The following is a 72,089-nucleotide window of genomic DNA, read 5'->3' on the forward strand; positions in this document are numbered from 1 at the left end:
GCACTTCACGTCGTCTGAGAATAACTGCAGCTCTTACATCCCCATGGAAGTCTGCAAAAGAATTTATGAGAACTTTTTTTCCTCCGGCTGCATGGGCAACATGCTGAGGCCCCTGCTCCTGGCTCCTCACTCCTTGTGAGCAGTGACATCCCTGGATTCAGTTAGGTCCTTTGTGACAGCTTCTGCTGCGAAAGCCCCAGCATAGCTACCCTTCTCAGAAATGGCGCCGTAAAGCCTCACTTACACTTGTCTTTCCACTTCCACTGTCCGCTTTCACGTCTCATTCCGAACTGTACACTTTAGTGTCTCCAGCCGAACTGTACTTTTTGGTGTGTAGACCAGAACTGCCCTCTGCCCGTCTCAGACTTCGTTTCCCACGCGCCGAACATTTTCGCTAAACTGACTAGCGCAGTTCGCTTTCCTGAAGTCGTCCATCTGATTGGCTGCAACTTATTCTACATTATTTTACATTTGAACAGATTTAAATAACCTAAGCTTGACCTCTCACCTTCTAAATAAAGTAACAATAGTATCCATTACATAATAAACGTAAAATACTTTTACATAAAACCAATACAATTTATTTCTTAGCTTTGAAAGCCACGGCCAGTAGCCTTGTACCAATGCGCTTTCTGATACATAAATAAATAAAGAACAACAGTTAAGTATTATACACTAAATCTTACAAAAACATTGTTGCCTAATGATTCAATAAGGTGTCGTGCTGTCATCGTTCAATGTGTTTTGTGTGGAGGAAATGATGATCCGATGCTTAACTGAAAATACGGATAATTTAAATTTACTATATCTTCTAAACAAATAAAGTCACAGCGTTGATATTTACAACGTTTGTTATTTTAATGATGCGCTTCTATACGAAATGTCGGTCGTTAAAATCGAAGAAAAGCGTTCAGATTTTAGCCCTCAGATTTTTGTTGCAAAACTTGTTAATTTCACTTTAACAGTAAACTATTATACATGTGACCAATATTCAAGGTTTATTGGGATCACAATGAAAACCTATGAAGGATGGCAGATTAAAATAACTGTGGCTGAATTCCCTGAATTACTACGGAATTAAATAGCTTTCATAAATGTTTCCCTTTATGGTCGATCTTAGGTCCGCCATATTTAACACTGCTATGCTTCCCTGGGTTTTCCTATGACGTAGGTTCTCGTCTGCCTCACTTGCACACTACAGTGCTTAGGCCTAAATAGACAATAGACGCCTTTGAGTTTCCCCATCTCGTTGTGAATTTGCGCCCTTTGTGGCACACGGTCCTGGGCTACAGGATTCGTTTCACAATTCCTGAAGGCTCACTCTTTCGGCCACATACTTAAATGAGAGCGGAATGCTAGTTAATTCACAGTGTGCAGTGTACGTACCATGTGAGTTTATTGACAAAGTCGTCGGGTACTAGTACGACCTAATAAGAGCAATCTGGATTCCTACATCTAAACAAGATATTGTTCTTTACAAGATAATATTGCCTCAACACTGTAATCTTCTTTTCTTTCCATTTTTCTCCTTTGCTTTCCACCAAAAAGGATTCTCATCCTGATCTTTTGCTGTGTCCATAAGAGAATAGGGGATATAGTTTTAAATGCAGCATTCTTGATATACAAATGGCTGAAGCTATTCTCACGGTAATCTTCTTCAATTGGTACAATTGAGCAGACATTTGTGGGACTTCTGCTGCTGACAAGAAAACAGTGGTTTTTGGCGTTGTTCTACTGTCACCGCAGTGCCAAAAAAGATGAAAAACTCTCAGTGACATGGTCATTCCATTGACAAGTGAGGTAACAGGTATTTCATCACTGTAGGCGTATATGACAACAAATTCGAACCAAATATAACTCAAACTCCACAGAAAATTGTGTTCGAACAGTCACATCAATAAACAGTGTACCCCCCTCTGGTGAAAATGCAGATATGTGTTCTCACATTCAAATAATCATAAAAGTGCCAAATGGCAATGTGCAATAGATTGTCCCAAGGATGTTGTTGCAATTCGGCAGTGGTTTTTGCAGGCTCTGGGGGATGAATAAGTTCCTGCCTCATCATGCCCTATACATGTTCCGTTGGCGAGATATCTGGTGACCTATAAGGATATCTACAACTTGGTCTACAGATGTGGGAGTGTTCCACAGCCCACTGCTGAAAGCAGCCACACGACACCCTACACTGTGCACAACACGCGCAGCAATACGTCGATACATCTCTCCATCTTCCCACAGTCCCACGTGACTCCGTTCAAATAGCTGAAGCTGTTCAACACGAATATGTACTCATTGGTGGGGCATGGTTCTACTCTAGAATGAATAATACAAACACTGAGCACCATATGATCACTGATGACAGTGGTAACTGAATTAATACCGCTTCAACCCCTATGAATGTACGTATTATTCCTGTGTGACATCGAACACGGTCCTTGACGTTGATGCATTTTATGCCGTCAGTGTATTTGTTGAAAATCCACACATTTTATGTCACTGAAGTCCTCTTCCAAGTCTCTTTCCAATAGCAGCAGAGGTATACCAGTCCTGGGACAAGGTGTCCATTGTTCTCCATATGTAAATAGACTAGTCATTTACCTTATGATCCTATCTCCCCTTACATAAATACAACTGCTCATTTAGTCTCTTACTTTCCTCTATTTAAGACCTAATTAATGGCTCATTACTGTCATTTTAATTACAACAATTTAAGTTCCAAGATAGGCAGTGAGTAGTGCAATTGTGCTTATGTTTACACAGATGTCTACATGTTTTTAGCCTAATCTTAACTATCAGTATTTTGATTTAGAAATGCCAACCTCCCATACCCCACTTGCGTAGTGCAGTCTTGTTAATCCGCCATCACCATCACCACCGCCACCAGCAGCAGCAGCCTGCCAACCACCATCACCGTTCTTCGCGTACAAAGCGTCATACAGAGGGACTTAGCATTCATACTCTGTACCTCAGTCTGTCATCACCATCAAACGTATGGTGATATCTACAGTTAAAAAGACGCACGTCAATGTTTAACACCAAGTAACTCCACAGTGCAACATTAATTTTCCACGTTTCAACATATATGCCCTTTCTATGTCTGTTAAAAAGTTTGTCTATCCTGACACTATAATATTACAGTAAATAACATCAGAAATATCCATACAAACGAGACAGGAGAGCTGTGTTTAAGAACGACCACCACTGTGTATTATTGAAACATATGCACTGATATTCCAATTGTTTAATATTTAAAAATTATGACAGTGAAAGAAATATGCGAAGCAGTTACCACCGTGCAATCATTTAACACACTGCATAGACATCTCACATTAAAAAACTTCTGCAGTGCGTTATTTAACTACCAATATGCTCATTCTACGTGTCAAGTACATATTTTACGAAAAGTAACTTACCCATGCAATATCAGTGTGTTAAAACACAAGGATATCGCTAACAGGCGATATAATAGGACTCTGATACCATGGCAAAGTTGTGAACTTGTAAATGATGAGGGGAACATTGCTACAGAAAGTAATACATCACTAATATCCCACACTTGTGTCGCCACCATCAGCTTATGTATAGGAGAGCTAAGCACTTTATTGAAAAGCACGCAAAAATAGCTTGCATTCTCCACACAGTGTATTGCTAGCGCACCACAGAACACGCTCTTACAGGAAGTCACACCTGTCTTTGTCACACCCCTCACCCCATTGTGTTTGTGTTGGTGTCCTGGTGGCTGCCACATTGCTTCTGAGTATGAAACGCCGTCTTCACCAAGGGCTCCCTACAACGGCCTCGCGTGAAATGACGTAAGTAACGCATCCCCACCTCCCTGCACTCACCAGGCTGCACTATAGGCACAGGATCCTTGTATGACCGGCTGAGATTTGCCGCCTCCAGCGATGTACAGGCTACTGTCGGAATCAATGGTATTAAAAGACGTACAATTTCACTCAGAGAGAACACTTAACAAAGCGTGCTCCAAAGTTTGCTCCTATTTCAGTATTTTAAGACTGACGGGAAGTATCACTACTAGGGGACATTAATATGAGATCCATATACTGGTCGAGTCGCTAGCCGTACTGAAAAAGAAAAGTCGTGACAGACTAATTTGTGACGTGTACACGGGATTAGCGATGCTCTGTAGGTGCTTCGTTTCTTCGAAGTATTGTAGCATAATATCCTCTAGGAATCAAGAGCAGCATTTCGATATTGCTTAACGTGTCTTGTAGACGAAATAATGTGATTACACTAGTTCAAAATGGTTCAAATGGCTCTCAGCACTATGAGAGTAAACATCTGAGGTCATCTACACTTAGAACTACTTAAACCTAAGGACAGCATACACATCCATGCCCGAGGCAGGATTCGAACCTGCGACCGTAACAGTCGTCCGGTTCCGGACTAAAGCACCGAAAACCGCTCGGCCACAGCGGCCGGCTGTTACACTAGTGTTTACGTAATGTGGAAAGGAGAGGGGACAACTGAGTTATAATCCCACAACAGTTCGAACATACAACAAATTCGCACAAAAAAGAAACTGCCATAAACCGCACTTGTTCACCAGTCTTCTCGGTTACTGCTGCACAGTGCAGGATCTTCACTAGATAGGACTGACCGAAGACAAAAAATTTTGAAGAAGGATGAATCGTATTCGCATAATCGAGAAATGGATTAGAGAGTATCAAGGATGACAATCCTTCCCCACGTAGGCCCGCACGCCATTCAGTGGACGATTGGGATGATTGCACTGTTGCTTTTGAGCGAATAAAACAATACGAGCATCGGTTCAGATTTGCGACTGATTTTATTAACTTCGTATTAGAGGAAATTTCAATACAAAAACGAAATCGACTCATGCACCGTAACACTACCTAATCAAAAGTATTCCTAACACATACACTCCTGGAAATTGAAATAAGAACACCGTGAATTCATTGTCCCAGGAAGGGGAAACTTTATTGACACATTCCTGGGGTCAGATACATCACATGATCACACTGACAGAACCACAGGCACATAGACACAGGCAACAGAGCATGCACAATGTCGGCACTAGTACAGTGTATATCCACCTTTCGCAGCAATGCAGGCTGCTATTCTCCCATGGAGACGATCGTAGAGATGCTGGATGTAGTCCTGTGGAACGGCTTGCCATGCCATTTCCACCTGGCGCCTCAGTTGGACCAGCGTTCGTGCTGGACGTGCAGACCGCGTGAGACGACGCTTCATCCAGTCCCAAACATGCTCGATGGGGGACAGATCCGGAGATCTTGCTGGCCAGGGTAGTTGACTTACACCTTCTAGAGCACGTTGGGTGGCACGGGATACATGCGGACGTGCATTGTCCTGTTGGAACAGCAAGTTCCCTTGCCGGTCTAGGAATGGTAGAACGATGGGTTCGATGACGGTTTGGATGTACCGTGCACTATTCAGTGTCCCCTCGACGATCACCAGTGGTGTACGGCCAGTGTAGGAGATCGCTCCCCACACCATGATGCCGGGTGTTGGCCCTGTGTGCCTCGGTCGTATGCAGTCCTGATTGTGGCGCTCACCTGCACGGCGCCAAACACGCATACGACCATCATTGGCACCAAGGCAGAAGCGACTCTCATCGCTGAAGACGACACGTCTCCATTCGTCCCTCCATTCACGCCTGTCGCGACACCACTGGAGTCGGGCTGCACGATGTTGGGGCGTGAGCGGAAGACGGCCTAACGGTGTGCGGGACCGTAGCCCAGCTTCATGGAGACGGTTGCGAATGGTCCTCGCCGATACCCCAGGAGCAACAGTGTCCCTAATTTGCTGGGAAGTGGCGGTGCAGTCCCCTACGGCACTGTGTAGTATCCTACGGTCTTGGCGTGCATCCGTGCGTCGCTGCGGTCCGGTCCCAGGTCGACGGGCACGTGCACCTTCCGCCGACCACTGGCGACAACATCGATGTACTGTGGAGACCACGTGTTGAGCAATTCGGCGGTACGTCCACCCGGCCTCCCGCATGCCCACTATACGCCCTCGCTCAAAGTCCGTCAACTGCTCATACGGTTCACGTCCACGCTGTCGCGGCATGCTACCAGTGTTAAAGACTGCAATGGAGCTCCGTATGCCACGGCAAACTGTCTGACACTGACGGCGGCGGTGCACAAATGCTGCGCAGCTAGCGCCATTCGACGGCCAACACCGCGGTTCCTGGTGTTTCCGCTGTGCCGTGCGTGTGATCATTGCTTGTACAGCCCTCTCGCAGTGTCCGGAGCAAGTATGGTGGGTCTGACACACCGGTGTCAATGTGTTCTTCTTTCCATTTCCAGGAGTGTATTAGTGAATCATAACAAATCTATTCCTAACTTTCGTCATGGTAGCGACACAAGTGTGTGGTGACCAAATAAGCTATTCTGCTACGTCAATATCGTAATCGAACTGTAATAGATGTATCTTCTTATCGATACCCAGAAAGTTACGTTATTTTTATGCAGACTCGACTGTCAGTCCCTGCACTAATCGTCGATCTCCTACGGGTCCTCCTGCATTTCATTAGAGTTGTCTGACGTTGCAACTTTCAATAGACAGTGTGTAACGTTCTTCAAGTAATAACTACCCCTTCTTCTCATACAATCAGAATTCGTGCTTCTGTTGTGTGGCTGTTGACTATCACTATTTTGTCCTCTCTCTGTAAACTGTGACAGACTAAGTCTCAAACAGTGAGGATGGATCCTATGCCTCGATATTCACGGCTGTAGGCTGTGACTCTGTTCTCCTCCTCTCACCAGAAACTGAGACAAAATAACTCTCAAACGATGAGATAGGATTACTGGCTGACTTCTCGACTTTTGTGAGCAGTTGTGATCCGAACTGATACTTCAATGCACGTCCAACGCGGTTACTTATTAGAAAAGTAAGGCGTACGTGTTTGGAAGTTTTATTGACAGAAGCGACAGGATCCTCATTGTGAAAACAAGTTATAAAAATCTAATTCCAAGAGCTATACGAACGTGTGTTCCTGTACCTTTGAAGCTATCGTTGTTTCAGCTTTCTTCGGTGACCCCAGTGTTGACCAGATACGGGACATGTGAACTAATACTGGATGAACCTTCGTTATTGACCACTGAACAGTGAGGTTTCATGGAATCTGTACGTTCTCTCCAGCAGGCTCGGCATCGACGCCGCTGCTCTCTAAAATTTTAATCACTACGGATTACATCAAAATGACTTTACTTACTCATTATAAAAAAAAATTAAGTATGGATGTTATCATGACAATAGATATTTTGTGAAGAAGATTGGTCGTATAAAAAAATCTAAACAAAAAAATGAAGAGAGGACGATACATATGAATGACGACAGAATCTGACGACCATCAGTAAAATCAATGTTCGCTGTAATTGTATATTTCCATCGTTTTCATCATCAGTGTATGATTAAGTTTAGAACCAGTAACATCAGACCTAAGGAAGCGGATATATGTCGTCCGTAAAACGAGCAGCTGCTGTTAATTTTCCGATCAACAGTGCACCATTTTTCAGGAATTTTTCGGAAAAAGAGGACCGAGAAAGGCAATGCAGTGCGTCTCGTCTCTATGGGAACCGTGCTACAGATAGAGAGATGCTGGATAAAATGCATTTGTTCAAGGAGGCAATGGGCGAAGCTTTCAATAACCACCTTGCAGGATCCTACGGAGAGATATCCCGCAAAACTCATACGTGAAGGTAGTCACTGGTACAATAGTTAGCGTGCACACACTCATTGGTTGCACAGAACTGAAACAGAACATAGCTGGCACAGAAGAGATGTTGAACACGCTTACAAATCTTCCTCTAAAAAGGAAGATACAGAAGTAATGCCCAGTTTACTTCTGACGAAAAAGCTTCAGAGTGTTGCAGATGATAGTTTCATTGGCGTTGAGAAACAATTAAAATACGTAAGACTGAGTGAAGCTCCAAGACTGTCCGATTCTACACAGAATGTACCGTCGAGTTAGCTACCATTTCAACAACAAACTGAGCCCATAGATTGGAAGAAAGCATAAATCGCATTTATCCGTAAGAAGCTTATGTCATTGATGGCCATGTGTTGCAATATCCTACTATATATTCCGAGTGTTTGTCACTGACGATGTCGTCGAGCTAACATGGTAACGCGCTATGTTAGTCTTCTCCAGAGCCCGATGATCAATAGTGTGCGCTGAACAGTGAGCTCCGAAACAGCTGTCCCAGCACCAGCATTGTAACCTTTTTTTTTTAGGTCTACCAGAGATCACCATCTATCCTGTGGTACGCCTTCTCGTGGTTACATTGAGCTTCAACCGCTTTCCATAGAAACTCAAGTCAGTGGCATGTGAACAGCAGACCAACTTCACCGTTTTAGAGATGTTCGTTCCTAGGCGCAAGGCCATAACAATCTGCCCTTTGTTATTATCGCTTACGTCAGCCGATTTCCCAAACTGAGGCCCATAACATCGCTAGAATAATGCCGATTTGTCTCTCCTCCACTTACGTAACTTGTTTACCTCGTCACGTGTCCGCAACGCCACCAGGCAATACTCAGCCTCACAGCGGGCAGTGGTTATAATGTTCGGCTCACTTGCGCATGTTCCATAATTTGTTGTTCTGTGGAAAGCCACACTTAGCAACACTCACATTATCTTACTGGTCACTACGTTCAGTTTGATCTCTGCACATCAGTATGAGGGCTACTATCCCACTGTGTTTTTCCCTAGCTCCCTGTTGAATTTCGTAATGCTATGACCGCAAAATGAGCAGCGACTCGTTTTTCGTATGGGTGGCTGCACAAGGTCTAAGGGAGACTCAGTGCTGACATCCTAGATGAGTGGCGTGTACTGCGTTGGTAAAGTGTCGCACGGAACTATTTTTGTGGAATTTGAGAAAAGTTTACTTCTTCCTTTACGAAGTGTGGGCATTGTTTTTTGATGGCTGAAAAGTGTTTGTAGAGTGAACAGTCAAGTGTTTTATTACAATGAGGAAGAGCGGTAAGTGTGAAACTCGTGAAGCTCAGTGTCGAACACATCAAATCATTATTAGAGCTGCCAAAGGCTTATTAGTTTGTGTGGTGTCTTACGCCTTTTACTTTTCATTAGTACCAAAAGAACACCGAGGAAGGATCGCCATCAACGTCGTTACAATGATATCACCAATTTAAATGTAAATGACATTATGAAGGAAATTTAGAATCTGTTCATCCTCAGTCTTGTATCTTAATCCACTGTAGGCAAGGGAAAAGTGAGAAACAGTTTAGTGAAGGTGAAGGAATTGTAAATACTCTGTAGAATAAATTTAATTTCTCACATTGGTAAAAATACACCTTTATTTGTAATTCATTTCTTAATGAATTTAAATGTTTAATACACATGCTACTAAATGTATGTTATATCAGTTGTCTACAATATTTGAACAAATTATGGTTCGCATGATATTCTCACAACATGGACTGTATTTTCTCAGTGTGTGTTAGACTGCCAATCCTTCACAGACTGCTGTGGAAATGATAAAGCATGTTCAACAGCCCATACGTTCCGTTTAGCACCTGTGGAAGAAAGCAAATAACATTTTGATAATTTAGTTTTTATTTTTTCAATGGAAGGTTAAGTAAAAGGTTAATTTCATACGATAATGAAAACTAACGTAAATAAAACAGTTCTTAATACTTATTGTTACGATTGCCTCATCTATCTGCAAAAATAGGGTGATTAAAAACTGGTCACATTACAGAAATAAAATCGACAGTTTTCATACAGTTATACAGCACATTATCACACAATGATATAATTGGTTATCAAGTACCTCTATATAATGGGTACTATTCCGAACTGAAACTTCACATGAGACTAACGTGCCGTCAGATAGAACTCATCACCTAAAATCAGAACTTCTCCAATCAGTTCCTCTTTAATTGTAGGAACATGCATTGCATTTTCGGTAACGGTCATTTGAACCCTAGCCGTCAGCCTCTAGTTTTTGCTAGCCTGACATCAGCCGTGTTTGTAGAACAAAGTACTTTTATATTACATTTGACCAAAAATGTTTCATTGAAAAGTGTGGAAACGTTACATATCTTACGTAAAAATTACCCACCACCAGGAACACGCAGCCCCGTGAAGCGGGTATCCAGGTTTGAAGTAGGCCTCAGTTTTGGATGTGAGCTCGAAATGCGAAGTTATAATTTATTTATGCTACAGCTGCCGGATATTAATATATTTGTGATGACCGCAAACGAAATAATGGAAAGGCGTTGAAATAATTAATGTTAATGTGTGATTGTGAATGCTAATAGATGATTCTGATTTCTAGAAACTTGTGAGGTGAATATATGGACAATTAGCCTCATTCCATTTCAGTAAACGAATATCGGACAAGTTCGAGTAGGAGACGCGCTCTGAGGATTCCGTAAAATTTAATTATTTGTATAGACAGTTCCTCTAAAGGTTTCGATGAGTTAGTTCGTGAGTATCAAAACATGTGACAGAAAGTGCGGTACCTTTTGCCTACAGTGACTTAGAAGCTTACATTTTTCACGTCACCAAGAGACCGTGGATCTTAGTATTTCGCACAAGTTTCAAGTAGTTTTAAGTGGCGAACAGATAGACAGAAAATATTTTTTTGTGTGGTAAAACTAAAAAATTATCAGTTTTCGGACTTTTTTCCTTGACTGGTGCTCTGAAACCCTGCTTCACGCCAATTTCATAATTCTAGGTCAACTGGAAGTACCCAGTTGGTTTGATGCGTTATATATGTCGTGCTTCTTCTTTCGGGCATGTGCAAAAGAACAGACAGCACATGTCTAATTAAGGCGATGATCCATTCAGTACAGGTGTACACTAATCTTCTCGACCTCTTAGTGGAATCGGTGAGATGCCGCTATTAATGAGCCTAATGAGCAGGAGAAATACGTAAGTAGTGTGTCGTATAAGTTGCGAATTTAGGTCTGACGTGAGGTGTGATAGGGTAGTACGTCCAGTTGCGGTACCAACTGTGTTCGGATGGCGTAGTGGCAAAGCGTATCTGCCAATTTAGCAGGAGGCCTGGGTTCGAATCAAGCTGCAGCACAAGTTTTCAACTTCCCCCATTGATATAAATCAATGCCCACTGGCAGCTGAAGTCTTTAATTAACTTGTGTTTTGATCAGTGAATTTGTGACTATCAAAAAATGTTACATACATGGCCGTATCTTCTGACTGTGTTGACCTAGAAGCTTAAATTCTTTACACCACCAAGAAACCATAAACCTAAGTATTTCATAGAAATTTCAGTTTGATACATTCCGGAGGGAATCTGAACTTAACAGACAGCCTGGCAGGGGAACAACAAAATCTTACTACAAGCGTTGCTGCCAGTGGAGGTACGGAACTTTAAAAATAAATAAAAGTACCGCACTTCTGCTACGTGACAGCTGCCCTTGGCGTCTGAGTAGGACATTGCGTCCAGAAAGCCAATTTACGCTGCGTGAAATGACTGCTGTTTGAAATGGTGGATACGTGGTAAGTTCACTGCAGTGAATATGTCTTTGAGATGGCCATGACGAGAATGATCTTCCCAACAACAGACTGTCTCTCCTGGCCCCCCTAAACTATTCATAGAACAACAACAGAATAGAAAAATGTTGTTCCTTTGATCAAGATTTCAACACCTATGTGTTGATGTTTGGGTGCCACTCGTCCCACGAAGCACGTTCACTTTTTTAACTGAGAAAGAACTGTAGGTAATTAGAGACGGATACAACATTTTTGCAGGCCGGGGTGGCCGTGCGGTTCTAGGCGCTACATTCTGGAACCGAACGACCGCTACGGTCGCAGGTTCGAATCCTGCCTCGGGCATGGATGTGTGTGATGTCCTTAGGTTACTTAGGTTTAATTATTTCTAGGTTCCAGGCGATTGATGACCTCAGAAGTTAAGTCGGATAGTGCTCAGAGCCATTTCAACCATTTTGAACAAAATTTTTCACTAAGCCAGTACGGTTATTGTCAGTTTATTGATGGAGATTCCACACAATACAGAGATGTTATTTCCCGGCTGTTGGGAGATGGATCAATACTGACCTGGAGCAGCGTCCCCTTAGACAGCTTGGTCGTCTTGCCCACTGTGATCTCGACCGGTCGCTCCGTCGCCGTCATGAAGAGCAGCAGGCTGCGTCTGAAGCGGACGTCGCTCTCTGTCCAGCCACAGCTGAATGCCGACTGCATCAGCTTCTCGCTCTGAAACACGGAAATTTGAGTGTTACGGAGTGCAAGAACTTCCATGCGAGACATAATACCTTCCCAATCAAATGAAAAGTTCTTTCTTAAAAGTGTACTTCAACTTCTTCGCTTCAGCCGCATTGAACGAGTTGGTGTAACAGCTTGTAACACCATAGCTTACACACTACATACTCTTTGTTGATTTATTTCGCTTTCTGTTTTGTTCAACATCCCATCGCTGAACTTCTGTAATAAGTGTATGATTAATGCGATATTGTAATGAAGTGCAATCTCTGTAATATGCACAATATGAGCAAATGATGTTTTTTTTTTCTTTCTCACATCATCTCTTTGGTTATCTTTGAGGCTGAATAATTTTATTTAAGTAATTTTTTTTGTAGAAATCTCAATATGTGCAAATATTCTGTTTTATTTAATATGTTTGGTTGCTGTTATGTAAACTGCTGACCTTCACTTAGGGTTCTTAGTTATTTGTATGTAAAAGGTGTTGTGGCTCCCCTCGGGAACGGAAGCGTGTAGCGCGCGCAAAACGTGGTGGGCATGGATAGAAAGGTGGAACCAAGATTCGGTAGGGGACAAGCTACAAAACTGTCAACTACTCATGTAAAAGTGGTGTATTGTGCTGGTGCCGAGAGAGGAGTTTCGTGCCGTTTCTCAACGTGCCAAAGCCTCGGATGGATGGATAAAGAGCTGAAACTATTCTGGAATTGGTATCTATCATCGCCACCAAGAAACGACAGAGTCCAGCATTTCTAATTGCAAATTCACGTACCAACATGCACTCGCCACTACATTGCGCAATCACTGTAATGGAACAGAAGAACTATAGTAATGTACTGTGAAGGATCAGTTCAGTGGATGTTATCGTGTACTCAAATATAAGGTAACTTATAGTTGTACCTAACTTGATTTTTTCCCTATCACAACAGCTCTCAAGTTCCTCTCCATTTGAACTATGATTACCTAGTGTCCTTGTTGTGGAAAAATGATAGCCTCAAAGCCAAACAGTTAATTAAATAATGTTGTGTGATATTTGGTGAGAAGAGAGTATTCAGATTTACTGTGGATTTGGTAAAATTGTGGGAGGTAGTATATGTAACTTTTTGAAAGCTTCCCAGTGATTGAAATTGTCCAATTTAAAGTTTTGTGGACTTTCAAAGTTACCTATTTAATCATTGACTTGAAAGTAGAAGACTGTGGTAATAAAAACAAGCAATAAACCATCTTGAGTTTAGTTCCAAAAGTAAATATTACTAAAGTTTGGCTTGAAATGTTCTTCTTAGTAAACATTTGCTGTTACTTCTAAAAATTAAAAGTTCTTAGAACGAAGGCTTATAAAGTTTTCCTTAGTTAATGATCATAGTGCTGCCTGTGTAAATTGTAAAAGGTGAGTCAGTTTCTAACAAATATGTCAACATAGTGTCTCACTGCAGTGAAAGTCGTGAATTGCATTTGTGGAAAGTTATATTATCATGTTTTTTAAGTGCTTGTCCCTCTTGAGTATTGAAAGTGCATATTAATGATGTAACAGGATCCACAGTCTGTCTATTGTCCTCAAGCTAGATAATGATTGATAGAAAGACCACTATCTATGAAAACAGTAACTTCTTTATTCAAAAGACAGTGAGAAGTAATTTGTTGGTCATTCTAAGTAGAAAGGTGTTTAGTAGTAAGATACTTAATCTATGCATAATAACTAATTTTGCTCTGAACCATATCCATATTTCATGTCAGACAGGAATATGTTTGAAAAGTAATACTGAACTTACGTCCAATTTATGATTCTACAGTGAATATCAGTAGTAACGTTATTCTGACCATCCATTTTGACTAAGTCCTGAAGGTAATAGAGTGTATCGTTATCTGTTACATTTATGCAAATAGTTTGTTCTGCTCTGTCAGCTCCAGCCTTAACGTGAACATATGCAAGTTCCAGAATTCATTGCATTCTCGTGTGACAAAGTATAGGCTGTGTTTGCCCACTGTACTTATTTTCAATTTCTTGAAAAATAATGTTACTTATTCTTATATCTAATTAGGCTGGCGACCGTTTTTATCATCATTTGAATAGTGTGGATAGGTAAATTATTGTTTGCTTCTGATTAAATATTTACGTAATTCTGACTTTCACTTTCGATAAGCCACCTCCGTTAGGTATATCACAGTCAACACAACTAAATTGCTTTCAGACAGTAACACTGCACTGTTGCTTTATACCATAATTTCTTTAACAAGATAGAGCTGTCTCCAACTTTAAGGTTATGGCCTAACAGTAGCAGTAGCGGACGTAAGTGTTATACGTGGCTTTTCGATGACAGAACAATTTGTTCTGTTGGGGCATAGTACGTAATAAACTAAAATTGGTATTTGATTGCACAAGCTACGTAAATCCAGTTGCAGTGTTATAAGCTAGACTAGTGTTTTCCAAATTCTGAGACAATTACCCCTGAGTGCAATCAGATATATTCCCCCCCCCCTCCAACATCACCAACATTAGTGCCTAACTAAACGTCAGACTGAAATGAATCACAATGTAATGAGTTAATGAGACAAAGGTTACTGCTTATTTCTAACAAGCTTCTGTTTTAGAATAGCGAAACAATTCTCAGTGGATCTTGGGTGCCATCTACAACTACATCCCAGAAAAGAAAGTTAACTATCCACATTGAGGGCAGACACTTGTTCAAAACGTGATTCCTTTGCACCACTCCTCTTCCTACCAACTTTTGTATCATCCACAACCTACAAGCCCTTTGAAATCGGCCAAATTAAAATGTGTGCCACCATACTCTGTAAATCCTTTGATTTCTGCTGGACACCTTGTTTTTGAAATGGCAGAAATTGGAAGACTTTAGGAGGCCATTCTTTTGTTGGACTTGATATTTCACAATAATAATAGTAATAACAGTTAACACTGTGTGGGCCCTACAGCAATGCGGTAGCCATACTAGTATAGTAGATGCTTACCGCTGTTTTGCACAGTCATTTTATTCGTTTATTGTTGCAATGTGAATAATGAGGCAATTCCCGTTCTGTTTCAGAAAATACCTACCTTTGCGAATAGACCTTTTCAAGAGATATTTAAGCATATGTAATGTATTTGTCTCACTTTTGCTATCCTAAATGCTTGGTGCAAAGTGTATTTCGAGTGGATGGACTATGTGAGAAACATGATGTTCATACACTCGTTTCATAACTCTAGCCTTCACCACACTGTGTCATATGTTGATGCTAGTATTTGGGAAAAAGGTAATTATTGGTAACTTGGTAACTTATGTGACCAGATTTGCAGTCTTACCAAATAATGATAATAGTAACGATCTTTTAAAAATAAGTCTGTTTCTCGACAAACATAACTGAACCTTTTCGTTTTTACGACTCAGAAAATTAGATTTTACCCTCAGAGGGTAATTACCCCTAGGTTGGGGACCACTGAGCTAGACGCTAGTATCTCAAATGACAGTAGTCATAATTACAGAACCACAGTGCGGAGGCCCTACACACCGTTTCCTTAACTTCAGTTCACTTTACGATTTTTGCAACGACTATACGGTCAAATTTTTGTCATGTTAGTGCTTCTAAAGGCATTTGTTGGTATCATAAAGTGTCACCTGGTTCGTGTATGGATCGGAGCAGAAATACCCCAATATTTCCGAAATTTACGCATCCAGGCAAATGATCGATTGAATCGAGTGACAGTGTCATTCTGTCGAACGAGTGCCTCTTCAAACTGACAGCACACACTGGTAGTGATGACCGCACAAATGTATCACTGTAAGTGTAATCTAGTAGCCAGCGTCGCTGAGTGGCGTATGGGATAAACGTCAGTTGTGATCCAATATGTAAACTTGATTGTTTCTGTTGAAAGCAGACTATACAGCAATACTTCTATCAGGCATTCACAACCAGAGTCACCCCTCCAATCATATGTTAGAAGAAAAATACCCTGCTATGTATTGCGATGAATTTGGAAGTCTTCTTCAGATAACGACTGGTACCACAGTCTCACATGTCACTCATCAAACTTGTTTGGAAATTTGTTTGTTATCAGTTAGTTCATAACGATTCTCAAGCAGCCATTGTTGCTTTGTGGAGTCTCATTCCACACGAATATACCGTTGCCATTTCCAATTTCGTATCAGAACGTATAGGGTTTTATTATTATTGTTGTTGTTGTTATTACTGAGAACACGAATCTTATGTGATGTCCTATGAGGCACCCTGTTATAGACCATCACTGAAACCCAATGAGATGCACATGCATATATACTTGTAAATCATTCGGCCTACTCACAGTCTAAGACAAAAGACTGTCGATGAAGAAACAACGCAGAGTCTATAAAATTATTCCTTCAGTAAACAATCCAAACCAAATCATATGTTTCACTGATCTAAAACTTACACGTGTACACAAGACGATCCGAAGAGATGCGCTAACTGAAGGTGGAATTCCAAGCTTTATGACCACCAGTGGACCAACATATTGGTTAATGTGTCCTGACAGTATAGGTAGTGGGGTAAGGTTTGAGAACTGTTAACTCTTACCATTGCCTGGAACCCAAGGACTTATTCGGAATCGGAGGATGGACGGGGATACAAAATTACTATTCATAATGTTCCGTCGATAGCGACGCTTTTTCTTAACTGTTTAACAGTTCACCTGTTTTAATTAGCAAATAGGGGAATAGTATTTTTTTTATCATGCTGACATTTCATTCTGACCCTCCAAAATACTGTATATGTCCATTGTTTAACGTCACGTCGCATTTTTTGCAACACTGAAGGTTTAATACAAGAGTGAAGACTTAAAAGATATTGAGCCTGTGTCTAGGATTCCCATTTGAACATGACGGTTTTCAAAGGCTGTACTGTACTACACCGTTTTCTATTTAAAGTCAGTCTCACCTTCTAAAGTACGCACGTACTATGTAATGCAATCGAAAGACGATTTTGCACCATATTAAAACAAACTGGAGATGTAAACTGAAACAACGATGCAGAGGTAAGTTGTGGCGTATTATGAACTACTTGCAGTTTGCATGGTTAAATAGAGACAAACAGTTTTCTTTTAATAGACCATACACTTCGTATGTTGAAAGATTTGTTTGTGCATGATTTACTCGTATAAAAACATAATTGCAATGGTATTAACCATATTAGGTAACATTATTTCGGCAAGAAAAGACTCTAAAATGATTTTTCATTTATTGAGTTTTTTTTTACGGAGGACAATTGCACCAATAAAAACGGAACTTTACATAGTGGTCGAGCAGTTGCTCATAATTAACACATTTCTGTTGTCCCAAGCCCGTTTAAGAAAGTAGGAGAGAGAGGATTAACATCTTTTTAAAAATATTGGTTCACAGGACCCAGGTGATAGTAACATTTGACAGTCCCTCGCAAGGGTCACGGCGAAGACTCCAAAGGTCGACAAAGCAACGTGGAACCAAGCGCTCCCCACAATGTCTCGAAGGGCAGAAGGAGCAACTGTTTCTGCTGGTATTTAATTAAAAGAAAGTGTAGGCGACGTAGATGTCCTAAGCCCTGGTTGGCGTTGTAGCTAGGAGAAGGTAATATGATTTAAAATCCGGTCTTCCTGGGTGGAGTTATACGATGGGCCAGCTACCCATGCATATAAAAGAAACAACTAAGTCTCTAAACGAATAGGTGGATAGTAGTCAAACACGACCACAAGGCCATGATGAAGAGAAACAAGTTGGTGTTAAAGATATATTATCTTTAGGTACATGGAACGTAAGACGATGTTTTAATACAATGGGGTTAGAGCTTACAGAAAACTTTAAAGAATGAAATATGAACATTGCTGAAATAAAACACACAAAGAAGAAACAAGGAGGAAAAAAAGATTTAAACAGTTACACATTAATTTACAGTGGAGGTGAACAAACGAAATGAGCAGTGAGTGGAATAGGCGTTCTTATAGATAAAAAATGGAAAGAAAGACATATTTTTATGGCTACATAAATTAAAGGTTAGTAGCTGCTAAACTCAGAATTCATTCACGACATTTATATGTTGTTGTTGTTGTTGTGGTCTTCAGTCCTGAGACTAGTTTGATGCAGCTCTCCATGCTAATCTATCCTGTGCAAGCTCCTTCATCTCCCAGTACCTACTGCAACCTACATCCTTCTGAATCTGCTTAGTGTATTCATCTCTTGGTCTCCCTCTACGATTTTTACCCTCCACGCTGCCCTCCAATAATAAATTTGTGATCCCATGATGCTTCAGGACATGTCCTACCAACCGATCCCTTCTTCTAGTCAAGTTGTGCCACAAACGTCTCTTCTCCCCAATCCTATACAATACTTCCTCATTAGTTATGTGATCTACCCATCTAATCTTCAACATTCTTCTGTAGCACCACATTTCGAAAGTTTCTATTCTCTTCTTGTCCAAACTATTTATTGTCCATGTTTCACTTCCATACATGGCTACACTCCATACAAATACTTTCAGAAACGACTTCCTGACACTTAAATCTATACTCGCTGTTAACAAATTTCTCTTCTTCAGAAACGCTTTCCTTGCCATTGCCAGTCTACATTTTATATCCTCTCTACTTCGACCATCATCAGTTATTTTGCTCCCCAAATAGCAAAACTCCTTTACTACTTTAAGTGTCTCATTTCCTAATCTAATTCCCTCAGCATCACCCAACTTAATTCGACTACATTCCATTATCCTCGTTTTGCTTTTGTTGATGTTCATCTTATATCTTCCTTTCAAGACACTGTCCATTCCGTTCAACCGCTCTTCCAAGTCCTTTGCTGTCTCTGACAGAATTACAACGTCATCGGCGAACCTCAAAGTTTTTATTTCTTCTCCCTGGATTTTAATACCTACTCCAAATTTTTCTTTTCTTTCCTTTACTGCTTGCTTAATATACAGATTGAATAACATTGGGGAGAGGCTACAACCCTGTCTCAATCCCTTCCCAACCACTGCTTCCCTTTCATGCCCCTCGACTCATAACTGCCATCTGGTTTCTGTACAAATTGTAAATAGCCTTTCGCTCCCTGTATTTTACCCCTGCCACCTTTAGAATTAGAAACAGGGTATTCCAATCAACATTGTCAAAAGCTTTCTCTAAGTCTACAAATGCTAGAAAAGTCGGTTTGCCTTTTCTTAATCTAGCTTCTAAAACATTTCTACGGAATCCAAACTGATCTTCCCCGAGGTCGGCTTCTACCAGTTTTTCCATTCGTCTGTAAATAATTCGTGTTAGTATTTTGCAGCTGTGACTTATTAAACTGATAGTTCGGTAATTTTCACATTTGTCAACAAATGCTTTCTTTGGGATTGGAATTATTATATTCTTCTTGAAGTCTAAGGGTATTTCGCCTGTCTCGTACATCTTGCTCACCAGATGGTAGAGTTTTGTCAGGAATGGCTCTCCCAAGGCCGCCAGTAGTTCTAATGGAATGTTGTCTACTCCCGGGGCCTTGTTTCCACTCAGGTCTTTCAGTGCTCTGTCAAAGTCTTCACGCAGTATCGTATCTCCCATTTCATCTTCATCTACATCCTCTTCCATTCCCATAATATTGTCCTCAAGTACATCGCCCGTGTATAGATCCTCTATATAATCCTTCCACCTTTCTGCTTTCCCCTCTTTGCTTAGAACTGGGTTTCCATCTCTTGATATTCATACAAGTGGCTCTCTTTTCTCCAAAGGTCTCTTTAATTTTCCTGTAGGCTGTATCTATCTTACCCCTAGTGAGATAAGCCTCTACATCCTTACATTTGTCCTCTAGCCATCCCTGCTTAGCCATTTTACATTTCCTGTCGATCTCATTTTTGAGACGTTTGTATTCCTTTTTGCCTGCTTCATTTACCGTATTTTTATATTTTCTCCTTTCATCAATTAAATTCAATATTTCTTCTGTTACCCAAGGATTTCTACTAGCCCTCGTCTTTTTACCTACTTGATCCTCTGCTGCCTTCACTACTTCATCCCTCAGAGGTACCCATTCGTCTTCTACTGTATTTCTTTCCCCCATTCCTGTCAATTGTTCCCTTATGCTCTCCCTGAAACTCTGTACAACCTCTGGTTTAGTCAGTTTATCCAGGTCCCATCTCCTTAAATTCCCACCTTTTTGCAATTTCTTCAGTTTTAATCTACAGTTCATAACCAATAGATTGTGGTCAGAGTCCACATCTGCCCCTGGAAATGTCATACAATTTTAAACCTGGTTCCTAAATCTCTGTCTTACCATTATATAATCGATCTGATACCTTTTAGTATCTCCAGGATTCTTCCATGTATATACCCTTCTTTTATGATTCTTGAACCAAGTGTTAGCTATGTTTAAGTTATACTCTGTGCAAAATTGTAAGAGACGGCTTCCTCTTTCATTTTTTAGCCCCAATCCATATTCACCTACTATGTTTCCTTCTCTCCCTTTTCCTACTGTCGAATTCCAGTCACCCATGACTATTAAATTTTCGTCTCCCTTCACTACCTGAATAATTTATTTTATCTCGTCATACATTTCTTCAATTTTTTCGTCATCTGCAGAGCTAGTTGGAATGTAAACTTGTACTACTGTAGTAGGCATGGGCTTCGTGTCTATCTTGGCCACTATAATACGTTCACTATGCTGTTTGTAGTAGCTTACCTACACTCCTATTTTTTTATTTATTATGAAACCTGCTCCTGCATCACCCCTATTTGATTTTGTATTTATAATCCTGTATTCACCTGACCAGAAGTCTTGTTCCTCCTGCCACTGAACTTTACTAATTCCCACTATATCTAACTTTAACCTAACCATTTCCCTTTTTAAATTTTCTAACCTACCTGCCCCATTAAGGGATCTGACATTCCACGCTCCGATCCGTAGAATGCCAGTTTTCTTTCTCCTGATAACGACATCCTCTTGAGTAGTCCCCGCCCTCCGTAAAATTTTACCCAAGAAGTCGCCATCGTCATTTAACCATACAGTAAAGCTGCATGCCCTCGGGAAAAATTACGGCTGTAGTTTTCCCTTGCTTTCAGCTGTTCGCAGTACCACAACAGCAAGGCCGTTTTGGTTAATGTTACAAGGCCAGATCAGTCAATCATCCAGACTGTTGCCGCTGCAACTACTGAAAAGGCTGCTGCCCCTCTTCAGGAACCACACGTTTATCTGGCCTCTCAACAGATACCCCTCCATTTTGGTTGCACCTACGGTACGGCTATGTGTATCATTGAGGCACGCAAGCCTCCCCACCAACGGCAAGGTCCATGGTTCATGGGGGGGGGGGGGGGGGATTTATGTGTTATAGGCGTATATGCAGCTGATGAAATGAAATGTGTTACAGGCGTATATGCAGCTGATGAAATGAAAATGCGAAGATACTGAAATATTTTATGAAGAGCTGCAAAAACACGTAACTAATTATATAATAAAACTGAAATTTGTTTATAGTAGGAGGCACAAGAACTGGAAAGTTACTAATAGTAGGAGCAGTAGGCACATTTGGTGAAATTACTTGAAACCAAAATGACAAGCCGCTAAGAGATTTTGCTAAATTTATTCACATGAAAATAACACATACTTTCTTCAGAATGGAAGAGATAAACAAATAAAACTGGAATGCAAGATGTTCATGCTCAGTATTGACTGTGTAATAGATAATAGAAAATAAGTGATCTAATTCGAGATACTCATGTATTTAGAGGTAATGATGTCGGCTCTGATCGTTTTCTAGTGCCTTCGAAAGTTGTCATATGTGAAAGAAAATCCAAAGCCAAAACTTGAAATATGAATTTCATCTTCTACAGGAAGAAAGTGTAAGGGACTTATATCAACAAATTCTCTCACAGGAATTGCAAATGGTTGAAACTAAAAACATTATTGTAGAAGCATTTAAAAGATTAAAATCAGCAATGCTGAAAATATCTAATGAGTCAGTAAGGAAATATAAAGTATAAGACCAGAGAAGGGGCCTCAAAATACAGGATATAGCAACAGCTACCAAATTAAAAAAAAAGCTGACTGCGTAAAGTACTCATTTACAATCATGATCAAATCAATCCAGGAAAATAGGTAATTACAAAATAAATAAAACATAAAATTTCCTAAAATAGTACCACAGTGAATCCTGGAGAATCTTCATTGCTAATTTGGTACATAAAATTCACGGAAGACGGAGTATAGCTTTTAAACTAATGAAACAAATGAATAAGTGGAAAAAGATACTGCAAACATTAATATAATAACATGAAATCAATGGATACACCATTACAGAAATTTGTTGTATGATGCAAATAGTAAAGAAAGTTATTCTGAAAAATTGATAATAACTCTGTAGTTGAAATAGACATAAAATAATTAAAAGTGACCTTAAATGTAACATAAAATAGAAAACCTGCTGGCTCATATGGAATTAATATACACTCCTGGAAATTGAAATAGGAACACCGTGAATTCATTGTCCCAGGAAGGGGAAACTTTATTGACACATTCCTGGGGTCAGATACATCACATGATCACACTGACAGAACCACAGGCACATAGACACAGGCAACAGAGCATGCACAATGTCGGCACTAGTACAGTGTATATCCACCTTTCGCAGCAATGCAGGCTGCTATTCTCCCATGGAGACGATCGTAGAGATGCTGGATGTAGTCCTGTGGAACGGCTTGCCATGCCATTTCCACCTGTCGCCTCAGTTGGACCAGCGTTCGTGCTGGACGTGCAGACCGCGTGAGACGACGCTTCATCCAGTCCCAAACATGCTCAATGGGGGACAGATCCGGAGATCTTGCTGGCCAGGGTAGTTGACTTACACCTTCTAGAGCACGTTGGGTGGCACGGGATACATGCGGACGTGCATTGTCCTGTTGGAACAGCAAGTTCCCTTGCCGGTCTAGGAATGGTAGAACGATGGGTTCGATGACGGTTTGGATGTACCGTGCACTATTCAGTGTCCCCTCGACGATCACCAGTGGTGTACGGCCAGTGTAGGAGATCGCTCCCCACACCATGATGCCGGGTGTTGGCCCTGTGTGCCTCGGTCGTATGAAGTCCTGATTGTGGCGCTCACCTGCACGGCGCCAAACACGCATACGACCATCATTGGCACCAAGGCAGAAGCGACTCTCATCGCTGAAGACGACACGTCTCCATTCGTCCCTCCATTCACGCCTGTCGCGACACCACTGGAGTCGGGCTGCACGATGTTGGGGCGTGAGCGGAAGACGGCCTAACGGTGTGCGGGACCGTAGCCCAGCTTCATGGAGGCGGTTGCGAATGGTCCTCGCCGATACCCCAGGAGCAACAGTGTCCCTAATTTGCTGGGAAGTGGCGGTGCGGTCCCCTACGGCACTGCGTAGGATCCTACGGTCTTGGCGTGCATCCGTGCGTCGCTGCGGTCCGGTCCCAGGTCGACGGGCACGTGCACCTTCCGCCGACCACTGGCGACAACATCGATGTACTGTGGAGACCTCACGCCCCACGTGTTGATCAATTCGGCGGTACGTCCACCCGGCCTCCCGCATGCCCACTATACGCCCTCGCTCAAAGTCCGTCAACTGCACATACGGTTCACGTCCACGCTGTCGCGGCATGCTACCAGTGGTAAAGACTGCGATGGAGCTCCGTATGCCACGGCAAACTGGCTGACACTGACGGCGGCGGTGCACAAATGCTGCGCAGCTAGCGCCATTCGACGGCCAACACCGCGGTTCCTGGTGTGTCCGCTGTGCCGTGCGTGTGATCATTGCTTGTAGAGCCCTCTCGCACTGTCCGGAGCAAGTATGGTGGGTCTGACACACCGGTGTCAATGTGTTCTTTTTTCCATTTCCAGGAGTGTAATATGGAGAAACCAATTTAGAATTTGGTTTTCTCCATTTTTCAAATATGTACTGGAAGAACTCTTCTGAATCTGAAGATTGGAACTCAACTATAATTATTTCTTGTATTTTAAAAATTCGATAGGAAAGACAGGAAATTATCTAAGAATAACTTTACTAAATACAGGATATTAAATTTCTGTGAAAACTTTTAGTCAAAGATTATACACTGTTACTGATGCAATAATCTCAGAAGAACAGTCAGGCTTCAGAAATTGATCTTTCTGTAATGATAATATATTTATAATAAGACAAACTAATGAAAAACACCAGAAATATAACTGAGAAATGCCTGTGCATTTATTGAGCATAACAAAGCCTTTCATAAGATAATAAAACAGATACATGTTGTGGAAAATACTGGAAATAAAAGGTTTCCTTATTAATACCGTAAAGAGTATGTATAAATACAAAAATAGCTGTAAGTTCAGGTTTGTAAATGATATTTTAATCAATCAAAGCGATGGAAAAGCGGGCAGTTTTTCACCTACTTTATTTAATTTGTATATTGACGACCTAGCTATAATGGAATACAGTTAGAAATTAAAACATAGCTCATGACAAGATCATTACGCAAGAAATACAAATTTTTTTACTAAGAGTGGTACATAGATTGAGCCAAACCGCAATATATTAAAATATAGCTAATATACAAGTAAGACAATGGCAATGCGTTTCAAAAGAATGAGTCTAGTCAGGTCGAAGACAATAATAAACGAAAAAATTTCAAAACAAGTATCCCATTTGAGTTATCTGGGATGTGATATTAGTTTTAACACCGAAAACTACAGAGAGAAGAAGGTTAATGAATATCAGACAATTTTCAGAACAACTGGAAGAACTTTGGGACTAAACACAAGAAAATAATCTCAAAGGAAATTCTATAAAGTTATGGCTTTACCTAGGCTTGTATAAGCTTCCAGATCGTGGACTGTAACAAAAAGGAAAAATCGCGAATATATGCAGCAGAGATGAAATTCATGAGATATTTAAGGCTGTAACAAAGTGGATGAAATAAGTAATGAAACAATAAGTATAGTTTTAAAAATCTTTACAGTTCAGGACAAGGTAGAAGAGAACATCATAAAATAGAATAATCATAATGATAGCATGACAGAATACAGATTGCCAAAGACGGTAATGTATTATAGGCTGATTGAAAGGAGAGAACTTGGTTAGGCCTCATAAGAGACGTATTGAGGGTGATAGAGACCGGAACAGGTGACTACAACACCTAGTCCTTGGAAGGAGATGATGATGGTTTCTGCAGTCAGTGGTGAGCACCGCTCGAGATAGCGTAAAGAACGACGCCACTGGACATTCGACAAATGGAAACGAGTGACTGGAGTGTTGAAATGCGCTATATCCTGTGGCAATCTGATGGGATGATTATGGGACTGGCGAATGCTGTTGAATGTTACCTACCAACATGTGTAACGCCAGCAATGAAGTACAAAGCAGATAGTGTTATGGTTGAGGTGTTTTGACGGTTAGGGTGTGGTCCCCTTATTGAGATTAAGAAAATACTAAATGCGGAAGGCTATGAACACATTTTGTAGCACTGTCTACTGCATATATCGAGAAACAGTTCGGAGCATGACTGCTTCCTGTCATAATGAAGCATCTGTGTGGCAATGGTTTGTGGAGAATAACATTCCTGAAATGGACTGCGTGTCCAGAGTTCGGACGTGAAACCAGTGAAACTCCTTTGGGGTGAGTTACCACTTCGACTTCACTCCATACCCCAGCATCATACATGGCTAACTTCCCTGGTTTCCGCTCTTAAGGAAGAATAGGCTGCTATTCCTCCAAAGGCGTTCAGGAACCTCATTGTAAGCACCCCCAGTACAGTTCAACGCTTCATGAAAGCGAAGGATGGACTCACGCCATATTAATGTCCACCATAAGGTGTCCAGATACTTTAAATGAAATAAGGCAGGTACTCAAGAACAAATTCTGACATCTCTGTGGGGTCATCAGGATAATCAAAATAATTTTTATTACATTTGTAGAATTATTTATAAAACTGTAGTGTACAAGGAGAGATGAATCGTGCATTAAGAAGTGCTGTGCTAGAAGTACAGGAGTGTAGTTTGTTATTTTGACGATCTGTGTAGTAGTATCTACAACTAAATTGGAATGAAATATAGAAAATAATCAGACATAGATAAGAGTCAAGAAGAAAATATTTCTATGATAATTTTGAGGTCTGTAAATGAAATGCTTGGATACAGAAAGAACTGTTGACATTAGAAGAATTTTGTTTACCTAGTAAAATATCACAAGACAACTAAAGTAATGAAGACATAAATCTCAGTTTTGCACAGAGAAAGAAAAGTATCTTCAGCAAAATGCAACGTTTATGTGGTAATGAAGTCATATCTTGGAAGGAATACAATAAATTATCACTTCGGATCATATTGTAATTTCAAAGTGAATCACAGAGAAGCCGAAATTTCGAGATGTAGTCGGATGGATTTCAATACCCTAGTCACATGAAACAAGTAGAACTAATGAGACGTCGCAAATGTACATCGTGCTGGGAAACCTGCCGACTATACCCAGAGCTCTTCCATTAGATGCGTGTGAACTCGCCTCACTCATTACCTCGCAGAAGTAGGGTGACGCCCTCTTTCTTTTCTAAATTCCACAGAAGCCCTCCTGAGATTGAAGACATTGCGGAGCCCCTGGCTTTCGCAAGTCTTAGGCGTTGAAAATTGATTGCACCCTTTTGCTTCAAAACTGCGATTAATTCTCCAGAAGAAAAAAAAGCTTTGAAATTGTAATAATCACAGAAGAATAAACGTAGCGCTGTGTGCTTCGAATACGAATCACAGAAGTGTGCTATCATGCCCAGAGGACCACTCGATGCTGATCGGCCGCCATGTTATCCTCTGCTCAGCGCCATCGGTATGGAAGGAGGTGGCAACGGCAAACTGCTCTCTCAGCTTTTGTGAGTTTTCCACACCTTTTAGCCGCTACCTCTCATTCAAGTAGCTTCTCTGTTGGCCTTACGAGATAGAGTGCACCGTTCCATCAATGACAAATCCTTGACAGTACTGGGCGTTGAACCGTGGCCCGTCGCAAGGCAGACGTAGGTGCTTACCGATCAGCTACGGAGGCGGACACTTATTGTGAGACCAAAGTCTGAGTACTTTTAAACTGTAATACGTCCAGGGTCTTTTTTCAGAGAATTCGTAGTTGAATCCCAGTAACTGGAGACATTGGCAGGAGGAAAATTTCAATCTAGACGTAAGTCGCGCTTACCGGAAGCAAAAGTGAGAGGCAAAATGACAGATACCAGTTATAGTCTCCATCTGAAATACGTTCAGCCGTTTCATCCGAACTGGCTTTATTTTAAATGAGGATGTTATAATTACATCTCTTAATTAAGATGAATAATTATAACTCGTAGAAGCTAATACTGACAAGAACTCCTGATGCTTAGTTTAGTTTCACATTCTATATCATTCCCTTGCACAGATGTGACAGCATACGAAGTCCTGAAATACCTTAATTTTTATGGATAATTCGGTCTTTTTTCACACTTAATATGAAATGAAAGAAGCACGAGCTACGATAGTAACAAGGTAATACTTCGGCACCGTTGACAGTAATACAGACCACCTACCTTATCGGTTAAGACGTGGCCAAATATGCAGTACATTCCAGTTTCGTAGAGGACGGGAGGTATCGTCATAACCGCTTTTAGTGCTTTTGAAACGTTTTCGTCTCTCTGGAACAGCTGTCAATACGACAAACATAACTGTGTTAGCAAGTGTATAGTAACTTATTACCCTGTGGAGGTAATAAAAAAACATATACACACATAATGGGTTCTCTACGAAGCAGTACACAGTTGTATACGTAAGGCCAATGAGGTATAAACTGCCATAAAACAAAATCTAAAAAAAAAATACAACGACAGAAAAAGTGGTAAATAATGTTAGTAAAGTGGTCTCACTTTTTTTTTTTAAAAAAAAAAAGAGGCACAACCTACTAATTTGTGCCGGTGTAGCGTTGCTACACCAACGACAAATATATCATGCGGTAAGGGAAATATAATGGGGGTGATAACTTCAGAAGTTTCATATCAATAATGATGAGAATTTGAAAAGGAAATTCCTGAACTCTTAAAACAACATAGTTTAGCCACATCAGTAAGTTACCACTTTTTTTTTTGTAATTTCAAAGAAAATGTTCAAATGTGTTTGAAATATTATTGGACTTAACTGCTAAGGTCATCAGTCCCTAATCTTACACACTACTTAACCTAAATTAGCCTAAGGACAAACACACACACACCCATGCCCGAGGGAGGACTCTAACCTCCGCCGGGACGTAATTTCAAACAATGAAGTCTTATAATATAGTGTAGTAAATCATATTTAAGAAAGGAAAATTATCATGATCATAAAATATGCTATAAGATTCATATGTAGTTATAATCTACCACCAGATTTTAGACGACTACTGAAGAAGTGTAAGTGGGGCATGACAGAACATGAATTATTTCATGTAGATATCCCATTACAATTGAAAAGCAAAATAATGCCCGTAATTGTAACACCAAATTTAAAGACGACATTCATATTTTCACACTGAGATTGAGTTTAACCCAAAAGGATATGCACAATGGTGTAACCAAAGTTTTTGTTGACCTACCCAACGATGTAACTGTGACAGAAAACAAACTGAACCGGTTTCTCGTTTGACACCACCTTCTATTCAGAAGAGGAATTTCTATTTATGTAATATGTCAAATCTGATGGGTTCGAGGTAAGGCGCCGGCTCCGGGAAAAATAGGTGCGCCGGCGCCATATCGATTAACGATGAGGTTTGATGTGCTGACCAGTCTGGGTGTGGTTTTTAGGGTGTTTCTCACGTCCTACTAGGTGAACACCGGGCTGGTGCCCTAGTCCAGCCTGAGTTACACGATTCGCAAACATTTAAAGAACTTTCGCTCACTTTCACGGGAATAACACTAAATGCAGGCGTATGGCGTACACAAATTTCGTCACAGGGGGAGGGGGCAGCATGGGGGAGGGGATAATGGCTTGGTGACAGGAAAAGTGTGCCGCCACTTCTTGAACTAACCGTGCCAAATTTGTTAATAACCATGCCGACCTTGAGTCGACGGGGGTCGAAAGCACAAGGAAAAAAGTCGGTGATGATTACTAATTTTGACCTGAAAAAGCTTGTAAATAGTCAGAATGTAGCCACATTCAATATGAATGTGTAATATGAACGTAAAGTGATTTACTTGTCATCATTCTGAGTACAAATGTGTGAAATATGAGGATAATAAGGAAACATCACCAACTTGGCCTCATATTATGTGGAGAAGAAAGCACATCTGCAAGACATCTGCTCCAGAAACCGGTCCCGCGCGAAAACTTTGAGCATAATTCTGATTGTACGCACTTATGATGTTACAACACTGAAGCTTTAAAACCGTAGTTCACATCGGGTTGTTTGTCACTCGCAACGCACGACTTCAGCCGCCTAACGCCAGAGCGTGAAGTACTCCATACATGAGTGACAACCAGAGCTCTCCTATTCGCGGGACGTTGAAAGCAAGGGGAGATGAGGAGAAAATATTCAAAGTAAAGAAATCTCTGCCACAAGCTACATGTTTATAAGGGCGATCTTTGATACAATGAACAAAGAACGTTAAAAATGTCAAAATAGTGTGTAGTCACTGCTCCGCTGACAAACGAAATTTATGCGAAGTGAAAGCAGCTGTCAAAACGTCAATGAGAGATTCTTTTAACGAATTTGAAGGCAATATTTTATCTGCAGACTCTAAAAATAAACTCAAAAAATTTTGGTCGTACGTAAAATCTATGAGCGCCACAAATAATTCAATACCTTCTCTTGCTGACAGTACGGGTAATGTAACTGATGATGATAAACAGAAGGCCGAAATTCTAAACCTAGCTTTCAAAAACTCGTATACGGTAGAGGACTGCTGCGCCATCTTCCCTTTCAATTATTGAACAAACGCAAGAATGGCTGACATAGTGTTTAGTGTATCTGGGATTGTAAAACAGTTAAGATCCTTAGATGCCAGGAAGTCATCTGGCCCAGACGGTATCCCCGTAAGATTATATGTTGACTATGCTACACATATAGCACCATTCTTATCCATCATCTATCAGATATCATTGGAACGGTGGAAAGTTCCAAGGGACAGGAAGAAGGCCCAGGTCATAGCAATCTATAAAACGGGTAGAAAATCGGATGCAGAAATTACCGGCCTATTTCACTGACGTCGATTTGTTGTAGAATCATGGAACATATTTTGTATCCAGACATAACGACCTTTCTAGACTCTGAGAAGCTCATCTGCAGAAACCAGCACGGTTTTAGGAAACAGCAGTCATGCGAGACACAGCTGGCCCTCTTTGTGCTTGATACAACGGGCTCTAGATTCCGGCTCCCAGGCTGATGCCATATTTCTCGACTCTCGAAAGGCGTTCGACTCAGTTCCACAATGTCGCTTGCTCCAAAACGCGCGCGATTACGGTCTGTCCGATGACATATGTGGTTCGACAGAAAGTTTTCTAATAGACAGAGAGCAGTATGTCATCCTGAATGGGGTGACTTCAACAGAAACAAGCGTAACTTCATGTGTGATCCAGGGCAGCGTAATAGGTCCGCTGCTTTTTACGATTTACATAAACGATAAGGTTGATGGTATTGACAGCGGAATTAGACTGTTTGCCGATGAAGCTGTAGTCTACAGGTCAGTAGTATCACACGAAAGTTGTGAACAAAGCAATGAGAATTTGCAGAAAATAATTGGTGGAAATATGACTTTCGCGCGAATTGTGCCCTACCCCACACACCACTTGGTGGCTAGCGGAGTATGTATGTAGATGTAGATGTAGAATAAAACTTTGCATGAAACTGCGAGTATTCACAATAAGTTAAAAATTTGTAAATTTTGGTACAAAAAGCAGAACATCAAACAGAATATAAAAGATTTTTTATGTGTAGAGATTTAACAGCACCATTGATGCTTCTATTTTTTCATTTAAAAAATAAATTTTGATTGTCTATATTAAATTATGGTTTATTTCCATAGACCAATAATTAAAAATAAAATAATTTTTTTATTAAAATATGTGGTTTAACATGTATTGATTTACATTTACATTTGTTAATAAATGTGGAATTAAAATGAATATAAGCAAAGTTACGCCAAGTGAGATTACTTACGCTACCCACTCAACCACTGACGAATTCCTTACTAATCTAGATATGTTTTGTACTAAGCAGCACTCGGAAATTTTCTGATCTTTCTTCGAGGTGCTTGAGAATTGATTCGTAGTCTATTGAGAAACTAATATCTGAGCAATTACCACCAAATACTAAAAGTATGAAGAAAATCGAAGAGAGTCTGTCCGAAGTTCCTTGTATGTCATTCAAATGTAACGTAAATCTAATAACACTAGGTCGGGGTAAACCCGAAGTTACATTTATATCTGAATATTTCTCCCAATTCAGACTGACTTGCTGTGTTCTCTTTGCCATTAACTGTCCAATCCAAACACAAAACTGTGCCTATATTACTACGTTCGTATTTTGTTCATTAGGTGGCCATCTGGACGTCAAGGTGTTATTAAGGAAGCCAGTATTTCGTGAACGGACGGAGGATGCTAGGTTTCACTCGATTGTTTTTTCGGAATACATGTTGCTAAAATAACATGCAGAAAATTTAAAAACAACACCAATATTGATTTGAGACGACAAGCATGTTTTCGTAATGAAGGCAAGAGCGAAATGAACATTATGGCATTGTAGAGTATCTGATGAATGAGGACTCTGCCTTCAGAACACTATACAAGAAATTGGTCTTCAGATCATCAATAAGCCTCTCAACCCGTCTATTTTCCGAAATATTGCGGACTAGGCAACAAATATATAATCCCTCTCGCAGGTACCGAAGGCAGACTGCAGACTGGAAGGTATGTGATGAATTTACCACTGACCATAATTTCATTTAATTCACAATAACAGACACAGGTAATGACTTACACGCTGGCATCGAGTACGAGCGGCTATACAATCTACCCAAAGCCAATTGGGAATTTTAAAGGCTGAATTGAAGCTACAACCACTGCACGGAACTGGCTTTGATGTTGACGCCAAAGCCTGAGAATTGGTGCGATCGTTGTAGACGGTACAAGAGAAAGCGATCCCATTATTTATTAAGAAGTCGTCATGGTTTTAAATTCCCTGGAGTTCCACCCTACAGTCTTTAAGATGCAGAGCAAGGCAGGCACGAAGATACTACCAGAGATCCTCATGCGAAACAGAACGACAAAGAAGGCTGAGTCTCTGTCGAATAGTCAAACAACAATATGAAGAACTAATACAAAAAAGAATACTGTAAAATGGGAGGTGTACGTTAAGGACCAAATGGTAACAAATTTTTTGGGATTTACATACAAACTTGAACAAACAAGGTTCGATTAAGCACTGTACAATCAACCCTGATACGATCCAGTGCACGATGACGACGGACTGGTAGATATTAAAGTAGTATCCACTCAGAAGTCTGTTGCCGAACGATACTACGATGGAAGACACAGAGAACCATCAGCAGCTTCGCTCTGAATTACGAGAGCAGTATATGAGTAACAGTGTTGAGATTCCACTTGCCCAGGAGGAAGTGAGGCTGGTGATATCGAGGTTAAAGAAGAAGAAAGCACCAGGACCAGATAAAATACTGCCAGAAGTGTTGTATCATCTAGTGGACCAGTTTCCTACGTGCATGATAGCGTTGTTAAACGAATGTCTTATTCAGGGATTGGTGCCCAGAATCTAGAGTATCTCGAATATAATTATACTTAAAGAAGGGGAAGACAAAGACCCAAGAGGGCTGTAATCTTATAGCCATATATCTTTGGTAAATGCTCTAGCCAAAGTACAGAAAAATGTTCTGTGTCGTCGCTTGAGGGATCATACACATGTAGTAGTTATGAGCCCCTTGCAGTACGGTTTTAGGAATGGGAAATCCGCCGAGTATGCGTAAGTATGTAGGTACCTTCATGTAATCATTAACGAAAAACAAAACATCCATGCACGTGTAAAAATCGTCTTCCAGAGAGGCATTTAAATCCTGAACAAAATACCAACATTTGGCCAAAAATGTTTTCAGCTGCCACTAGATGCAGTAAGAACGTACTGTAAGGCAATGTTTACTCCTAATGTTGGCTACCGGTCGAGAGTTGGGCTCCTAGGGGCAAAAAGATAAGGACAGCACAGACGCTACGGCGAGCACAGAGACGTGTACCCTTGCGCCTGACAGACGCATATAGAACAACACCGAGGCTGGTGAAACTTGGCTAACGATACGAGGTTTTCTGCCTATGGCGTAGCAGAAAGAAAGAGAGGTGCACAATATTAGCTTCAATAGGCAAATATGATTAGAGTAAAGGACGTACTGGGCACAAGAACCGCACTGAATAAGGAAATAGAGGCTTGCAATGATAGAGAATGGCAGGAAATCTAGGACAGAGTATAAACAGGGAGGAGAACGTACTAGCTCCTTCCTAACAAAAAGAAAGATGAAGAATATCTTACTTTCATCTGACCAAGGGGGCTATACACTTTCTCTCGGGACGTGGGCCATATCCCAGCTACTTACTGGAAACGGACCATTAGACAAGACGTTACAGACCAAGACAGGAACGTCTTTGGTAATACAATAGTCTATAAAATAATAAAGAATGAAAAATTGTGGTATGAGCTGAACTTGCAGCTCAGCTTATGAAATGAATACCTGTAGCGGTGAGACAAGCAAGACGAGGTCATACTTTACGACAGGAGGAGGCACCACAACAGAACATCCTCCTTTAACAACCTTCCGAATGTAGTATGAGACGAGCCTTGGTGAAGACCACGAAGAATTTTCCGAGACTCTGACAGTCGTCTCTCAATCCGTGCACGTTGGGTGGCACAGCAGCCCGTGTGAATTCTGAGTTGCACCTCTGAAGGGGTGCCCATTGAGCTGGCGGCTAACTATACAGATACTAAGTACAGTAGTGTGGCGTAGTGGCCTAGTGTGTAGTGTAATGTTGCATAGTAGTGTAGTTCAGAATTATAAATTTACAAAATGCGTTATGCAGCAATGTACAGTAGTGTAGCAAACCTGTGGCTTTTGCCTTCTGGAATCCAGATGAAAATATATCTTTGCACCAGATGGCCAAACGGAGTATGTAGACATTTTTTTTTCCTTTTTTCCTTTTAAGCTAATATTGTGCACGTCTCTTTCTTTCTGCTACGCCATAGGCAGCAAACCTGGTGTCGTTAGCCAAGTTTCACCAGCCTCGGTGTTGTTCTATATGCGTCTGTCAGGCGCAAGAGTACACGTCTCCATGCTCGTCGTATTTCAAAGATATTGGGAGTGAGACTATTTTACATCTCAGTGCAAATCACGATATACGGATAAAAGTGCTCTTCTAAAGCAATGAATAATTGGCCTTCTGTTAAAACATGAAATATATTTCTTCATTGAAAAAATTTTTTTCACGGTTTTTGGGAAATCTTTTACATTTTTAACATTAAGTCTACTCTTTGACTGATGACGCTTTGTTGGTACTTAAATATCACTAAGATACTAAGTGTCACTGTAAATATCTTCTTCTTGATGATTTACAAGTACTACTTTCAGTTCACAGAAAAATATTTTCTGATGTCAGTATTAGCATAAGTTAAGTGTAACTAACCGATATACTTACGCATATATATATATATATATATATATATATATATATATATATATATATATATATATATATATATGTTTAGTGTAATGAACCAACTGGAATATAAAAGTGGTCTGCTTGCCTGACACAGTGTATGGTCCGTATTATGATCTACCGACAGCCTGACATACGAGGCCAGTGTAATTTAAGTAGACATTCTGTGACACGTCAGGAATTCTTCAATAGACTGTGATTCACACTCGTTATTTCGCCTTGGTTAATACACTCAAAAGATACCTGCGTTCGAAGTACACCGTATTTCGAATGTGTGGGAGAGAATGACGTTGGGCCTGATCCTAGCAACTGAAAATCTTTAGCCCAGAGGAGCCTAAATTGCACATACCATGTGTGACTGCCTCCAGCGATGCCTCAGAATATCAGCAGTACTCAGCTGCATCGTAGCTGTAATTAAAATGGACGGATTGCACACAAAGATAGACAGATCGTTCAAAAATGGATACGGAAAATCACACTAGAAGCACTACCTTTTTCCCAATAATTAGGAGATTCTTCCACACAGTACAATTAGGAACAGACAATATGGGTACATAGAAAGCACATCAACAATTCTTTCATTGCAGGGAGAAAGAAATTAAACTCAAAAACAAGAAGTAAGGTTTTCTACCTTTCATACCAAGACACCAGCGGTTTGAAAAGACGGGAAACTAACGGAAGTTAATTTTGTCCATTGTGCAAATATGTCTCAAAGGAAAACTGGTTTTCCACTTTCTTTTATAATAACCTGTATCGAAAGCATTCTCTATTACCTTAAGCTTCTGTTTCACCTCGTTATTTGGACCAAATTACCAGGTTGTAAGAAAGATTTTTCGTGGAAATAACTTATTTATTTACTCACCACGGCAGCAATAAATAGATTTGCACACAGGTTAGCCATGTTGACGAACAGGAGTAAAAATACTGGTACGCTCATTGTCATCTGCAACAGGGAGATGGATCTGCAACAAAATTACGGCAACATATGTAAACTGAAAGTAATGAAACCAACAGAAAATTTTCTTTTCATTTTGTTCTTGTAGCCATCTATTCACCAGTTCACTTAATAATGCCTTCATTTCGTATTATCTGACGACATGACACACAGGAAGTCTGTCATAGAAATTTTACACAATCTGTCGTCTTTCTAAATCTCACCAGTGAGACATGAAGTAGTCCACAAATCCTGAGCACATATCCTACAAAACTGCAACTTCTTCTGGTAGTTACTTCAACAGAATTCCTCGCTTACTAATTTTACTTGTTACCAGCGGCTACACGCCTGGACACAGCAATTGTGAGTGTATGTCTAACATTACGAGGTGATGTAATGGGTGTCGATTGTACGGAATCAAAATGTAGCAATGACAAAGAAACGACGTAGATACATTATGGGAAATCGAAGAAAGCTTTGTAGCTGTAGTATTAATTTTGACGTGATAGAACTTTTTTCGTTAGTTACAAGAGTGTGCTGCTTCTAGTGTTCCACGAATAACATCCAGTACAAACAGAGAACATAAGCAGCAACATTTTTCACCCAGAGTTTCGTAAACAATTACATTAGCTAATTGCCGTTTGTATGAATAAACATGTAGTCAAATGTACTTCAGTAATGTTTTCAATATATACCTGAGAATTGATTCGTAGTTAAAAATTATAATTAATTATTATTTACGATAGTATTTTGGCTAGTTGTCAGTTCATATGAAGCTCGTGTAGCTATTAAACCACATATTTGGTGATGTCAAAATCTATTTCAGTGAAAACGTTACCGCGTTATAGCAGTCTCAGTGCTAGTAAGTTCACCAGTAGGGACGAGTGTAAAGTCTGTCAGTGGCTGAGTATTTTAACTTCTAAGTGAACAGATCTCAGCCCTCAGATATCACATAGCTTCTTGATTGGGGTGTGTTCCTTTGTCCCCAAATTTTGTCGTGAATATCTGTTTCACCTATGCATTCCATTTCTCCTTCGGTAGTTCTTATCGTTATACAATATATTACCAAAAGTAATCAGACACTTACTGGTGGGTTGTGCCCATCCTTCGCCTCCGCAGTTGAACTCTGCTGGGGAATCTTTCAGTGAGGTGTGTCATTGTATACGGAGGAATGGCATCTCATTCTTCTATAAGATCTGAAACCAAAGAAAGTAGTGATGACGGACGCTGGGTTCTGGGATGAAGTCGACGTTCTAAGTCGTTCCAAAGGTGTTCCATTAGGTTCAAGTTGGGGCAATAGTCACACCAGTCCAGTTCAGGAATGTTATTGCCCACAAACCATTGCTGCACACATGCGGCTATATGACGCGGTCCACTGTCATGAAGATACAGTCATTGCCTCCAATCTGTTTCTCTCCCGTACGCAGTACACAATGCTGTAAAACGTGTTCATATCCTTACGTATTCAGCGTTTTAATCGCAATAAGGGGAACGCAACCTATCCACAAAAACACCCCATAAAGTCGCACAGCCTTCTCCTTGCTTAAGTGTTAGCACTTAACATCCTCTAGGCGTTCGCCAAACTCAGATCCTTCCACAGGATTGCCATAGCGTATAGTTTGATTCACCTCTCGAAATCACTCATTAAAATCCTTTATTCTTCAGTGGCGTCGTTGCTTACACCACATCAAGAGTCGTTTTGTATTGTTTACAGATATGTGTGGTTTATGGGGAGCTGTCGACCGTTGTACAACATTCTTTTTAATTCTCTAGGCACTGCTGTTATGTTGGCTGGGCTACTGGTAGCACTTTGGAACTCACCAGTGATTTGTTCCGCTGGTTTTATGTGATTTTCCACAGTGACCGCCGACGGTGCTGGACGGTCCCTGACCATCGGTGTTAAAGTCTCCGTGGTCTTGGTTTAGCTGTGGTTGTTCCTTCGCGTTTCCACTTCACCACAACACCAACCGTTGGCATCGGCAGCTTCAGAAGGGGTGATATGCCAGTGATGAATCTATGAATCAGGTAATATCCTGTGATTAGACTACGTTCAAAGATACTTACCTCTCGTGCCCGACTCACTCTGCCCTTACTGTTGCTCTACTGACAACACAGTACTCCCCTCTTCCTTCCATACTGGCGGGTCTGCTTCTCATGACATGTTGTGGGAACGCACGATGCATGTAACGCAGGATCGGGAGAAAGTGGAAGGGTGGGCCCCAGCATTCCCAATAAGCAGAGTGGAGAGTACTGTGTTCACAGGCACAGTAGCTGCAGGGCAATAACACATCTGTATGCAACACCGTCTGAATGCTGAGGTTCAAATGGTTCAAATGGCTCTGAGCACTATGGGACTCAACATCTTAGGTCATAAGTCCCCTAGAACTTAGAACTACTTAAACCTAACTAACCTAAGGACAGCACACACACCCATGCCCGAGGCAGGATTCGAACCTGCGACCGTAGCAGTCCCGCGGTTCCGGACTGCAGCGCCAGAACCGCACGGCCACCGCGGCCGGCTGAAAGCTGAGGAAACGAGGAAATATTAGCAAGGCCAACAATGTTTCAGCATAATCCCAGCTAAGCATGGTCGTTTCCAGAAATTAGGAAAGCAGTCTGGAGAAAACGAGACCCAGAACAAGCCACAGAACCCTGAAAAATCAGGGCAGGGAAACGAGTCGGTCGCAGTACACAGTTCGTCGATGTGGTAGTGCCAGTCAAGTACACGTTACACGTCGCAGAGTCGTTGGGAGGAATACCACTTCCGAGGTTCAGGGCACTATGTAGCGACACTTTCATGCTGCTGCAACAAGGCTCCAAGATGTTTGTACATATTCGACGATGGACAACAGAGTTTCCGATAAGTATCCAGCAACAGTTATTATCTTGAGTCTTCTGCCAATTAGAGAAGAAAAGTACTATAGTGTTTGTCTACAATCGCAACGAGCAGTATGTGATATTTTCTGCCTGCCGTAATGTAAGAAGCCACAAGCGCCTCCTTGCACATGCCTCCAATTGTAACTAATGTGTCTGGCAGTGTATTGTCTGACCGAGTTGCAAGCAGAACGCTCGTTTCTGATAGCAATAAGTAGAATGCAGGAGCCTGAAAAACCTACAATACTAAGTGCTTGATTCACAAGGATGAGTAACCACTGTAAGACAACTGTTAACGTAACGTTAAACGATTGGGAAAATAAATAATTCTTAAGTGACTGCACCCCTTTTCACTTCCTAAGAATCTCTCTCCTCTCCGTTCCAGACTCACCACTGCTAAGCAGCCTAGGAGACTTTCCCCCTCTTACTCCATTAAAGCTTACTTAGCAAACTTCACTATAACAACATCGTCGTCAACGCCATAAATGAACTACGCAGGCCACTCTTGTACCCAAGGTGCTTACAGGACCTCGGTCGGGATGTGACATAAAAATTTGATCACATGTGTAGGGAGTGTGCTGCATAGGTCCATTACTAAGCGGGGAATCTGGTGACAGGGTATCGGAGGAGAAGCAGGAAGACTAGAAATCAGTCCCTCGAGCTGTCTGCAGCAAAAATACCAATGACTAGGCCTGCGGAACAGATTTAAAAAAGCAGAAGCCATCCAGAAACCCCATCAGAAACTTAGTGAAATGGAGCTGGCCAGGCGAGTTGCTGTTAAGTCCAGCAGAGAAGATCACTACAAGAAGACCAGAAGAACTACTGCATCAGCAACATAAAGAGTGCAGGTAAGCGATAACAGGAGTAGTGTTAAGACTACGTGCAGAACGTACTTTGTATAATGTAAGATGGTTTCATCTAATAATTGAGAAGCTAAAGCATCAGTGTATTAGTAAGTACACTGAGGTGACAAAATCGTGGCATAGCAGGATGCACATAGACACATGGCACTGGTCTCGCGTACACAACGTATACAAGGGCAGTGCATCGACAGAGCTTCATTTGTACTGATGTGATTCGTGCAAAAATGATTTCGACGTGATTATGGCCGCACGACGGCAATTAACAGACTCTGAACGTTGAATGGTAATTGCAGCTTGACGTATGAGACATTCCATTTCGGCCGGCCGGAGTGGCCGAGCGGTTCTAGACGACACAGTCTGGAACCGCGTGACCGCTACGGTCGCAGGTTCGAATCCTGCCTGGGGCATGGATCTGTGTGATGTCCTTAGGTTAGTTAGGTTTAAGTAGTTCTACGTTCTAGGGTACTGATGACCTTAGAAGTTAAGTCCCATAGTGCTCGGAGCCATTTGAACCATTCCATTTCGGAAACCGTTAGGGAAATAAATATTCCAAGATCCACAGTATCTAGAGTGCGCTGAGAATACCAAATTTCAGGCGTTATATCTCACCATCGACAACGTAGTGGTGTGGTCAGATGGGTCCCGATTTCAGGTGGTAAGATCTGATGATAGGGTTCGAGTGTAGCGCAGGCACAGCGAAGCCATGGGCCAAAGCTGTCAACAAGGGACTGTCCAAGCAGGTGGCGGCTCTGTAATGGTGTGGACTGCGTTTACATGGAATAAACTGGGTCGTCTGATCAAAATGAACCGATAATTGACTGTAAATGGCTATGTTCGTCTACTTGGAGACCATTTGCAGCCATTCATGGACTTCATATTTGGCGAATTCCCGGTGAACGTCATCTGCCAGCGTGTGCAAAGCCAACAGCAAAATTCGGAGGCAGCGGAGTTATGGTGTGGTCGTGTTTTTCACGGAGGGGTCTTGCACCCGTTGTTGTTTAGGGAGGCACTATCACAGCACACGCCTACAGTAATTTTTCAAGCACCTACTTGCTTTGCACTGTTGAAGAGAAATCCGGGGATGGCGATAGTATCTTTCAACAAGATCGAGCACCTGTTCATAATGCACGCCCTGTGGCGGAGTGGTTGTACGACAGTAACATCCCTGTAATGGTCTGGCCTGTACAGAGTCCTGTCCTGAATCCCATAGAAAACCTTTGGGATGTTTTGGAACGCCGGCTTCATGCGAGGCCTCACCGACCGACGTCGATACCTGTTCTTAGTGCAGAACTCCGTGAATAATGGGCTGCCATTCCCCGAGAAACCTTCCAGAACCTAATTGAACGTATGCCTGCGAGAATTGCAGCTGTCATCAAGGCTAAGGGTGAGCCAACACCATACTGAATTCCAGCATTACCGATGGAGGGCGCCAAGAACTTGTAAGTGTTATGAAGGGAGAGAGGCTCATAAAAGAACCACCAATTGGCGGGGAAGATATCCGTTGATTGAATGGTGTCACAAGGTACTGTGAGCACGTTGAGAAATACAGATCTGGAATTATGCGCAGTAAGGAGAGTGAAGCATGAGTTCCATGTTATAAGATGTGGATTCAATTTTTTTACGAAGATCTAGCAGAAAGCAATTGATTGTGGTCAGTTGTGGTGAGAAGCGATTAGAAAACAGGAACAAAAGATTCTGCTGGAGACAGTGTCGTATGCCGAGGTAACGCAGTAAGTTGCTAGGAAGCTCATGGGTCAGGTGGCAACCATGGTTAACGGAAAATAAATTAATAGACAACCCAAGAAAATGACTTATAATGGAAGAATTCATGGCTTTAGACAATCCATGAGTCAGACTGGAAAGAAATAGCAGATGGCCAAAAGAGTCTACAGATAGTATCGCACAGATAGTATCGCACGCCCGAGACATGAATCGAAGCAACGTAAGTCCCAGGATGACGACAAGAAGTGAGATATGCAAATCAAAGGCAATTTGGAACGTGACAAGTGGAGAATTATCTTTAAGACAAAATAGTGCGGTACCAGAGGGTGTGTATAGATACAGGTTCGATTCCCAGTAGCGAAAAGCAAGTAATTATTAAACTTCCTGGCAGATTAAAACTGTGTGCACGACCGAGACTCGAACTCGGGACCTTTGCCTTTCGCGGGCAAGTGCTCTACCATCTGAGCTACCGAAGCACGACTCACGCCCGGCCCTCACGGCTTTACTTCTGCCAGTATCTCGTCTCCTACCTTCCAAACTTTACAGAAGCTCTCCTGCGAAACTTACCGAACTAGCACTCCTGAAAGAAAGCATATTACGGAGACATGGCTTAGCCACAGCCTGGGAGATGTTTCCAGAATGAGATTTTCACTCTGCAGCGGAGTGTGCGCTGATATGAAACTTCCTGGCAGATTAAAACAGTGTGCACGACCGAGACTCGAACTCGGGTCCTTTGCCTTTCGCGGGCAAGTGCTCTACCATCTGAGCTACCGAAGCACGACTCACGCCTGGCCCTCACGGCTTTACTTCTGCCAGTATCTCGTCTCCTACCTTCCAGACTTTACAGAAGCTCTCCTGCGAACCTTGCCGAACTAGCACTCCTGAAAGAAAGCATATTACGTAGACATGGCTTAGCCACAGCCTGGGGGATGTTTCCAGAATGAGATTTTCACTCTGCAGCGGAGTGTGCGCTGATATGAAACTTCCTGGCAGATTAAAACTGTGTGCACGAACGAGACTCGAACTCGGGACCTTTTCCTTTCGCGGGAAAGTGCTCTACCATCAAAGCTACCGAAGCACGACTCAAGCCCGGCCCTCACAGCTTTACTTCTGCCAGTATCTCGTCTCCTACCTTCCAAACTTTACAGAAGCTCTCCTGCGAACCTCGCAGAACTAGCACTCCTGAAAGAAATCCATGTCTCCGCAATATCCTTTCTTTCAGGGGTGCTAGTTCTGCAAGGTTCGCAGGAGAGCTTCTGTAAAGTTTGGAAGGTAGGAGACGAGATACTGGCAGAAGTACAGCTGTGAGGGCCGGGCGTGAGTCGTGCTTCGGTAGCTCAGATGATAGAGCACTTGCCCGCGAAAGGCAAAGGTCCCGAGTTCGAGTCTCGGTCAGGCACACAGTTTTAATATGCCAGGAAGTTTCATATCATTGCACACTCCGCTGCAGAGTGAAAATCTCATTCTGCAAGTAATTATTCCCAAACAGGAAGTAAAGACAAACATGTCTACATCCCAATATGTGGTATGAATAGACCAAAGAAAATACAGTCTCACTGTGTTGAATGTGAATGAGGTTGAAGGTCATCTCAGTGCAATGAAGATACTGGTTGAATCTTTAGAGAAAGTGACCCCAATCCAAACTGTACAGGAGCGAACAAACGCACGTACAGAAATCGAATTGCCCGCGTTAGAGAAGCGATCTGAGCCGATCATTTGAATAAAGAAACGCAATATGGACTGGAGATACTTTGTAGCACTTTATTTAAAAGGTGATAAATTGCCGTGTACTGGAACCGTGAAGCATGTACCCAGTGTTCCCAGAACACTAAGGAAAGATTGTGAATGTATATCTGTTTAGATTACTGGAAGTGCAAACGGCAGTTTTAAAACAGCAAATAGAGAAAATTGTTAATGAGGATAAAATCATTTAAAGTTAGAGTCCATCAAACACACCTGTACTCCTAATGTCGAAAATAGACTCAGTCAAATATAGACTCAGAACAAATGATAGAAAACTGTACACAATTTCTCTGAGGTAAGCCTTTCCCATTTCTAATATGGGTGAGATATTGTACCAACTGGGGAAAGTCAAGTATTTCTGAACTTTAGGCATCGGCAGTGAATATTACAAAATTTAAAATGGAATCAGCAGGGAAAGTACACCAATCAGTGCAAATCAGTCATTTTGGCAGGAATGGAAGAGAAAAATCGTTTAGTGTACTTGGATGAAATAATTTGCTTTGGAGTTCATTAAAGTGACGTAATAAGAAGCTGCAAGAACTCTTAAGATACACTAAGGACACATAGAATACACTAATAACCAGATAAATTCAAATGCCTGAGAGAGTAGGTGATATTTATAGGGCGTAATATAAAGAACAAAGATGTAGAGACAGATGAATGTAGTGTGGAAAAGGTGAAGAACTTTCCAGTTCCAAAATTGATGAAGGAATTAAAAGGTTTTGTAAGGTTCGCTAGATTTTATTGGTTGCTTATCCCAAGATTCAGTAAAATTGTGGATTCATAACAGCAGGCCGCTGTAGCCGAATGGTTCTAGGTGCTTGAGTCCGGAACCGCGCTGCTGCTACGGTCCCAGGGTCGAATTCTGCCTCGGGCATGGATGTGTGTGATGTCCTTAGGTTAGTTAGGTTTAATTAGTTCTAAGTATAGGGGACTGGTGATCTCAGATGTTAAGTCCCATAGTGTTTAGAGCCAAATGAACCATTTGATTCATAACATAAACTGCTCAGGACTGAGGTACCATATGATTGGGAAGTTCAGCAAGAAACAGCGACTAAAGAACTGATTAGGATATCCTGCCATATTTAGATATCGAGATTTTGGGAAACAACAGATGTCAGCAGAGAGGCATTAGGAGCAGTATTATCACAGATGAAGATACACACAGTTTTACGAATCATCTATGCTTCACAGGTCCTAAATAAGCAGAAAAGGAATTACTCTGCAACTAAGTTAGATTGCTTCGCAGTTTTATGGGCCACAAAGCAGATCAGGTCATATGTCTACGGGAGATTTTTCAGCTAGTAGCAGATCAAAAATCAATGACATGGATTTTCAGTGTCAAAGACCAATAATTAAAGATATTAAAATGGCAGTTGAAAGTAGAGGAGTATTCATATGATACTGTGTATAAGTCCAGAAAATTTATGCAAACGCAGATGCATTAATTCAAATGAAGTCTAATGATAAAAACGGTATAAGTAAATGAATGGGCCGCTCAAAAATGTGTAGGAAGCATGACAGATCCGACGAAGACGTCAAGAAACTTAGCAAAAAGGCAATGTCCGATATTACAAACGAAACAAAAGAAATCTGTTAGGTGGATATCAAGGTACTCACAGAACGTCAGACGAAGTAAACAATTATAAACAGTGGAGAGGCATGAAAAGAGAGACAGAACAATACATTAGGCAATGCAATAAACACTTAAGGAATAAGTTCACTCAGAACAGAACAGGTGCCTCTACAAATTTCAGACTCGATGACTACAATATTTGAAAATGTAACTGGCAATCGGTACATCTCGACGTGCTAAGACGACCTGAGAAATTTCTTGGCAACCGTGCCAATTGATAGGCAAGACGCCGTGACAGTGGTACAGAAATTTCAAGAATAAATTGCATTAAGGAATGGAATTCTGTTAATGCTGTTTACAGATCAGTTGTCAAACTTTTTAAGTCAACAGGTCAAGCAGGGATTCAGTTTACTAACAGTCTGCAACATCTAGGCTATACTGTTTCACTCACAGACTAATGGGCTGCTTGAGATAAAACAAAGGACACTGTTAGAATATTTTCAACACTTGATAACAGAGGACCATAGTAATTTTGATCTTTGGGTACCATACTATTTGCGTATTTAATACAAAGCTACATAGTAGTGCAGGGCATACACAGTTAGACTTTATGTTTGCGAGAAAAGTGAACGTTGTATTAGTTCTACAAAAACAAGAAAAGAACTGTTGTGTTTAAGTCTGATATCTTGAATGCCAAATAGAACACAAGAAGCACACTGAGTAACAGAAGAAAGGATAAACGGAGGGAAAGAAGGCAGAAAGGACGGTGAGATGGAGAATCCAAGACATTTGAGTCAAGATATAAGATTCTTTCGTGAAACCGTAAGAAGGCGTTAGTTAGTTGGTTATATTTTCCATGGACCATTTGATCGTTTCTTCTATCGAAATTCTGTGGAACAAGTCAATTTACAGTATATGTATACGTGATTAGTGTTAACATTAATAAACACATTATTTGTAGTCCTGCCCATGCAACTACAAAATATATTCTTTTCATTTTTTTACTGGCTGCAAGCTTTTAAGTAGAATTCGTCAGTGCAATGGAAGAAGTTGTCCAGGAGAAGTGGTTTTAAATTAGGCTTAACACTTGCTTCGCTACCTGTCAAACACATTATGTTATTTCAAATAACCGTAATTGAAGCCAGGTTTGGTGCTGATTTAACTAATCTCTTTAGGCATGTGTTGACATCCACTTACTTTTTATTTAATGACCAGTATTACGAGCAGACAGATGGAGTTGCGATGGGTAGTCCGTTGTCTCCTGTGATCACAAATTTATTTATGGAAGACTTCGAGGAACGTGCATTGGAGTCGGCGCCTTTAAAACCCGCCTGTTTCTTTAGATACGTTGACGATACCTTCGTTGTTTGGCCTCACGGTAGGGAAAATTTGAATGTCTTTCTAGAACATCTGAACTCGATCCACCCGAACATTCGTTTTACGATGGAGGTGGAAGAGGATGGTTGCCTTCCCTTTCTCGACGTGTTGGTTAGGAGGAAGGATGATGGATCATTGGGACATGCAGTCTACAGGAAACGTACTCACACCGATTTGTACTTACAAGCTAATAGTTGTCACCATTCGGCTCAGCGTGAAGGGGTACTTCGTACCTTGGTACACAGGGCACATGTCGTTTCTGACGCTGAGACTTTGCCAGCTGAGCTGTCCCATCTTGAAGTTACATTTCGTCAAAATGGTTTTAGTGATAGACAGATTGAACGTGCGTTGCGCTATCGACCAACTGTACATCGGGTGATTGATGATAATTCTGAGTCAACACCTAAGTCTACTGCCTTTTTGCCTTACGTAGGAAACACGTCCAATAAGATCGGTCGTATTTTACGGAAATACGATGTGAAATGTGTTTTCCGACCTCCATCTAAAATTAGAGCACTTTTGAGTTCCGTTAAGGATGATCTTGGATTGCGTAAGGCAGGTGTGTATCGTATTCCCTGTAGCTGCGGTATGGCATATATTGGTCAAACTATCAGGACCGTGGAGGACAGATGTACTGAGCATAAACGGCACACACGATTACAGCAGCCAAATAGATCTGCTATTGCCGAACATTGCTTGGATACTGGTCACCCCATGTTATATAATAACACCGAGATATTGGCATGCACGTCCAGCTATTGGGACAGTGTCATTAAGGAGGCAGTTGAGATTAAACTAGCGAGCAACCTCGTTAACAGGGATGGAGGTTTCTGTTTAAACTCTGTTTGGAATCCGGCTCTCTCCCTTGTCAAAAAACAGAGGAACAGAGTCAATGCTGCCTCACCTGTGAATTCATAGTCTCACTATCGATAGCTCTGACTTTGGTCATCTTTGGTGGCACTAGTGTTCAGTGTGTGTGTTATCTTTCCTGCTTCTGTCGCAGAACCGAGGTATTAAATTTGCATGCACGCCGCCTGTCCGTTGCAGTTTGCCTTGAAAATGGCGGGGTGTTCTCCCGCCGAAATATCGGCGGTCGCTGAAAGTGTTACCTGGCTGAATTCCCGCAAGTTATTTGAAAGTTGTATACGCCTGGAGAAACTCAGGTCTCACATTATGTTATTAGTGAAATGATCAAAAATTTTTGTTGTTGTATATTAAACTTCTCTCTGAGCCATTAACAGCTTTAACAGTGGGTATTAAAGGTCATTCTTCCCTCTGATGTTGTAGAAATGTACATCACTGTTCTTCTCAAATTCTGTTATGAATAACGAATTTTATCAGCGAATATGTGTTTTGTGATGGCACAGTTGAAATGCCTAACTCGATGAAGAGGTAACTACATGACGTCCATATATGAACACCAAATATTATTTTTACTGCTCGCTTTCGTCCCATCAATATTTTCTTTATAAGTTGTGAGTTACCCCAGACAGTTATTACATACGACATTACTGAATGGAAATATAAAACATAGCTCAGGAGATTAATAAGTTTCTTTCCAAGAGTAGCAGTTACAAGCAGAGAAAAAGTAGCTGGAATTGATAGTTTGAGAAGCTCAGTAATATGCTTCTTTCAGTTAGTCTTTATCAGCATGCACACCCAAAACTTTGGAGCATTCTCCCCAACGTACTCACTCTTCTTGCACATGTGCTACATCAATTGTTGGTATGTGTCTGTTGTATAAAGATGAATGCAATGTGCTTTATTTTGAAAACTTATTATGTGTCTTTTTTCGAGAACCACTTAAGAATTCTTTGGAAAATATCATTTAGCAACTCTTCTGTTACTTTCTCTGCAATAGGATTTATTATAACAGTGGTATCATCTGCAAAAAGTGACAATTTTGCTTGTTGAATGTTAAGGTGACTCACATACATGAAGAATAGAAGAGTACCCAAAATTGAATCTTGTTGCACTCCCTTTGTCATTATTTTCGCAGTCACTACAATTTTCTAACTTTCCTACATTGTCTGAATTATTCAGCACAATATTTTGCATTCGGTTTGTCAAATATGATTCAAACCAGCTATGTATAAAGTTGTGTATCAGTGCTATAAAAACTAAGTTTTTCTAGGAGAGTATCATGATCTAGACGATCAAATGCCTTAGAAAGAGCGCAAAAGATACCATCAAGCGATATATTATTATTTAAGGCATGTACTGTGTGATGTGTGGATGTGTAAAGAACATTCTCAGTCGTGCAACCTTCCTGGTATACAAGCTGTGATTAATTTCCTTTTATGTGTCTGACTCTATTGAGTTCATTACTTTGTAGAATACTTCGGGAAAAGATGTCAGTAGGGAAACTAGGCGATAATTGTTTAAGCCTGTCTTGTCACTGTGCTTAAGAAGTGATTTAATAATTTCACATTTCAACCTATCTAGAAAAATTCCCTGTGTCAGTGTTACATTGCATATATGACTAAGGATATTACCTATTAAACCGAAATTTTTTTTTAGAATTCTCAGCACTACAGGGTCTTTCACTTTTAAGAATTTTTATAGTTGTATTAATTTCAGTGAAGGATTCTGGTGCTGCTTCTAGTCGCTTAAAGTTTTGTGGAACGACATTTTATATCTATTGTCTTGCTACTTGAAGTGAGCCACTTAATCTTAAATTTGCTGCTGAATTTAGAAGCTGATTGTTAAAAGTAGGTGAAACCTGAGAATTGTGGGTCACAACATTGTCATTTAGTTTACCTGTTATGGAATTTTGTATACTGAGTGGCTGTCATGTCTCACATTTGATAATATCCCTTGTATTTTTTATCTTACTATCAACATTATTTATTTCTGTCAGGACTCGCATACTTCTGGACATTTTAAAGACTTTCCTTAAAATACTGCAGTATTTTTGTAGTATGAAGTAATCTCGAATGTTGAATTCCTCTGGCCTTAGCCTTAATTATGTTATGATAATCTAGACGCACAGTTCTGATGACTGTATTAATTGTTCGTAGTAGACCACCAAACGTTGGTGTTAACATGCCTAAAAATAATCAGATGAACATGCACACAAATCAGTCAAACCCACATTATCAAACGACCAAGAAAAGTCAAACGGAGACAGTTTTCTTTTTTAATGAACGAAACAGCCTTGCTCCAAACGTAAGTTATCTCAGAAAAGTTGATTGTACTGAGTGGGTAGTTGAGCATCAAACCATCTGAAGGCGAAGTGGAGATCCGAATGAAGGACGACTCACTTGCAGATTTGTTACTATTAACAGGGCATGGTAGAGATTATGAGTACTTTATGGAAAATTGTGGTGTATGTGAACCTGACACCGCCTGACGAGAAATTTTATAGATTGGCCAGTGTAGGAAACAGGGGCATGTGACAGTGTAGAGGAAGATTAAGCAAACTGAATATCAATAGGATAGAATGCAACCTTTAAATTAATGAAGCTGTTTTATAATATGGCATGATTAGAGCAAATAAAAGACTCATGTCAGCAAAAACCCAAACATCTTTCAAGATCGAGGGTGAAGATCTTCGATTTCATACGTGACATCAGCAAGATACTATTCAAAATTCTGGACGAAGCAGATGCTTCAAATTACGACACAATGATAGTGGAGAAGAAAGAATTCAATTTATATAGATTGTTGCCACACCCAACGTTTATATATGTAGATCGTTGAAATTATTTGACCTGTACTGATCAGAGTGCAGAGTGGATACTAAGCGAACAAGGATATGTAAGAAAATTTACGTAATGTTGTCCATGTCCGACCAGGAACAATGTGAAGACAAGAATATTCACCTACAAGACGTAGGATTGCAAACGTTATATACAAACTGCAAAATTTATGGGTTGTAGAATAAACTAGAATAATCCGGCCATTGGCACTAGGAGGGACACTCTCCCTGATTCGATGGAAGTCGATTGTTGTGAAGACGTGAGATACCGTTATAAATATCAGGGTTAATATTCGAATTACCATTAAGACGTATAGTGAGTAGGTTAGACCAACTAACTGTGGCAGGGAAAAGACTGTAGGATGTGAAGTAACTGGTTAATAAACAGAAAAAGGAAATTGACTACGAGAAAATAATCCAGCCCTATTGCATACTGTACTGTTAATTATAGCAATAGTTATTTATTTCTGCTGCTCGCACTGCCCGTGTTGTCTATACTTATACACGTATTTTGAAGACTGTTTCGGCAGTCGAACTCGTTAAGGCTGCGGTAGTTAATACAACCGAGCCTACTTGATTGTGAAAGACACGTAATGTAGTCATCTATGAGAGACGCCCTCATGAAGAAGAGAACCATGTGTACTTAAAGAATAAGTTGTAAAAAAAACAGGGAGCACCTGAGTAGATTGTAAGAAACACTGTGTTAACATAAATGTATTTATAAATTTTAAGGAATTAATGGCACATGAATTACTTTAGGGGGTAGATGTCACGGTTGACAGATTTTATTAATGTAACGGAATACACAATCCATGTAACAAATGAAGTGGTGCCACCCAAGGTTCCCAGTAAACATAAGGAAAAGTGAGGTGCTCGCAGTCACGGTCGCTGCAGGGCAATAAGGAGCATATATGAAACTCCGTCTAACCTTAACATTAGTGCGGAAATATTAGTAATGTCAGTCTTGTGTGAGAATCATTCCAAAAAGACTGGACTTTTCCAGGAATCAGAAAGCACTCAGAAAAAAGTGACAAAACGAGAGAAAACATTCAAAAGCCTTGCAAAATGAATACATAAGTGGCCAGCGCACATAATAAAGTTGGTCAGTAGTAAACAATGGTAGTCCGATGCATCAGCAGCAGCCAGGCACGCAGTGCTATGACAGAGCCTGAAGGCATCATATAGAGACACGTTCAGGCTGCCATAAGAAAGCCACAAGAAGTCTGTACGCATTCGACGATGGGGAACCGACTTTGCGATAAGTATCCATCAACACTTATTGAGTTTTCTGCCTGTAAGAGAAGAACAAGCACTACAATCTTTCTAGTGGCAACGGGTAGTAGTTGGAATTTTCTGCCTGTCATCGTGTAAGGAGGAACATTCGCTGTCTTGCCGATGCCTACAATTGTGGTTCGGTATCTGATTGTATACTGTCTGATCGAGCTGCAAGCGGAATGCTCGTCTCTGATAGCAAAAGACTGAATGCAGGAACCAAGAGTTGCTACAAAGATCTACAATACAGAATGCTAGGTTGTACCCTCTGATTCGCAAGGATATGCATCTAGTGTAAGACACCTCTCCGAATAAGTTTGAATTATTGGGAAAGTAGATGGTTTTCTAATTTAATTTTTTTGAATTTAATTTTTAAATGATTTCACCCGTGTTCCTTTCCTACCTTCCACAATAACTTTTCCCCCTCCAATTTCGTTTAATGCTGCTTAGTAGATCTCAGCTCACAATCAAAAAATTTCTTTCCTCGTGCTGACTGCACTACACAGGACACTCCTTTACCAAGCTGGTGTAGCTACCATTGGCAGAATTTCCAACAACTGGGGAAGTCGTCAGCTGACAGGTCGTGCCCCTTCTGACACTTGGAGCGATGCCTGTCAGCCCCGTGCAAGACGTTCCACGACATGGCGTTGGAGGTATTTCGTTCGTAGGCAGTGGATCGTGTGCTGTTGCTGGCATTATCCACAGTTCCTTTCACACAGCTTCTTCCAATTTAACATTTGCCACGCTCCGAAATCCAGCAGTTTCCATTCGGTCAGGGTCGTCACGTCTTTGAAATGTGACACGATTCGTTAACTTCGTTCCTGGGAATCGTTCTACACACTGGTGCCTTTAGATTCTACTGATGCATTGCGCTTCTCCATAATGAGATGCATTTCAGGTAGCTCATTTAAAGTGAAATCAGAAATCAAGAACCAGTAAAACAGCGGTGCAAACTTTTAAGTAAACACAACGTAACATAAACTATAATTAAGCAATTGTTTATCCACAGCCGTAGACACTGTTGCCAGCAATGAAAACTTGCCCTCGTCAGCCGTAGGACATCATTTTGTTACAAATTAGATTCCAATGTCAATATCTCGCATACGAAGCAGTCGAAACAACTAGGAACTATGGCCCAAGGGTAGTCCTCTGTTAAACCATTCAAGGACACCTAGAGTGGAAACAGTACACCTATGACAATTGCGTCACGTAACAAAAATGTTTGTCTTCTCTAATAACCCTGTATATGTATTTTCTTTACACCACTTCAAATAAATGATAAACAGTCTACACTCGTACGTATGATTCGCTAAATATACTCAATTTACGTTAAACATTACAGGTGAGATAAAAAAATAAATCATTACATTACTAAATATCAGAGGAGGACTGAGAGACATGAGTATATTTTATACAGCTACATTACAAAAGGTCATTCACATGCTCTAAACGAAACTAGAGAATGTAGCAATGGGTATGAATTATGGCTTTGCATAAGATTCATAAATATGAGAACACTTTTGACTCATCTGAACATAGTGTGTACTAACAGAGCTTGGGGTACAGCACATTTTTTCTTCATAACGTAAACATTTATTGAAGGGTTTGTTGAGATACAAGTATACTGTTTTTATTTATGTTAATTATTATTTTACTTAAACGTAAATCTTTATTGATGGTTTTGTTAGGATTGAAGTATATTGTTCTTTCTTTATTTATGTTGATTATTATTTTACTTATTGAATTTGATTATGACGACGTTTTTCTTGTTTTTTTTTTAGTTTATTTCTGGTTGTGATAGTGCTTTGGCTCTTTCTATTTCAGTTTCAATATTTCGGTCTCATGGTAACGATTTCTTTAATTAGTGTAGTGATAGACCTTCCATTAGACTTCATCAGGACCGTGGGTAATCCACCATTGGAAAAGGAGTCAAACAACCATAACTGCTGTTGGTGGCTCTGAAGGAAATTTCAGATTCTTCAACTTAGAAATATAAGAAGGAATATGTGATAATGGAATATTTCTCAACCACCTTCGTTTTGCTGCTGATATTTTACTGTTTGTGTCTTAAAGATAGATAACCTTTAACAAATGGTTCAAATGGTTCAAATGGCTCTGAGCACTATGGGACTTAACTTCTGTGGTCATCAGTCCCCTAGAACTTAGAACTACTTAAACCTAACTAACCTAAGGACATCACACACATCCATGCCCGAGGCAGGATTCGAACCTGCCACCGTAGTAGTCGTGCGGTTCCGGACTGAGCGCCTGAACCGCTAGACCACCGCGGCCGGCTAACCTTTAACAATTAATCGAATAACTTAATAGAGAAAATTTGGAACTGTGCTGTAACATCAGTTACAATAAGAGTAAAATAATGAATAATCAACACAATGAAATGTATATGATACAAATTTATAATGTAGTTGGTTTGTTCGTTTATTACGCAATGATTCGTGATACTGACTGGACAGACAGCGAAAGAAACTAATGAGTGTAAAAAACTAGGAGAGTAAAATATGATTTTAGAACACTGTTTGCGATATGTTTGACAAGACAAGTTTACAATCAGTTTGAATTACGAGTTATGAGTATGGCTGTTCCACATGAACAATTAACGTTGAAATTTCTCTGTGAGAAATGAAGTGATGTAAGTGAGCAATTACAGAAGAAACAGGAAAACAAACAGGCTAAAGTGGAAGACTTCCCTATGACCAGAGTAAACATGAAATGCGGAACGACGCATGTAGACAGGCAACTGTATATCGGATTACCAAGAATGTTTGTTTTGGATTACAGGACACACGTAAAACTGAAATGGAGACCTAATAGAAGGTGTTTATGTCACATTAGAATGCACACAGTAAGAACTTGGGTACGCATGGAAGAGTTGGGAGAGGGGTTTTAACTAACAGTGGATGTCAGCTGTCTGATAACGGTGATGCTGACCATAATTTATTATATTTGCCGCATTTTTCGTTGGTGCCCTATCTCAGTGTTTCATAGTATTCATGACCCACAATTGTTATCAAATTTTCTAAGCTTTTCTTGCCAGTTTCCATTAATCTCTTCTCACACACTGATTTAGAGAGCCTTTTCTGGGACACACCTTTTCTTCTGTTGCGATTGTTACCTCAGCCTGAAAATGTCTGCGAGAGGGTCTCTGCGGACAGAGGCAGTAAATTCATTAAGTAAGTCTGTCCTTTAGTTGTGCCTTCACTGAGAGTCCATTCCTGAGAATCATGTCGTTGTTCTGTATCCAATAGAAAAAGGTCATAGATGAACTACTGTGTGCAACACTTTGTTGCATAATTAGTGACAGCCTATTCTGTCACTTATCTCAACAAGATAATAAGAACAAAATATGGCGTACAGATGCATACTTACAGACTTTTTCCCGTACTCCAGTGGCTATAACAGGAAATTCAAGAAGCGTAAGTTCTTCCCACCATGTTCTGTGGCGTGGCTTACTTAGAATACAATTACATGTGGAAGAGCACCAGCAGCAGTATATAGAGCTGTTGCTCAACGTAATATTATAGAGCGATTTGGGACTGAACACTGGTGATTGGTGTCAAATCAGATATCGTGAATTACACTTTCATCGCTGCTCTTCACGAAATTTCAAATTAAATAAATAGCTGTAGCAAACAAAACCATTCCAGAGATGTAAGATACTTTTCTTACTAACCTGAGAAGTATCTGATGATGCCGAATGTTCCTCGTTAATTGTCGGTGCATCTGTTCATCTAAGTCATATCCTGTACAAATGTCAGCACAAGATAAAGCCAGTGTTTCCGTGGTTCCCTGACATTCGCAAATTCCTCCAGGATTTTTGGCACTAGTAACCTGCTCATGGTTCTTCTGCAAAGCAGAAAAGTTGTCGCTTAAAACTTCAAACTCTGCCCCAGTCACCTGCATCGTGTGGACGAAGAAAATGTCAATGCAAGCAGTACACTCAGCAGCGACAGTCAGGCCAACAGACTGAGCAGCGTACACAATCTCGTAAGTGGGTGACACGTAGGCATCGAAAGGTAACCAGATGGGCAGCGGGAGCTGCCGGCTGCTTTCGTCGTCCCCCAGAACAGCTCGGGACACCAGCGGCGACGACAGCCACTCGATCAAAGCGGCCACCACGACAACCTGGCAAGCGAAATAAACGTATTGTGAGCCGTGTCATTAACGAGGTGCAGTAGATTTACAAAGAGGAGAGATATAAAATAACTTAGCTGCGGCAAGAGACACGTATTGCTTCCTCGAGTATTTCTCTTACTCAGACCACTGACATAATCCACGTAAAATGAAATGGAAATGGGAATAGAAAAGGTCACCAGTCATTGCTAACGATAGTCACGGTTTAACAACAATTTGAAGAGCTCTCAAAAACTAACGTGGCCGTGGACACTGACAACTGAACCTCCAACAGTAGCGCAGAACCCTACCCTGCCTCAGTCTGCACAAGCGGTACACGTCAAGTCACTTTGCACGTGCTCTACTGTACACCATATAGCTCTTTTCATTCTCTTTAGTTGGACATGATTGGAAAAGAAAGCAATGCATTAGGCATTAGACGACCAATTTTTGGATGGTACTACTTGTGTAATTTATATAACTCCGTAAGCCACCCGGCTGAACCTTTATCTCCATGATGGAATCCTAAAATAAGATTTCAACTAGAGACTCAGCTGCGAGGAGCTCTGATGGATGAATCTCTAGCAGATCTATATACCCACCATGAGGAGTGGTCAGAGAATTATCGTGGTCTGGATGATAAAGAGCACATTATTTTCTCTTACTCGTTTAATACAACGCCTGGAAGTAGAGATCATTTCACATGCCTTGTGTATCGGGTGAAACGTTTTTGTCTAGATGACTGATTATTGCGTGTCTAGTGCATTCCGATATCAGATACTGGACTTTCGGCGTACCGAGGAGCAAATATAAACTCAGATCGCAATGTAGTAGGGATGAAGAGTAGGCTGAGGTTTAAGAGATTGTTCAGGAAGAATCAATACGCAAAGAAGTGAGACACGGGAGTACTGAGGAATGACGAGATACGATTTAAGTTCTCTAAGCTAATAGATACATCAATAAGGAATAGCTCAGTAGGAAGAACAGTTGAAGATGAATGGGTATCTCTAAAAAAGGATATCACAGAAGTGGGAAGGCAAAACATAGGTACAAAGAAGTTAACTCCGAAGAAACCATCGGTAACAGAAGAAATACTTCAGCTCATCGGTGAAAGAAGGAAGTACAAGAATGTTCAGGGAAATTCAGGAGTACAGAAATGTAAATCACTGAGGAATGAAATAAACAGGAAGTGCAGGCAAACTCAAGACGAAATGGTTGCGGGAAAAATGTGAAGAAATCGTAAAAGCCGGCCTGAGTGGCCGAGCGGTTCTAGGCGCCACAGTCTGGAACCGCGCAACCGTTACGGTCGCAGATTCGAATCCTGCCTCGGGCATGGATGTGTGTGATGTCCTTAGGTTAGTTAGGTTTAAGTAGTTCTAGGTTCTAGGGGACTAATGACCTAAGAAGTTAAGTCCCATAGTGCTCAGAGCCATTTTTCTGAAATCGTAAATGAAATGGTTGTTCGAAGGACTGACACACCACATAGAAAAGTCAGAACAACCTTCGGTGAAATTAAAAGCAAGGGTGTAACATTAAGAGTGCAATTGGAATCCTAATGTTAAGTGCAGATAGTTGGAAAGAGTACATTCGAGGCGTCTATGAAAGGTAAGATTTTTCTGATGAGATAAAAGAAGATAGAGTAGTCGATTTAGAAGAGATAGGAGATCCAGTATTAGAATCAGAACTTAAAAGAGCTCTGGAGGACTTACGATCAAGTAAGGCATAAGGGATAGATGACATTCCATCATAATTCCTAAAATCATTGGGGGAAGTGCACACAAAACGACTATTCACGTTGGTGGAGAATGTGTGAGTCTGGCGACATACCATATGACTTTCGGAAAAATGTCATCCACACAATTCCTTAGACTGCAAGACCTGACAAGTGCGAACATTATCGCACAAGCAGCTTAATAGCTCATCCATCCAAGTTGCTTACAAGAATAATATACAGAAGAATGGAAAAAGAAATCGAGGATGTGTTAATTGACGGTCAGTTTGTCTTTAGGAAAGGTAAAGGCACCAGAAAGGCAATTCTGGAGTTGCTGTTAATAACGGAAGCAAGGCTAAAGAAAAATCTAGAGACGTTCACACGATTTGTCGACCCGGAAAAAGCGTTCGACGATGTAAAATGGTGGAAGATGTTTGAAATTCTTAGAAAAATAGGAGTCAGCTCTAGGGAGAGATAGGTAATAAACAATATGTACAACAGCCAAGATGGAAAAATAAGAGGATGTCCGAGAACGAAGTGTTCGGATTTAAAAGGGTCTACACTGAGATGTAGTCTTTCAGCCCTGCTGTTCAATCTGTACATCGAAGGAGCAGTGATGGAAGTAAAACGAAAGATTGGGATTAAAATTCAAGGCGAAATGATATAAGTGACACGGTTCGCTGATGACATTGTTACCCTGAGAGAGAGTGGAGAAGAATAACATGATCTGCTGAATGGAATAGACAGTCTAATTAATACAGAATTTGGACTGAGAGTAAATCGAAGAAAGACGAAAATAATAAGAAGTAGCAGAAATGAGAACAGCGAGAAACTTAAAATCACCATTGATGGTCACGAAGTAGATGGAGTTTAAGAATTCTGATGCCTAGGCAGCGAAATAACCAATGACAGACAGAGGAAGGAGGACATCAAAAGCAGAGTAGCACTGGTAAAAAGAGCATTCCTGGTCAAGAGAGGTCTACTAGTATCAAACATAGGCCTTGATTTGAGGAAGAAATTTCTGAGAATGTATTTTTGTAGCACAGCATGATATGGTAGTGAAACATGGAAGCCGGCCGAAGTGGCCGTGCGGTTAAAGGCGCTGCAGTCTGGAACCGCAGGACCGCTACGGTCGCAGGTTCGAATCCTGCCTCGGGCATGGATGTTTGTGATGTCCTTAGGTTAGTTAGGTTTAACTAGTTCTAAGTTCTAGGGGACTAATGACCTCAGCAGTTGAGTCCCATAGTGCTCAGAGCCATTTTTGAAACATGGAATGTGAGAAAGCCGTATGTGAGATGTCATGCTACAGGCGAATGTTGAACATTAGGTGGACTGATAAGGTAAGGAATGAGGAGGTTCTGCGCAGAATCAAAGGCGAAAGGAATATCTGGAAAACAATGACAAGGAGAAGAGTTAAGATGATAGGACGTCTGTTAAGATATCAGGAAATGACTTTAATGGTACTGGAGGTTTCTGTAGAGTGTAAAAACTGTAGAGGAAGACAGAGATTTTAATACAGCCAGCAAATAATTGAGGACGTATGTTATAAGTGTTACCCTGAGACGAAGACGTTGGCACAGGAGAGGAATTCAGGGCGGACCGCATCAAAGCAGTAAGAAGACTTATGACTGAGAAAACAAAATTGCAGAACTGGACGTGGGACCGACTCAACAAGTCGTTGGAAGTCCCCTTCAGAAATACTGAGCGATGTTGCTTCTATAATTGCGCAGGTGTTGCCGGTGCAAGAGTTCATACACGAACTGACCCCTCCATTATGACCCATAAATGTTCCATGGTATACATATCGGACAATCTTGGTGGCCAAATAGTTCAAATGGCTCTGAGCACTATGGGACTTTACGTCGGAGGCCATCAGTCTCCTAGAACTTAGAACTACTTAAACCTAACTAACCTAAGGACATCACACACATCCATGCCCGAGGCAGGATTCGAACCTGCGACAGTAGTGGTCGCGCGGTTCCAGACTGAAGCGCCTAGAACCGCTCGGCCACTCCGGTCGGCTTGGTGGCCAAATCATGCGCTTGAATTGCCCAGAATGTTCTTCAAACGAACTGCAAACAAGTGTGGTCTGGTGACATGGCGCATTGTAATCCATAAAAATTCCATAATTGTTTGGAAACACGAAGTCCATGAATGGCTGCAAATGCTCTGCAAGTAGCCGAACATAACCATTTCTGGTCAATGATCCGTTCAGTTGAACCAGAGGACCCAGTCCCTGCCATGTAAATGCACGAACATTATCGCACAAGCAGCATAACAGCTCATCCATCCAAGTTGCTTACAAGAATAATATACAGAAGAATTGAAAAAGAAATCGAGGATGTGTCAATCGACGGTCAGTTTGTCTTTAGGAAAGGTAAAGGCACGAACATTATCGCACAAGCAGCTTAACAGCTCATCCATCCAAGTTGCTTACAAGAATAATATACAGAAGAATGGAAAAAGAAATCGAGGATGTGTTAATTGACGGTCAATTTGTCTTTAGGAAAGGTGTTGACAGCTTTGGTCCACGACTTGGTTATGCCTGCGTTACATTCAAACCCAACCATCAGCTCTTAGCAGCTGAAATTGGGTCTCATCTGACCAGGCCATGGTTTTCCAGTGGTGTGTGGTTCAACAGATCCCAGGAGAGTCGCTGAAGGCGATGTGCTGTTAGAAAATACACTCGCGTCGGTCGTCTGCTGCCATAGCCCATTAACGCCAAATTTTTCCGCACTTTTCTAGAGGATACGGTCGTCGTACGTCCCAATCTGATTTCTGAGGTTACGCCGAGCAATATTGCTTGTCTGTTTTCACTGCCAACGCTACAGGAACGCCGCTGCTCTCTGTCGTTAACGGAATGCCTGCAGTGTCCGTGGTGAGCGGTAATGCTTGCAATATGTTATTCTTGACACACTCTTGACACTGTGGATCTGGAAAATTTGAAATCCCCATTGATTTACGAAATGCAACTTCCCACGCGTTGAGCTCCAACTACCACTCCGCGCTCAGAGCCTGTTAATTCCCGTCGTAGGGCCAAAATCATTTCGGATACCTTCTGACATGAGCCGCCTGAGCACAAGCGTCAGCTCCGTCAGTGCATTTATACCTTGTGTACGCGATACTACCGCCATCTGCAAATATGCCTATCGGTATCCCTTGGCTTTTGTCACCTTAGTGTACAGTCATATAATTGGAACAAATAATTGGTCCTCCTGCCATGTGTTTCATGATGTTTTAACGAGTTATTTTCTATCCAAAGATGACACATTCGTCACAGATTTTTCATTGCGGACACAGTTTTCTAAACCATAAATTTTAATGTGACAATCGAACCTGTAAAATCAAATACACACGTTGCACGTTCCTCTGGCAGCGGCGTCTTGTGCACTCATTGCCTTCTCCTTGATTGTGCTGCACCCTGGTGTCAGCCAAAATCTGCAACAGCTGCTGAAGCGTCGCTCCGTGCACCACAAATAGGACAGCCTGGAAGTTGAGTCACACGACAGTTACTATGGTGATAAGAAGACCGATGTAAAGCAATTAACAGTTGATTCACTGTAAGACTTGCACAAAGTTATTTACAGAATTGATCGTTCGTTTGGTTTTCAATGTAGTCATCGTGTTTTGAGACATCTTGCCTAATAAAACGCAACCCTTTTATCCGTTTCTTGTAGTAAGCTAAATGACATGATTTTTTTAAATTTATGTAAATATCTTTATTATATAGAAAACATACAGCAATGTTCTGTCTCAACTAAACATATACAAATGCCGCAGGATGTGTTCTTATGAAATGAGATGGGAACATTAGCTCAATGGTCTAATGTTAGGGGTAACATGTGCACCTGACTGTAGTTGATAGTAAACACCGTCGGAAAAGAAATTAATATGGCTCTAGCTACAACGGCATATATTCCTCATTCATTCATTCATTCGAATCATTCTAACGAATTACAGTAAGTACAATAAAGTAAATTTGACTTTGGGAAAGCTGAACAGATTTACCGAGAAAAAAGTTGTCCATTGTGGCATGGAAATACGTATACAGTTTGTCACTCAGTGACTTCAGTTCGTCTCGAGGTAAGCTGTTGAAAATACAGTATATGCTAGACAGAAGACCATATTCTTAAGAGGATTAGACAAATACATATTCCGCATAAGTGCATACTTTCCCCTCTGGTGTTGATTGAGTGGCTTTAGATGCTTCTGTTTAATAAGTTAATGTGGTCAACAAGAAATCCACAGCTTGTAAAATAGTAGCTTTCATAGCGTTCATGCATTAATAAAACAGTCAGCCTATATCGGATTCTTTTCTTGCCTGAATTAATCAGACATTACGGACGTAAAACATTTTACCCGCCAAAAAATCCTCGAACAATATTTTAAGCATAAATAGCCCAAAAGCAGGTTAGTCTACTTTTAATCTAACCAAAACTAACCTAAAGTAATCCATTTTACACTTTAAGATACATTTCTTATAATGGTCTTATAGATCCTCACTCGCTCTGGAGTAATGTGTCCTTGAATGGATATCTGGGAGTTGGAGTACTCTTCAAAAACTGTGACGTTTGCTCGTGCCTCTAGTGTACGTATAAAGGGTCCAAACGTACCTATACTAAACAGAGGCATGTGAATAATGGAAGAGGTTTACAGATGATTCAAAGCAAACAGTGCAACCCATACTCGTACAACTAATTTAATTAACTTAGTTTTGTGCTTAACACACCTTTTGTTCTGTTAAATGGTGTAGATCCAGTCATTTGACATTATATTTACACCTCTATGTGTAATTATGAGTACATGCTAAACATGAACAGGTTTTTTTAATACAGTTGCTAAATAGTATTTCCTACCCATCACATTTTACTTATTACATAAACAGAACAGACTCGTATTAAGCAGTTCCAAAGAATCTACGATAACTTACTGGCAATGGAAATAGCTATCAGAGAGCACACACTTGATTCCTCACGTGTCAATTTCTTGGGCATCCAGATGAATAATAAAATGAGTTGGCACTAGCACTTGTATAAGCTAACCAAAAGTCCAGTTCTGCCCGCTTTGAACCTAGAAATCTTTCTTGTGTTGCTCAACAGATCAAAGTCAGTGGCATGCTTTCCACACTTTCAGTATCGTTCTGTGGCGGGATCTTCTAGGGAAATGAAGGTAAGATCAGAAAAGCAAATTTCTCTACCGAAGAGTGCAGTAAAATTACTGAGCAAAATCAGTAAATGTAGATTGTCATCTCGCATTCAACGTCGGACAGCTCGCAATGTGCTGCCACATTCACTACGCACCTGTCTGTTACAAACTGTACTCGAGTCATCCAATAACATTCGGGTGTGATACACGGCACCTCTTTAGGTGGAACAACTCTTCCCGAGACATTTAGATGCTCCGTTTATTTTAGGGCTTGTAGAGAAACACCGAGAACGGAAATTTTTCAGGACGATATCCAGATCTTTCATCATTACGCTCCACGACGTTTGTGGGTACTAACTGTCGCACGTTTGAGTTTATGCGCTATACTAAATTCTCAAAGTTGGCGATCAATTACACTTTTACATTTCTAATCGGTGGTGTATTTTATGCTTTGTGAAGGGGGAGTAATTTCATGTCAGCTGGTTGTATAAAGCAGTTAGTGATTAGACCAAAAAATGAACAAAGTTCATTCTCAAGCCGGAAATCTTCGTTGTATAAATTGTAATGCCAAATTATTACTTTCTCGACTAGATTCATCGTTAATTAGCATATTATCACTTTCAAAGATAAGGTCAAATTCAATTGTAGTCGTCAGTTCACAACTTAGTGTCACTACAAAATAATGTATTTCATTTTGTGCAAGCACAAGTAGAAAAAGAGTATATAATAAAAAAGTTGGTATTTAAACTGTAATGACAAATACACGTGCGTTGGTGAACAGATATATTAATAAGTTGTAAGTGAATTAGCATTCGTTTATAAAGGCCAACAAATAAAACAGAATCGTTGTTCGGTGGCTTAGGGGCTGAGAAATCTTACGAGCGTTGCTCGATAATAGACAAATAAGCAACCAAGATAATCTGGAAAGGTGAGAAAGACCGTACAAAAATATCTTCCATGTGTTTCAACCTTCAGATTTGAGGCCGCAGAATTACACTCCTGGAAATTGAAATAAGAACACCGTGAATTCATTGTCCCAGGAAGGGGAAACTTTATTGACACATTCCTGGGGTCAGATACATCACATGATCACACTGACAGAACCACAGGCACATAGACACAGGCAACAGAGCATGCACAATGTCGGCACTAGTACAGTGTATATCCACCTTTCGCAGCAATGCAGACTGCTAGTCTCCCATGGAGACGATCGTAGAGATGCTGGATGTAGTCCTGTGGAACGGCTTGCCATGCCATTTCCACCTGGCGCCTCAGTTGGACCAGCGTTCGTGCTGGACGTGCAGACCGCGTGAGACGACGCTTCATCCAGTCCCAAATATGCTCAATGGGGGACAGATCCGGAGATCTTGCTGGCCAGGGTAGTTGACTTACACCTTCTAGAGCACGTTGGGTGGCACGGGATACATGCGGACGTGCATTGTCCTGTTGGAACAGCAAGTTCCCTTGCCGGTCTAGGAATGGTAGAACGATGGGTTCGATGACGGTTTGGATGTACCGTGCACTATTCAGTGTCCCCTCGACGATCACCAGTGGTGTACGGCCAGTGTAGGAGATCGCTCCCCACACCATGATGCCGAGTGTTGGCCCTGTGTGCCTCGGTCGTATGCAGTCCTGATTGTGGCGCTCACCTGCACGGCGCCAAACACGCATACGACCATCACTGGCACCAAGGCAGAAGCGACTCTCATCGCTGAAGACGACACGTTTCCATTCGTCCCTCCATTCACGCCTGTCGCGACACCACTGGAGGCGGGCTGCACGATGTTGGGGCGTGAGCGGAAGACGGCCTAACGGTGTGCGGGACCGTAGCCCAGCTTCATGGAGACGGTTGCGAATGGTCCTCGCCGATACCCCAGGAGCAACAGTGTCCCTAATTTGCTGGGAAGTGGCGGTGCGGTCCCCTACGGCACTGCGTAGGATCCTACGGTCTTGGCGTGCATCCGTGCGTCGCTGCGGTCCGGTCCCAGGTCGACGGGCACGTGCACCTTCCGCCGACCACTGGCGACAACATCAATGTACTGTGGAGACCTCACGCCCCACGTGTTGAGCAATTCGGCGGTACGTCCACCCGGCCTCCCGCATGCCCGCTATACGCCCTCGCTCAAAGTCCGTCAACTGCACATACGGTTCACGTCCACGCTGTCGCGGCATGCTACCAGTGTTAAAGACTGCGATGGAGCTCCGTATGCCACGGCAAACTGGCTGACACTGACGGTGGCGGTGCACAAATGCTGCGCAGCTAGCGCCATTCGACGGCCAACACCGCGGTTCCTGGTGTGTCCGCTGTGCCGTGCGTGTGATCATTGCTTGTACAGCCCTCTCGCAGTGTCCGGAGCAAGTATGGTGGGTCTGACACACCGGTGTCAATGTGTTCTTTTTTCCATTTCCAGGAGTGTATAACGAGCCAGCATGCTGAATTTATTGTTACGCTATATCTAATACATGGAAACAAGGTACCTTCGAGAGGTCACACTGAGGCAATCCTCAGATTGGCTCACATCCATCAGACAAAGTAACGATAAAGTAGAAAGCGTGAAAAAATTGTGCAACAAATGTACATTAGCAGCCGTGATATCTGCAAAAAAAAAAAAAAAAAAATTAAATATCGAACACGAAACAGCTTTAAACAGTTTTGAAATAGAAACACGGTAACTGTTAGATTCTGCATTAAGTTTCTACAGTAAAATGTACCTGAAACACAACAAACATTTTTTTTGAGTCATCATCCTGACTGGTTTGGTACTGCCCGCCACGAATTCCTCTCCTTGGCCAGCCTCTTCGTCCCATAGTAGCACTTGAAACCTACGTCCTCAGTTATTTGCTATATATACTCCAATACTTGTTTTCCCTCTACAGTATCCTCTAGTACCGTGGAAGTTACTTCCTGAGCTCTTAACAGATGTCCTACTATCATGTCCCTTCTTCTTGCCATTCTTTACCACATATTGCTTTCCTCTACGATTCTGCACAGAACCTCCTCATCCTTACCTTATCAGTCTACCTAATTTTCAACGTTCGCCCGTAGCAGCACATCTCAAATGCTCCGAGTATCTTCTGCTCTGGCTCTGTCACTGTCCATGTTTCAAGGCCAGAAAACTTTTGCTCAAATTGAGGCTTATTTTGATACTAGTAGACTTATCTTGACCAGGAATGCCCTTTTTGCCAGTGTTACTACGCTTTTGATGTCTTCTTTGCCCCGCGCATCTTTGGCTATTTTATTGACCAGGTAACGGAATCCTTTAACTTCATCTACTTCGTGACCATCAGTCCAGATGTCAAGTTTCTCGCTGTTTCCTTTCTGCTAGTTCTCATTACTTCCTTCTTTCTTCGATTTACTCTCAGTCCATAGAATGTATTCATTAAACCGTTCACTCCATTCATGAGATCCTGCCATTCTCCTTCACTTTCACTGAGGACAGCAATGTCATCTGCGAATCTTAACATTGATATCGTTTCACCTTGAATTTTAATTCCACTCTTGAGCCTTCTTTTATTTCCCTCATTGCTTCTTCGGTGTATAGATTGAACAACAGGGTGAAAGACTTCATTCCTGCCCTACATCCTTTTTAATCCCTGCACTTCGTTCTTGGTCTTCCACTCTCATTATTCGCTCTTGGCTCTGGTACATGTTATATATTGCCCTTCTCTCCCTACAAGGTATCCCTATTTTCCTCAGAATTTCGAACATTTTCGTACATTTGGCATTTTCAAACGTTTTTCCAGGTCGACAGATTCTATGAACATGTCTTCATTTTTCGTTGGTAGTGCTTCCATTATCAACCGTAGTGTCAGAATAACCGTTCTGGAGCCCTTACCTTTCCTCAAGCCTAACTGAACGTCATCTAACTCATCCTCTTCCGACATATCCAGCTTTACCCTCTGCATTTAACGGTGGAGTTCCCATTGCAACCCAATTATGATCACTCTTGATTTTTATTTCACCGAAAATTGTTTTGACTTTTCTATAAGCTGAGTGAGCACTTCCAACGATCTTTTTCTTTTTTATAGATTTCTTCACATTTCTCATGTCACCATTTCGCCTTAATTTCCTGCACTTCATATTTATTTCATTATTAAGCACCTTGCACTTCTGTGTTCCTGAATTTTCCTGAACATTTTTTACTTCCCTCTTTCTTAGATCAGCAGAAGCGTTTCTTCAGTTTGGCATGTTTTCATATCACTTATCTTCTTTGTAGCTATATTTTCAGTTCCAACTTCTGTGACTGCCCTTTTTAGAGATGTCAATTCATCTTCAACTGAACTGCCTACTGAGCTATTCCTTCTCGCAGTATTTATAGCCTTAGAGAACTTAAAGCGTATCTCTTCATTATTTAGTGCTTCCGTATCCAATTTCTTTGCGTATTGATTCTTCCTGACTGATCTCTTAAACTTCCCCTACTTTTCATCACTACTAAATTGTGATCTAAGTCTATATCTGCTCCTGAATACACCTTACAACCAAATACCTGATTTCGGAATCCCTGTCTGATTATGCTGTAATCTAACTGAAATCTCCCCGTATCTCCCAACTTTTGCAAGTACATCTCCTCCTATTGCTATCCTTCAACAGAGTATTCGCTACTAATAACCGAGATATACTGCAATACTCAACTAGTCTTTCTTCTCTCTCATTCCTTGTCAGAAGCCCATATTGTTCTCCAATCATTCGTTCTACTCCTTTCCCTACAACCGCATTCCATTCCCCCATGACTTTTAGATTTTCACCTCCCTTTACGTACTGAACTACCTGCTCAGTAGCCTCGTGTACTTTCCCTACCTCTTCATTTTCAGCTTGCGACGTCTGCATGTCGATTTTGGTAAGAACCGTTTACAATAACACACTCTTTTCACCATCTTCCTATTCATAACGAATTCTACTCCCGTTATACCAAATGGCTCTGAGCACTATGGGACTCAACTGCTGAGGTCATTAGTCCCCTAGAACTTAGAACTAGTTAAACCTAACTAACCTAAGGACATCACACACATCCATGCCCGAGGCAGGATTCGAACCTGCGACCGTGGCGGTCTCGCAGCTCCAGACTGCAGCGCCAGAACCGCGCGGCCACCTCGGCCGGCCCCGTTATACCATTTTCTGCTGCTGCTGATATTACCCTATGCTAATCTGACCAGAAATCCTCGTCTTATGCCTAGATTGAACCATATCATTTACCTTTTTAATTTTTCTGCCTTCCCTGCGACGTTCAAACTTCTGACATTCCGCACCTCGACTGTTTGAACGTTACCCTTTCTCTGATGGTCACCTGCACCTTGACTGTCCCCTCTCGGAGATCCGAATGGGGGGCTATTCCCAAATATTTTGATAATGCAGTGACTGTCATGACACTTTCTCGATTACAGGTCACATGTCGTATGGATACACGTTTTCTGTCTTTAACGCAGTGGTTTCCACTGCCTTCTGGATCTTCATGCCGTTGGTCAAGAATCAACGTTCTTCCGTCTTTAGGGGCAGCTTCCCACCCCAAGGGAAAGAGAGTTCTCTGATCCTCTGTCCGCTCCTCCGTTCTCTATGGTAAGGCACTTGGCACACTAAGGTTGACTTCTTATCCCGGAAGTTTTCGGCCTCCGTTGCTGATGATTTTTACTCAGACTTCAAGCGATGGCGCGTTTCGAACTCGGGACCAGAAATCTTTGATAACTAATCAAAGACACTACCTTTAGATCACGGGAGACCAAATCAGACTTCCATAATTATTTAAGCGGCATATCATAACCGTGAAAATGTTACCACATGTGGTAATGATACATGAAAAAGATGGTCGTTGAAGTGAAATGAGTTCTGTTAACGGAAGCAAAGAGGGGATTCACACGAGGAAAGTAGTGCTGCTAAGAGTGGAGGGGAAAGTAGTTTGAAAACAACTCGGTCTCAGTGACTTGAAACGTATGATTCTAAACTCGTCTACGATATATCCATTAGTTTCTGGTGACCGCTTGTTTGACAAGTATATGCCTCCACATTATAGCCATGACCTTGTGTTTCCAGCTCAACCAAATACTCTTAATAGCGTAAATCTGTTCTAAAGAGAGACGTATGAAAATCACTGAGGCGACTTTTCACCCAGAAATCACAGTTGTTCAACGACGATGGGATTGTGCATTCGCCTCAGCCTTGCGAAAGATAGTCGAACGATATAACTCTTACTTCGTATGACATACTTACTTTAAAATGAAACTTCTCTCTAGTTTGCGTTAAAAAGTTTCTTTACAACCCTTACTTCACATTAAATCGTAGGCTTCTGTACCTACCTGTGGAAAAATATAGAGGGTAGAGCTGTATTATCAAGTTACAGATTAAAAAGGACATAATTTCGGAAATGTAGTCAATACAGTGCTTGCTGTTGCAACCTGGGCAACTACTTGACTATCCAATTTCCAGTTTAGTAGTAGTCACACTCATTCTTCGAAATATATGCAAGTGTTTATCTCTGCAAGACTCGATCGCATCGCTGAGTTCCATCTTTTCTCTCGGATGAAAGTGCTGTCGACGTTACAGAACATGTTATCCGCGAACATTCTTGTCAAAACGTATCGAAAAACTCGGATAAAATACAGGTGTACTGTTATTATCAAACGAATCTTTCAGTCCTTCATTCGCTCCTAGCAGAATTACATCTATCTGGAGCTTTCAAGTCATCTACCTCTGGAGGGCTATGAGTAATCGAATTTCATTCACACAGATATGAAATTCGACATATCGAATCGACACACTCTACAAAGATGGATGCATGTTTGTGTATGTGTGAACTGCTACATATTTTCCTAAATCAACTGATCGATTTCCACGAAATTTGGTACAGATGAGGATTACCGTCAGGCAGCAGTTGTTTTGGGAGTAAGAACCAGCTGCCTGTCACAGTTCAGGAGATTTTCGGTTTCAAACAACAAGATGCATGAAAAATGTCCGCGTAGTGCATGACGTTTAAATTTATTACATAGTTCCTACCATTTCTGTTCAAAGTACATTTTGCAGACTGTATGCACATACGCCGCTGAATGTCCCCACATAATTATAGCACTGTAAGCAGCATACATAAGGAGATATGACGACATAAACACTGAGATACCTGAAAAACTGCTTCATCCTGCATGATGTTTAAATTTATTGCTTCTTCACTACTAGCTCTGTTTGCAAAATATCTTGCAGACACACTTGCCGTGCTCAGATATGCAGCTGAATTTACCTACACAAAAATACCATTGTACGACACATAGTTCAAGAGATACACTCCTGGAAATTGAAATAAGAACACCGTGAATTCATTGTCCCAGGAAGGGGAAACTTTATTGACACATTCCTGGGGTCAGATACATCACATGATCACACTGACAGAACCACAGGCACATAGATACAGGCAACAGAGCATGCACAATGTCGGCACTAGTACAGTGTATATCCACCTTTCGCAGCAATGCAGGCTGCTATTCTCCCATGGAGACGATCGTAGAGATGCTGGATGTAGTCCTGTGGAACGGCTTGCCATGCCATTTCCACCTGGCGCCTCAGTTGGACCAGCGTTCGTGCTGGACGTGCAGACCGCGTGAGACGAAGCTTCATCCAGTCCCAAACATGCTCAATGGGGGACAGATCCGGAGATCTTGCTGGCCAGGGTAGTTGACTTACACCTTCTAGAGCACGTTGGGTGGCACGGGATACATGCGGACGTGCATTGTCCTGTTGGAACAGCAAGTTCCCTTGCCGGTCTAGGAATGGTAGAACGATGGGTTCGATGACGGTTTGGATGTACCGTGCACTATTCAGTGTCCCCTCGACGATCACCAGTGGTGTACGGCCAGTGTAGGAGATCGCTCCCCACACCATGATGCCGGGTGTTGGCCCTGTGTGCCTCGGTCGTATGCAGCCCTGATTGTGGCGCTCACCTGCACGGCGCCAAACACGCATACGACCATCATTGGCACCAAGGCAGAAGCGACTCTCATCGCTGAAGACGACACGTCTCCATTCGTCCCTCCATTCACGCCTGTCGCGACACCACTGGAGGCGGGCTGCACGATGTTGGGGCGTGAGCGGAAGACGGCCTAACGGTGTGCGGGACCGTAGCCCAGCTTCATGGAGACGGTTGCGAATGGTCCTCGCCGATACCCCAGGAGCAACAGTGTCCCTAATTTGCTGGGAAGTGGCGGTGCGGTCCCCTACGGCACTGCGTAGGATCCTACGGTCTTGGCGTGCATCCGTGCGTCGCTGCGGTCCGGTCCCAGGTCGACGGGCACGTGCACCTTCCGCCGACCACTGGCGACAACATCGATGTACTGTGGAGACCTCACGCCCCACGTGTTGAGCAATTCGGCGGTACGTCCACCCGGCCTCCCGCATGCCCACTATACGCCCTCGCTCAAAGTCCGTCAACTGCACATACGGTTCACGTCCACGCTGTCGCGGCATGCTACCAGTGTTAAAGACTGCGATGGAGCTCCGTATGCCACGGCAAACTGGCTGACACTGACGGCGGCGGTGCACAAATGCTGCGCAGCTAGCGCCATTCGACGGCCAACACCGCGGTTCCTGGTGTGTCCGCTGTGCCGTGCGTGTGATCATTGCTTGTACAGCCCTCTCGCAGTGTCCGGAGCAAGTATGGTGGGTTTGACACACCGGTGTCAATGTGTTCTTTTTTCCATTTCCAGGAGTGTATGTCATGTAAACACCGAAATGCGTGAAAAAATGCCGCATGATGCTTGAAGATTTAACACATTTATTCTTTACTCAAGACACTCCTGCAGTCGAGTGAGCTTAAGTACATCACTGATACCTGGCAGCGCTTTTGACAGCTTTTAATTGCGAAGTGCAAACGGCTGTAGGCGAAAACAATAACCATTCGTAGAGCTATAACAAAGGCATTGCCTCAGAGACTGTACTTATATCTCTGCACATTATGCAATTTCTTTGTGTGACTGTTCCATAATTTCAAAGGTGTTTCCACAAACAGAAGGAAACGAAATTTTTCAATATTATACTGCAAACACAGTTCTGTGTTTCTTTTTTCTTTTTTTTTTCTTTTGGCCTCTAATAGAAAACTGACGAAATGTATATCCGAGCAATGTCAGGTATCAAGCTAGTTTTAATATAATGTTCAATGAGTTCTATTGCGTGAACGTATTTTATAATGTTTCACAGACATAATGTTCGAATGCTAAAAATCGTCAAAAGCTTAACTCTTAGATGCTCTAAATATGATTAGCTTGTTTTATAAAGTTTTACATGTGGGTAAAAATCACATTTTTTTCCAGTTTCTGTAGTTCAAAATGAAGTCGTTGAAGTGATTAGTCATGTCTATCGAAAATGCCGAGTCATATTCCAAGCCCAAAATAGAAAACCCTCTAATGGCTTAAGTTGTACCTTTCAGATTCTGGAGAGCCACCAAATTTCCGCACTATTGCAAGTACTTCTAATATAATCTATAAAGAAAGGAAAGTAAAATAAGGACGCACCACACAGCAATTATACAAATGTGATGGAAATCGGTGTATCTGAAGTACATGTACAGACAAAGAATTTTTAAAATTGCACAAAAATTGGATGATTTATTCAAGAGAAAGGTCTTCGCAAACTGAGCAAGTCAGTAACGAATTGGTCCACCTCTGGCTCTTATGAAAGCAGTTGTTCGGCTTGGCAATCATTCACAGAGATGTTGGATGTCCTCCAGATGGATCTCCTTTCCAATTTTGAGCAAGTGTCGTGCTAGATTGTCAAAATGTCGAACTGCGTGGGCGCCCTGAAAAAAAAAGTGGGGGAGACCCGGCGACCTTGTGGCCAAGTCAGGGTTTGAAAATCAGCAGCAGAAACTCTCGCAGTGAGCGGGAGGGCATTATCGTGCTGAAATTTACGCCAAGGGTGGCAAGGGTGGCTTGCTATGAGAGGCAATGAAATGGATTGTTAGAATATTGTCGAAGGACCGCTGTGCTGTAAGGTTGCCACGAATGCCGATCATCGGTGCTCGAAGCGAGGTTCATCTCTGAAGACAATTCTGGTGCAGTTAATGAGATCCCAGGCCGACGACGAGTCTGAAGACAGCCCGGGCAGGGGTGCGGTACCAGTCTGACTCTCACTAGCCCTACGGCTCAGTAACAAGTGGTGGTAGTCTGGGGTGCCATTTCGCTTCATAGCAGACCCCATTGTGTCATACGTGGCACCCTTGCAGCACAG

At 41.5% G+C, this 72,089-nt stretch overlaps 2 protein-coding genes across 2 annotated transcripts in view; both read right to left on the reverse strand.

Moving 5' to 3' along the window:
* Positions 1-9,425: 9,425 nt before the first annotated feature.
* LOC126237053 (odorant receptor 2a-like) lies at positions 9,426-35,799 on the reverse strand. The gene is made up of 4 exons (XM_049946834.1): positions 35,703-35,799; positions 27,700-27,813; positions 12,050-12,205; positions 9,426-9,540 (listed from the first exon to the last, which is right to left on the reverse strand). The coding sequence occupies exons 1-4, from the start codon at positions 35,781-35,783 to the stop codon at positions 9,481-9,483; spliced, it is 411 nt and encodes a 136-aa protein (XP_049802791.1). The 5' UTR covers positions 35,784-35,799; the 3' UTR covers positions 9,426-9,480.
* Positions 35,800-54,088: 18,289 nt separating this feature from the next.
* LOC126201135 (uncharacterized) overlaps positions 54,089-72,089 on the reverse strand; it is a 21,698-nt gene continuing 3,697 nt past the window's right edge. The window contains exons 2-3 of the mRNA XM_049936767.1: positions 54,751-55,044; positions 54,089-54,154 (exon numbers count right to left, since the gene is read on the reverse strand). Of these exons, the coding sequence (XP_049792724.1) occupies positions 54,089-54,154; positions 54,751-55,044 (360 nt within the window). The remainder of the gene's footprint in view (positions 54,155-54,750; positions 55,045-72,089) is intronic.

Source organism: Schistocerca nitens, chromosome 1 (assembly GCF_023898315.1).
Source record: "Schistocerca nitens isolate TAMUIC-IGC-003100 chromosome 1, iqSchNite1.1, whole genome shotgun sequence".
NCBI lineage: Eukaryota > Metazoa > Arthropoda > Insecta > Orthoptera > Acrididae > Schistocerca > Schistocerca nitens.

What these genes read in the sequence shown, in the direction of transcription:
- LOC126237053 (XM_049946834.1), bottom strand. Translation starts at nt 35,783, where the DNA reads ATGACAATGAGCGTACCAGTATTTTTACTCCTGTTCGTCAACATGGCT. An exon ending in GCCACGTCTTAACCGATAAG is followed by an intron (nt 12,206 to 27,699) that starts GTAGGTGGTCTG and finishes TCCGTGTTTCAG; the next exon opens with AGCGAGAAGCTGATGCAGTC. An exon ending in CTAAGGGGACGCTGCTCCAG is followed by an intron (nt 9,541 to 12,049) that starts GTCAGTATTGAT and finishes TTTCTTCCACAG; the next exon opens with GTGCTAAACGGAACGTATGG.